The sequence below is a fragment of the Glycine soja genome, chromosome 16 (genome assembly GCF_004193775.1).
Source record: "Glycine soja cultivar W05 chromosome 16, ASM419377v2, whole genome shotgun sequence".
Classification (NCBI taxonomy): domain Eukaryota; kingdom Viridiplantae; phylum Streptophyta; class Magnoliopsida; order Fabales; family Fabaceae; genus Glycine; species Glycine soja.
This window is the reverse complement of record NC_041017.1, coordinates 5,857,668-5,919,601: the sequence shown is the minus strand read 5'-3', so window position 1 is coordinate 5,919,601 and position 61,934 is coordinate 5,857,668. Positions and strand designations below refer to the sequence as shown.

Genomic DNA, 61,934 nt, shown 5'->3' with positions numbered 1-61,934 from the left:
GTGATAGTTGATCAACAGACTAACTTGTGCATTATTTGTGTTGTCAGTGTTCCCGGATTCCACATGTAAGAAGAAATCTTCAAGTTTGGCAAGCTTAAGGTCTTTGCAAAAATGCAACATGCTTAAATATCGTATTGAGGAATGTTTAGACATACCACCATCTTTTTCTTTGGCTGCCACACAAAAATCTTGAAGAGGACTAGGGTCATAAGCAGAGAGACAAGAGAGGATGTCAAAGCCAAGATGGCAACAAGGAAGTACACAACCTTCATATTTTTTTTCTTCTTCTTAGAGCTACTCTTAAATGATTCTGCTATTTAATCACTTGTAGAATTGCATTTTGATTCGTGTTAGGCTTGGTATTTATAAGGATGAAACATTGAATTGGTTTGCGGTTTATCTTTACCGTAATTAGTTCTTTATTTGATGAGGAACCATTATTTAATTTGCATGCTTGATCAAAGAGTAGACTAAGTAGATGCTCCATATGAAAAAGAAAAAGCAAATGTTTCGGTTTTATCTCGTCCACTTGGTTTTGTATCCAGTTGTTACGTTGTTCCTGTAATATTATTTTATAATGTAAAGATTGTAAACTAAATCAAAGTTGACCTTTAGACTTTGTCTCAATATTACAGACTTGATGATATAGTTTAAATTGGCTTTCTGTTACTGTTGCAAGTTTAAACTTGGTCACCAAAAGTAGTTGGTGGAATATTTAAATTTTGTGAGGGATAGGGTCACAATCGAACCATAACTAATATATATTTACCACGGCTAAAAATGGAGACCAATTCTTATTGCCCTTGTCAAGAATTAATCAAAGACTCTGATTGCAACCCAAAATTGATAAAATTAATTTAATTTTGTAAAATTGATCATTGCTTTTTATTAAATGATATAAATGTTTTTATTATAAAATTAAGTTAGGAGTAATATAAAAGTTACTCAAATTATTTTACCTTAAAATCAATTATAAAAATTTCCCAACGTAAATAAAACATGTTAAAATTTATTTAAAATTAAGTCTAAACTTCGAATCAATTATCCAATGTAAAATTAAACATGCACTTTATCGTTGTGTCTGTGTGATTTGTTTTCATACATACTGCTAAATTATTTCAAGAACAGTTTTTGAAGATATGTGAGGATCGGAATATATAAATGTTAGATATAACCATTGAATTTGTACGGCCTGATACAATTGTTTGGGGGTTTAATTTTATACAATTTCAACTCAAAAGATAAGTTAGATTTAATGGACAGGATTGAATTTTTATCATTAGAGTGTAAAAGGTTTAAATGGTGGAAGATTATATTTTATTAGATGAAATTTAGTTGAATAAATGAATTAAAAATTATTTTTATTTTAATTTTTAAGAATATTTATTTATTATAGTTGGTGACAATTTTTATCATAAATAGAGAAGATAATCAGTAGAGAAAATGCACATGAAGAGTGTAAAAAGAGAGAAATTATGAAATAAAATTATTTTATTGAGAGAAAAATATTTTTTTTGAGAATGTCATAATTTCTTATAACTATTGAGAAACGTATTTAAGTTTATAAAGTATACATAATTTAGGGTGAGTTATAATTATTTTATGGTAGTGAAATATTTTTAAGATAATTGCATAAAGGTAAGTAAAAAGTGTTAAATCATGTGTTTATTATTATTTTTCCTATAGTTTAATTTTTGTTGTGTTATCATGATCTTTATATGAATAACTTTGTTTGAGTGAATATTGATTATCCAATAAATTTAAATAAGTTTTCATGGAAGAAATATATAAAAGTATTATTTGGAAAATGAATATAATAAAGTGAGACTTCTGCTGAAACAGAATAGTTTTTTATTTTGGATGGGTAAACCGTAAACGAAAATAGTTGTAGTACCTTGAAAGTTATGACTTATGACATCTCATTTTATGAATTAGTCCCTGGTAGATTTAGAACCTAGGGATATTCGATGATATGCAAAGGAGGGATTTTTCTCAATCCCTTTACACTTCGTCCACTTGGCATTGTTCCACACTTGTTTGATGTTGCAATAATTTAGTAAGGGTAAGTTATATGCTTTTTTTTTTTTTTTTACAGATTTATATGCCTTATTCCGTAAAAAGAAAGTTATATGCCTTATTGGGTCACAAAATTCTTTCTACAAAGTTTTTTTTTGTAATTCATAAAATGAGATGACTTAGCTTTATACTACAGCTATTTCCGTTTACGGTTTACACATCCAAAATAAAAATAAAAAATAAAAAAACTATTCCATTTCAGTACAAGCCCTCAACGAAAGTCTCACTTTATTATATGCATTTTCCTTTAAAGTAATTTATCTTCTCCACGGGAAATAGTTTATTTAAATAAGCCCCAAAGCGCAGCAGGCCGTGCAAGGTCAAAGGTCGTGTCAGTGTGATTTGTTTTCATACATTAATACTACACAACGATAAAGTCTCCGGTTGCAACTGGAGTCTTTTATTAATTGTTAACATGGTAATAAGAAATGGTCTCTATGTTTAGCCATGTTAAAATATATGTTAATTATGGTTCCATTGTGACCCAATCCCTCACAAAATTTCCATATTCCACCAACTACTTTTGGGGACCATGTCTAAACTTGGAACAGTTAAACCAATTTAAACTTCTTCATCAAGTCTGTAATATTGAGACAAAGTCTAAACTAAACTTTGATTTAGTTAACGATCTTCCCATTGTTAAGTAACATTACTGGAACACTTGCCTTTCTTTTTCATATGGAGCTAGCATCTCCTTAGTCCATACTAATTGATCAAAGCACACGTGTAGTGGTTAAGGAATGGTTCATCATCAAATAAAAAATTAATTACGGTATAGATAAACTGCAAACCAATTCAATGCTTCTTCTTTATAAATAGCAAGCTTCGCATGGACCAAAATCCAATTCTCACAAGCTATTACATATATCAGAATCATTAAAGATAAGATTATATTGCTAAGAAGAAAAAATATGAAGGTTGTCTACTTGCTTGTTGCCCTCTTGGCTTTGACATCAACTGTTGTCTCTGCCTATGACCCTAGTCCTCTGCAAGATTTTTGTGTGGCAGCCAAAGAAAAAGATGGTGGTATGTCAAATTAAACACTTCTCAACACAGAATTTAAGCTTGTTGCATAATATGTATAGACATAGATGTTGTCTAGAATTATTGTTATTGATGATTTTTATTAATTAAAACCTTTGCTTGTAATTTGTAGTATTTGTGAACGGGAAATTCTGCAAGGACCCCAAGCTTGTCAAAGCAGAAGATTTCTTCAGACATGTGGAACCTGGGAAAACTGACAACCCACTAGGTTCAAACGTGACTCAGGTGTTTGTTGATCAACTACCGGGACTAAACACGCTCGGCATAGGTTTGGCTCGCATAGATTTTGCTCCAAAGGGTTTGAACGCTCCCCACACTCACCCTCGCGGCACTGAGATCCTTATAGTCCTTGAGGGTACTCTTTATGTTGGATTTGTGACTTCCAATCAAGATGGAAATCGCCTCTTCACCAAAGTGCTGAACAAGGGTGATGTGTTTGTGTTCCCAATTGGTCTCATTCATTTCCAATTGAATGTGGGATATGGCAATGCTGTTGCCATTGCTGGTCTTAGCAGTCAAAATCCAGGAGCTATCACTATTGCAAATGCTTTGTTTAAAGCTAATCCACCTATTTCTTCTGAGGTTCTCACCAAAGCTTTCCAGGTGGACAAGAGCATAATTGATTATCTTCAAAAGCAATCTTGGTACGACAACAATAACTAATTTGGGAGAATGGACGATCATTTCGCACTAGCTAGTTATTGGATATAATTGACCACTTTATGGTTTCAATCACCCCATACAATAGACCTAATAAATAAAATGTATGTGGGTTATTTTTATATTTCATATTTGTTCTTTTGGAGTTTGATTAATTTGGTTTAATACACTGTTTGAGTTTAATAAAAGAACCTGTTCTTCTTTGAGTTGCGGATGGATCTGATCTTTAAGTCTCTTAATTGTCAAGAGCGTCTACTATAATATGGATGGATTTTGAAGTAACAGAAAATGAAATAACATATTAATGGGGATTACTGGGGTTGTTTTCACAAGACATACAATTACTTGTCTTGAGAGACATAATTTAAGAAGGGGGGAGGGGAGGATGAAATGAGGTAAAAGCCTACAACAGTCAAAGATAAGTGATAAGAAAACTTATCAAACTATATTGATCCTCTCCACGTATTATTACAACCGCTCCCTATATACTACATGCCGCGTTAAATTCTTAAGTTAGAAAAGTGAATTAGTGAGAGCATCGTGGTACTGTTTACCTGTTAACATTGCTCTTATACTTGGACACCAAAATAAGATGACTTAACGGATTTAATTTGGAGTCTCTCAAAAACATTAAAACCAGAACAAGAAAGATCAGACAAACAATAAAATGAAAACATATGTATGTTTATATATCTGTCGTATGTCATAATATAAATGTACAAAGAATGGTCAGGGTGATATTAAAAACTAAACAATGTTTTAATAAAATGTCTACAAAATCTGCAACTCACAGTCACAGGCTTGCAGACAGTTGTACATGCATATTCAACAAATACGATTCACATTAGCAAAGGGCTCAGTGCTAGTTTGGAAGCCTGGGGAGTTCCAAAGACATTCCAAAGTCTCAGTGTCTCGTCTCCTGCTGCAGAGGTCACAGTACACCCATTTGGACTTCGTGCCATATACAGCACCCTGGAGTTCAAGGTTTGGAGGCTAGCGAGAAGCGAAGCATGGGGAAAAAGGTTTGGAGGTCAAGGACGAAGTCGAGAATGTAACGAGCAAGCTAAAGGATAAGCACGAGAATGAGAGGTTTCGGGGCTGAGAACGAAAACTTGAATTTTATGGAAACAAATCACGATAGTTTTAGAAAAATCGTCCTTAAAGAACTACTTTCAACGATGGTTTTCCTAAAACCATCATTAACTTAACGAAGCTTAATCACGAAGTTTATCTATACCGTTATTAATTTTTTATTTGATGATGAAGCATTCCTTAACAACTCCATGCGTGCTTGATCAATTAGTATGGACTAAGGAGATGCTCTATATGATAAAGAAAAAGTAAGTGCTTCGGTATTACCTCGTCCACTTGGCTTTGCTTGTACTCGTTCCTGTAATATTATTCTAAATGGAAAGATTGTTAACTAAATCAAAGTTCAGTTTAGACCTCGTCCACTGTGGAAAGTTTAAATTGGCTTCCTGTTACTGTGTTACTGTTCCAAGTTTAAACATGGTCACCAAAAGTAGTTGGTGGAATATGAAAATTTTGTGAGGGATTGGTCACGATCCAACCACAGTTAACATATATTTTACCACAGCTAAACAATATATAGAGACCATTTCTGATTACCTTGTCAGAAATTAATCAAACACTCCGGTTGCAACCCGAAATTTTATGGTTGTGTCCGTGTGATTCGTTTTAAATTTTCATACACTATTAATGTATTTGAATAACAGAACAGTGTTCGAAGAGGTGAACATCGGAAGTTATTAAATGTTAGATTTGCACGGCCTGTTGGAATTGCTTTGGGGCATAATATAAATATTATTATAGTTCCCCGTCGAGTAGACAAAATACTTTTGAAGGTAAATGCATATAATATAGTGAGACTTGTACTGAACAGAAATAGTTCAATTTTAATTTTGAATGCGTAAACCGCAAAAGGAAATAGTTTTAGTCAATATTAACATATTCGGACAGCTCATTGACTAGATTTGGATCTAGAATTGATCCAAACATTCACTTACATGACTTGCTTTATATTAAAAAAATTAAATAATTTATAATATTCAAACTGTAAAAAATAAAATAAAAAAATCAAACTTTTATATATAATTGTGATAAATCATAAAAATGTATTTAATATATATAATAAATTATAAGATAGTTATCATAAAAGAAATATATATATATATATATATATATATATATATATATATATATATATATATGCAAATTAATAAACATAACTATTATCATATTATAGTAACATATCATACTTATATTAATGTATCCAGCGTTTTTACACTAAAAAATATGCATGTCATATTGCTACACACTCTATAGTAACACATTTTACCTATATTTTTTTTATCTAATACCCTATGACCGTGCCTTTAGCTTTATTTTTATTTTTGTGTCACTATAGCCCTGGTAATTTTTTTCTTGTTAAAATCAAGTGATATTTTATTTTTCTAAGCAGCTTTACCAAAACCAAAATAAGGAAAATCATTGTTGCCCTTTGTGGTCTCGTTCTCTCTTTGATGATCTCTTGTGTCTCCAATTTGCGTTCTCTCTTCAGTTTACTTTGGCAATAAATAAAAGTCAGGGGGAATTGCTTTCCCATGTGGGAATCTATCTTTCAAGAATTGTATTTACTCGTGGACGGTTGTATGTTACAATATCAAAAGTCACTTCTAAAGATTTTAGGAGAAGTATTTGCAATTGACAATATTTAGGTAGTGTCTAACTTAACTTTTATTCTAATTTAATTATAATCCTAATGATACTCGATCAACTAAACATTCAAAATTTGATTATGTTTCTTATGAACCTTGCTACTTATATGTTTCTTCCTTTACGGATTTGGAAAACTTAGCATGCAAATTGCAAGGATGGAAAAAAAGTATGTCAACCTTGGTATATTTTGAGTTTTAACAACATTGTTTTTATTATCCATATACTAAGATTGCATTTTATTTGCAGGATTTTGCATTAAAATGCAGACACATTTAAAGTTTTTCTATTGGAATAGTTCCATAGATTTTATCTTCTCTAAATTATTGAATTTTTTGATTTATTGACGCAGTGAACCATGTAATTTTGATTCAATAATCAAAATTTTGAATGAGTTCATGCTAAAAAATTATGAGGCTAACTAAAAGAACAAATTAAAATTTAGCTCGTTGTTTTACAATGTTTAGATAGAAAAAATCATTTTTTAAAAGGTTTGATTTCATACACATACCTGCTCTAGAGATCATAGTTTATGTAATTTATAGTAAAATAGTAAGTAAAAATAGCTAACAAATTAAATGATGATTGTATTATAATATTAAAATACTATTATATTTTACTGTCAAAAACAAAAAATAAAGCAACACTTTTTTAGGAACCATGACTAAAATACTATTATATTTTACTGTCAAAAACATATTTAAGTGCGTAAAATATATAATATTTGGTCAATTTTAAAAAAGTAAATTATAACTTAAAATAGAAACTTCATATTTTATAGTAATCATATGTTATTATATATGGCTTAAAAAAGATTTTTATATAATTATTGTACTTTCATGCTCGTACTAATGTGATTAATAATTTTAAAATGAAGGCCTGGAGAGTTATTAAAATTATGGCCGGAAGCAAATGGATCAGGCTGTGCACAGTCAATGAATAAAAATCTTTAGTAGTGTAAGAAAACAAGTTACACGAAATTTCGATATTCCAAATCCTACTTTGATGGCCATGTTTAAACTTGAGACAGTAACAGGAAGCCAATAAGAGATAAGGGAGGAAAAGAGGTAATATTTTAAATACATTAAACTATTATCATCAGTTCTGAAAATTGAGACAGTCTAAACTGACCTTTGATTCAGTAAAGGAGCTTCCAATTATAAAATGATATTACTGGGCTCGTACGAAGCCAAGTGGACAGGTAAAATAATAACATTGCTTCTCCATCTCAGGCATCTGCTAAGTCTACTCTTTGATTAAGTATGCATTAGTTGTTAAGGAATGGTTCATCATCCAATAAAGAATTAATTAGGGTATAGTTAAACTGCAAACCAATTCAATGCTTCATCCTTATATATAGCAAGCTTCACATGAATCAAAATTAATTCAATTCTCACAAGCGAAATCATTTAAGATAAGAGTGCATTACTACTAAGAGGAGAAAAAATGAAAGTTGTATACTTCCTTGTTGCTATCTTGGCTTTGACATCCACTGTGGTCTCTGCCTATGACCCTAGTCCTCTGCAAGATTTTTGTGTGGCGGCCAAAGAAAAAGATGGTGGTATGTACAAACAAACACTCCTCACAAGTCTTGCTACACAAATTTTAATCAATTTTTTTCCCTGGAATTATTGTGATTCATATATTTTAATTAAAATTTTGCCCTGTTAAATTTGTAGTATTTGTGAATGGAAAATTCTGCAAAGATCCCAAGCTTGTGAAAGCTGAAGATTTCTTCAAACATGTGGAACCTGCGAATACTGCGAATCCACTAGGTTCACAAGTGACTCCGGTCTTTGTTGATCAACTACCTGGACTAAACACACTGGGCATATCTTTGGCTCGCATAGATTATGCACCAAAGGGTTTAAACCCTCCCCACACTCATCCTCGTGGTACTGAGATCCTTATAGTACTTGAGGGAACTCTTTATGTTGGATTTGTGACTTCTAATCAAGATGGAAATCGCCTCTTCACCAAAGTGCTGAACAAGGGTGATGTGTTTGTCTTCCCAATTGGTCTCATTCATTTCCAACTCAATGTGGGGTATGGTAATGCTGTTGCCATTGCTGGTCTTAGTAGCCAAAATCCAGGAACTATCACTATTGCAAATGCTTTGTTTAAAGCTAATCCTCCTATTTCTCCTGAGGTTCTCACCAAAGCCTTCCAGGTGGACAAGAGCACAATTGATTATCTTCAAAAGCAATCTTGGTATGACAACAATAACTAGATTTGAAATATGGACGATTATTTGACGCTAATTATGGATATTTGATTACTTCAATATGTCAATCACCGTAGGCAATTGACCTACAAATAGTTATTATTGTAATAAGTAAAATGTCTGTGGTTTGTATTTCTTTACCGTGTAGTTGTTCTGTTTTGTGTTTGATATAGTTCAATATATTGTTTGAGTTTAATGAAAGAATCATATGCCTCCCTTTCATGCTCGTTTTATCACTTGGTTAAAAAGAGGATGGGTAAACAAAAGAATACCAACAAGAAAGAGCGTGGCTTAATTAGAAATCATGGATCACTGTTTAATTAATTGAAATGACAAGGAAAATGGATAAAAAAAAATGAGGAGACATTATTTCAATCCATTAAAACAAAGAGCGTACCCTTTCAATTGTGTCACGACTTAAGAGGCTTTAAACGTTTGATCTAAAACTTTGCAGTGTATATATGATGATGAAATTGAAAAACCTCAATTATAATAGGGATAATGATTAGTTTCACATGTTGGGCTCTCTTCATGAGGTTATGCTAGGGTTTTTCTTAGTGAGAACAGTGTGAGGGCTTTTCATCCCGAGATCTGATTCTTGACTTCCTCTTAGGGTTTTTCTCTGAGATGAGTGAGGACTATCCTTGCAATCATGAAAAGTGGCTATATGAGTTTAATGACAAAGAGGAGGAGATAGTACAGATTTGGGGCCATGAAGAGGAGGGAAAATAGAGTTCGGAGGAAGTATGGCCCCGTGGGAAGGGTCTTTCCTAAGGACTCTATAAACTCAAAGGTCTTTGTTACTAGAAATATTATACATGAAAAGGAAAATGCTAGATCGGAATTATCAGATCTACAACACCACAAAATTATTAATAAAAGAAATAATTGATTCCGAGAAAACACGTTATTAGCGATAATGCAAAGAATTTACAAGAACGTGTGACGAAAATGCGTAGATTTGCTTCAAGTTCGCGAGGAACACAAGGTTTTGATAGAGAGAAAAGAGAGTTTGGAGTGATGAAATACGTGAGAGCGGATTGTGAGGAATACTTTAGAAGTCTCTTTTCATACCATGTTATATATGTTTTGAGGTTTGGGCACAAGAGGGACAAAATACAAATTTATTATTTTTATATTTTATTTATTTATATTTATTAGTTTCTGTGGATTTTAATTTGAAGGACAATCCGCATAAAACCAAAAAATTCATGTCATCTCTTGGGAATTTTTATCCGCATAAAAATTCCTATAATTGAAATTATGGCAACAAAAATTGCAGGAATTTGGTGCAGATTTTTTCCGTAGCAAAAACTCCAGAGAAACAGCATATTTCTTGTAGTAATTGCAGGAACACTATACGAGAACAAATGCTCAAATCTTAATTATTGGTTGAGTCCTTTAAGTTGCAGGAACACTACACGATTCTCTCTTTTATTTTATCTTAAATAAATAAACACCACTTTGATCGGTCCCATTTACATCTTTTATGTATAAGTACACTTTTCATTCTCCTTAATAATTAGGGTTATATAACCAAACTTGTCTTCCTTTAAGTGCCTGTGTTGGCCTTGCATTTTCCTCAAATCCCTGTTGAACAGTTGCTATTTCGATAAGGATTGTAGTTGTATTTTTGTGCTCACTTATGGGGATATATTTTAGATTTAATCAACAATTCTAAAAGTCAAATTCATGCTTCGTTAAAAACATAAATGTTAGTGAAAATATTTTTACACTAAATCAATTAAAAATCACTTTAAATATGACTTTTAAATCATTATTACATAAAGTAAATATATTTTAATTATATGATAATTTATAATTAGATGATAATGTCTGTATTTTTAATTAAATTAAATTGAAAAACATTTTTTTAGGAAACTTTATTTGATAAATATTGTTGTGGGTGTTATTACTTACATGATGAACAGCTCCTTTCAAGGCACTTAACTGCTCCATTGAGACTGTTTTCACCTGTAATAGACATGCAACAAAAGTTTTGAGAAAATGGTGTATAGTACAAAATTACAAATCAATCTACTCTAGTTACGGAAATCATGTGAAAGTACAGAACCTCCTTCACGAATGACCAAACAACACCTTCAGTGCAAGGTGGATTTGTAAGAGAACCAACATATCTGTAGTACTTTCTGCTTCTAAAATATATGTCTCCTGGGTTGATTACTCCTAAATCTATGTCCTTGTCGCGAATTGATTTTATGTTGTTGAGCAGCTGCCAACAAGAATCAAGTTTTTTTGTTTAAAATAACGAATTTAAACTAATCACTGAGTCACTATAAAATCATTTCCAGCACCGAAGTTTTGCAAGGCAAAGTGATTAATTAAAACAGTTCAAAACACAAGAAATGCTTGAACTAACCGAAACATATGAGTACACATGAATATGATTACAGCCTCTCAATATTCTATTTTTTTCAATTTTTATCTGTAGGCTGCTTCTAAAATTTGAGATTTACATGATCACATCAGAGGCAAAGTTATCTTAATTACAATTTATACGGAGAAAACTATATATGTACCTAAATTTACATATTTGCACACATTCATTTCAACTAGATAGCACATGTATAATGTAAGTGTAGTCTATACTCTACAAATTAAAGTCATGCATAAACAAACCAAGTATACGGATTTCAAGAAATATAGCAAACCTTTGAAAGAAAGGGATCTGGACTGCCAATTTTATACCATATTCCAATAACAGCAGTTTCTCCTCTAGAGTTTTGATGGACTGCATGCAACTCCAAATCAAACCTAGATATACATACAACATAGATATTTATACGGACTATCATATCAATTAAGCCAAGCCAACAGAAAAGTGGCAAATTAACTCACTTTAATCCATTCAATGTGTGCTCTGAAGGTGTATGCCAATGAAATTGAATCAGTTTGTAGTAATTTCCATTTATACGAAGTTGGCCTGCATCCCCGTTCCATCGAACCTGTCCAAAAATTAAGCACAAATATTAGGTTATTTATGCAAATATGTCTCAGCTGTCAGGGAATTGTACTGATTCCTTGATAAGTACTTGTATTGCTATATGTGACTAGAAAAAATGTTGCCCCAGTTGATGAGTTCATGTTAATAAGATTTCCAGTGTATTGATGTTGCAATAAGATGCAACAACTGAAAGTGTCCAAAAACATATATATATCACTTGGTAAATATTCTTGATCCAAAATAGTTTTTAATCAAACCTAACTTTTTGTTGGATATATAAAATTTTATTATACTAACTTATATTTTTTTTAGAATAAAAACTAAATCACTTTCTTTCAAAATCAATTTTGCAATCGCTCACCGTGATATAATGACCCATATTCTTTAGGACAGCAGGAGCTGGTTTGTAAACTTTTTGAAGTTCACCCAGTTGAGGAAGAACTTTCACCCATCTGTCTCGGAGATCAATGGGAGATTGTAGTTTTCCATACTGACATACTTTCCATTTTGGGTTGAGATGCCACCAATTCTCTGGCCCATTGCTAGTTCCTTTAGCGTAGCTAAATTCTTCATCATTTGTTCACACATGGGACAAGCCAATTAAGGTCAAACTCAATAAACAGAAATAAAAGACTAATGATTCCAATTGATAATCTATAACCACGATTTTTGGAATTGGACCACTAGATACTACAATTAGAAGAGCTTTAATATATTCCAAGAAATGTAAAGATCGAATTCGTCCCTTCCCCTCTTTTCACCATTTTTCTATTTATCATTAACTGGTGAAACTGTGAAAAATTGCATTGCCCAATTAAGAGATTAAATTAAACAATTAAGGGTATTTAAATTTTGATAAGAAAAAAAAAGATGTCAAATTGAGGGAGACAAAGGACCATATATTTTTTGACATAAAGAAATTGAGCACACGTAATTATAGGAGAAAATGTTGGCAACAAATAAAAGATAAAAAAGTGGGAAAACATCATGAAAAAAAAGTGTATAGCTTCACAAATATGCAAAATGACTATTAATTTATGATGTGAGCTCGTAGAAAAGGTGAATGAGGCATATATAGTCATTTTGTTTTTCTTTTCACAGGCATATATAGTTATTTTGTGACTCCCAAAGAAGTCTGTAAATAAATTAAAGTTCAGTAACAATATATAAAAAATGCAAAGCGTTTCTTTCGATGTGATGGTTCATACCAGCTTCAGATGCAAGGACAGAAGAGAAATAGAGAATGAGCAGTAGGAGGAGCACAGAGAAGAAGTTGAGATAGGTGGGGAGGATCATTGTGCTGTGACTTTTGGTCTTAAGGGTGGTGATAGATAGATATGTGTGTACTAATTAATCATCTATTGCATGCATGTGTGTATATGTTTGTGACAGTGTGTGGCTCTATAATATATGTGTGGCTCTATAATATATACACATGTGATCACTAGGGGATTCAAGACTCTAAATTATTGAAAATAAATTATAAAAAATAAAATTAGTGAGTTCAATTGTATAAATATAAATGAAATAAAATATAAAAATATAAAATTTTATTTACAAATTTAATAAATTTTAAAAATGAAGGGGTGTAAGTGTATCTCCACAAAGTAATGTAGGTCCACCGTTATATGTGGTGACTCTTGTCTCTGTATTGAAGGAAAGAAGAAAAGTTTACAATAAATCATTATTATATCAATTATCACCATTTTATTAGGAATCATATTTTATGTAATTAATATATTTTTGTATAATAATTGAGGCAATCAATTTAATCAATTAAATCCATATTTGATTACAGAAACAAATGAATGAATTTATTATAAGTATATAATTTTTTATTTAATTATAGTAACAAATGCACTTATTATAAGTATATATAAGTTTAATTTTGACTAAATTGATGATTAATTAATTAAATCATTAAATTTTAAATAGATATTGACTGATTTTTTATTATCACAATTTTTTTATTATCAGCTTCTTATTTATAACATTTACATTAATATAAATATTATATTTCAATTTTCAATTTTTTAAAAATACCTAAAAATAAAAAAATCTCATAAAATTTATGCTAATTTTGTGACATATATATTTTATTGGTAATATATATACTACTATTATAGACTTGTGCAATGCACAGAAAATTAACATAATATATATCATTATTTTAATTAATATGTAATATTAATTTTTCTTACAAAAAGTATATATTTCATAAATATGTAAATTTTTAAATGTATTTATTTTAATACTTATTCTAATAAATTAAAGGACTCTAAATTTTAATAATATTAGTGACATTAAGTATAACTTTTTTAAAAATTATGAAGTGTATTTTGATGTTAATGTTATAGTGATATATATATATAGTTTCAGACTTCAGATGATCATTTTTAATTGTGCATATTGTATAAAATGTTAATTACTTCATAAATATGATTTGGTATTGTGCAAACCGAAATTGTTATTAGAGATGATAATAATTAAGGTGAGATAAGTTCAAGAAATAGACTCTCATAATCGTCCCGTTATTTATATTTATAAAGTATTTTTATAGTGCTCGTGACTTCCTCGCTCTTGCATGAGTATTTCGTTAAGCGAGTATCCATGAATTTCATATATATTTGTAAGTATATTCGCATATGTGACTATTTTTAAAAAATTAAATTAAACAAAAAATAAATAAATTTGAAGCATATTATTATCCTTATAAAAAATTAAATATATATATTTATACTAAAAATATATAATATTGATTTATTTATATTTATATTAAAATTAGAATTATATTATATCAACTTAATTAATATATAATTAAAATTATTTAAGTAATTTTACAGAACCTATAGGTTTCGGTACTTTATTACCTATTCATGTTCCATTGATAAAAAAAAGTAGAAATATTTTTGTTCATTTTATCTATAGGGCGGATATACCCATTAAATTATCTATTTTTCAATACACAGCAAAATTTATTTTTTTTCCTCTCTAATTGCTACAATTATGACTCAAATTTAAAGATGGATAAAACAAAATAAAAACTTATGGTTCATACAGAAGGTTTTTTATTCTGCAAAAGGTTCACAAAATTAAGATTTCATAGTGTTATTTAACTTTGTTTAAAAGTGTGAGAGGGTCCCACCACTTCTCTTGAGAAAGAAAAAAAATATATGGCATGTTTCATAAAATTAATCGATAAGTTAACTGAAATTTAAAATATAAAAAGTTAAAAAATTAACTTATTAAATTAAGTACAAATATTCGATAAGATTAATTATTAAAATAACTGAAAAATAATAAAATTATATTTTATTTAAAAAATTAAACAAAAAATTTAATAAATATATTAAAAATAAAAATAAACAAAAATATAAAAGTTATACATTAGAAACTAATATATAAAAAAACGTTAGAAACTACTCTGAAATTATTAAGTGTTTACGTTCAATTTAGAACTTGTATCTCTACTGTTGTTAAATTATATCTAAATATGTACTTCATTTTGTATGCAGGAAAATACATAAGGTAAGTTAGTCATGCAATAAAAAAAAAAATACAGTAGTAAAAAGAGAAGAGTAAATGTAATAAAAAAATAAGGACAGGAAAGAAGAAACTAAAAGTTAACTATTTATTAGTAGAATTTTAATCATGGGAGGAATTTATGTAAACTTAATTAATGCATGAATTAATTATTTCTCCATTCCTATTTACTAGTAGAAATTTAATAATGGGAGCAATTATGCATTATTATGTACTACTAATCAACTATTTATTAATAGTACATAATAATACATAATTTAATTAATTAAACCACAAAATATTTGAAATTTAAACTTAATTAGCTAATTAACCTAAATTATACTTTATGGCTGTCTAAAATATGTTTATTACTTTAATTATATAAATTTATTAAACTTATTAATTTGTCCTAGTGTGGGGATAAAATCATATCAAATTAATTTTTTTTTCATACCATTATATCGAATTAAAATCTTAAATTAATTATCAGATATAAATAAATTAAAACTAAAATCTTAAAGAAGCGTATATTTTAGACCTGTTTAATTGTAAAATTAAATAAATTAAGGAAAAATTGCATATTAATTAAAATCAATTTACTTATATTAATGCAAGAAAAATAATACAAAATTAGAACTAATTCAAATGTATTTTTATGTTATATGAATAATATTATGATATACAAAATTGTTATATTTTAACTCTTTAATATCACAAAAAACAATTGGTTTAAAATATTAACGTAAAAAATAATTATATTTTATCTGTCTGCGAAAAGAAAAGTATACTTGTATCAATTTTTAATAGAAGAATGAAAAAACAAATTAAGTAGTTTTGCAGTGGAAGAAAGAAAAAAAAAAGTACCACTTTTCAATGGAAAAAAATGACGAAAAACTGTGATTCTCTTTCTTTCTCAAAGAAAGTATGCTAGGGGTTTTCCATAAAAAAAAAATTAAAAAAAATTGGATATTTGGTTCAACATTCTCTAAATTCTAGGGTTTTGCTTCATGGTTACTGAAGGAGGATTTGTGCGTTAATATGCTTTGAATTTCACTGTCAATATGTTTTGTACTTATTAATGTATGAGACTTTTCTATGCTTTATGTCATCTGGACCATGAGAACACAAATAGAATGCTCTTCTCATGCTTAGATTCTTGTGAAGTTGAGTGCAATGGGCTTTCGCTTGAGCTGACATGTTAGAGGTTAAAACTCATTAATGGTTTATTATTGGTTATGTACCTAACAACTTTTTGTCCTTGCAACAGAGGAACGATGGATTCTAACAGTTGATGTTGACACAAATCTATCTGTTTATGCTCCTCTTGAGGTCACCGTCACAGAAACTAAGCATTATGCAAAATCCAGATTTTGTGAGGTCACCCCTTGCCTTCTACCACAATGATCAATTGTAAGTCTGAGTGTCTACATGGTCTCTATGAATCAAATATGTGGGATACCTTGATTTGTCTTGCTCAGTTTATCATTTTGTTGTTCCGTTTGAATTAACTTTTATTTGATAGCTTTTTGAGTTGTATATTTCTTAATGTTGAAGCAAAGAAAGGCAACGAAAGGATTACATAGAAACCCTAAAACCTAATCTCTTTATTTTCTTGAAATAGAAAGTAAAACAAAACCCACAGAAACCCTAAAATATCAGATAATCTTTCTTGTCTTGGAAAACAGTTGGACGGGTTTATTCTGAATCGTTCTACCATGGACTTCGGCACACTACATGCTCACCGAAGAGAACAAGAAGGGAAAAATAGAGAAAGAGAGAACCCTCTGGTGATGTCACCGTCGCGAGAAGCGTACCAGAAGCACCTCGCCGAGGCCTTCAACATGAACCGGACCCAAATTTTTGCTTTCAAGAACAAAGCCCCAACGCGGCGGGTTCAACTCGTTCCCAATTCCATCCTTTCCCGTCCTCCTCCAAAACCCAATTCCTCTAAGCCCAATCGCTACATTCCTCAGGCACGTATGTTAATTTGAAACTTTTTCTAGTTTGAATAATTGTGGTCTAACTGTTTTTGAAAATGTTACCAGAGTTCTGAGAGGATATTGGATGCTCCTGATATATTGGATGAATTTTATTTAAATCTCTTGGACTGGGGCAGCAGCAATGTTCTGAGCATTTCCCTTGCAAACACCGTGTGTCCGTAGAATGCATCTTATAGCTCCACGGCTGAACTTGTCACTGTGGATGAGGAAGAACAACTCGCATGTCCAGCTCTGGGATTCTCATGTTTTAAGGCTGGTAACTATTATTATACTTTAAAAACCATGTATGAGGTGAATTCTAATTGGTTGACTGTGTAGATCTTTTTTGGTTGATGCCATAGAATTAGATTGTTACAATGATTGTTGCAATCTGATGATGGATTGATTTGGTGACTGCAGGTTAGAACCTTAAGAGGTGGACATCAAGCATGAGTAGGTTCACTGTCTTGGAACAATCATATTCACACAACAGGAGGGATGAATGGTAGAGTTGTTAACAATGATGTTAGAGTCAGACATTATATTGGGGAATCTTATAGGGGACATCAGCAGGAGGTTTGTGGGCTCAGGTGGTCTCCCTCGGGGCAGCTATTGGCAAGTGGAGGCAATGATAATGTTATTCACATATGGGATGGCGCTATGGTTTCCTCAAATTCACTGACCCGTTGGCTTCACAGGTTTGAGGAGCATAGAGCTGCTGTGAAGGCACTAGCTTGATCTCCATTCCAGGCAAATCTTCTAGCTTCTGGTGGAGGTGGGGGTGATCACTGCATTAAGTTCTGGAACACTCATATGGGGGTTTGCTTGGCTCACGAGTGTGTGCTCTGCTGTGGAACAAGAATGAGCATGAGTTACTTAGCTCGCATGGTTTTACCCAGAACCAACTCACTCTTTGGAAATACCCTTCAATGCTAAAGAAGGCAGAGCTCCAGGGTGCTGTATATGGCACGAAGTCCAAATGGGAGTACTGTGGCCTCTGCAGCAGGAGACGAGACACTGAGACTTTGGAATGTCTTTGGAACTCCCCAGGCTTCCAAACTAGCATTGAGCCCTTTGCTAATGTGAACCGTATTCGTTGAATATGCATGTAGAACTGTCTGCAAGCCTGTGACTGTGAGTTGCAGATTTTGCAGACATTTTATTAAAACATTGTTTAGTTTTTAATATCACCCTGACCATTCTTTGTACATTTATATTATGACATATGACAGACATATGAACATACATATGTTTTCATTTTATTGTTTGTCTGATCTTTCTTGTTCTGGTTTTAATGTTTTTGAGAGACTCCAAATTAAATCCGTTAAGTCATCTTATTTTGGTGTCTAAGTATAAGAGCAATGTTAACAGGTAAACAGTACCACGATGCTCTCACTAATTCACTTTTCTAACTTAAGAATTTAACGCGGCATGTAGTATATAGGGAGCGGTTGTAATAATACGTGGAGATGATCAATATAGTTTGATAAGTTTTCTTATCACTTATCTTTGACTGTTGTAGGCTTTTACCTCATTTCATCCTCCCCTCCCCCCTTCTTAAATTATGTCTCTCAAGACAAGTAATTGTATGTCTTGTGAAACTCCAACAAAGCATTCATATTATAGTAGACGCTCTTGACAATTAAGAGACTTAAAGATCAGATCCATCCGAAACTCCAACAAGAATAGGTTCTTTTATTAAACTCAAACAGTGTATAAACCAAATTAATCAAACTCCAAAAGAACAAATATGAAATATAAAAATAACCCACATACATTTTATTTATTAGGTCTATTGTATGGGGTGATTGAAACCATAAAGTGGTCAATTATATCCAATAACTAGCTAGTGCGAAATGATCGTCCATTCTCCCAAATTAGTTATTGTTGTCGTACCAAGATTGCTTTTGAAGATAATCAATTATGCTCTTGTCCACCTGGAAAGCTTTGGTGAGAACCTCAGAAGAAATAGGTGGATTAGCTTTAAACAAAGCATTTGCAATAGTGATAGCTCCTGGATTTTGACTGCTAAGACCAGCAATGGCAACAGCATTGCCATATCCCACATTCAATTGGAAATGAATGAGACCAATTGGGAACACAAACACATCACCCTTGTTCAGCACTTTGGTGAAGAGGCGATTTCCATCTTGATTGGAAGTCACAAATCCAACATAAAGAGTACCCTCAAGGACTATAAGGATCTCAGTGCCGCGAGGGTGAGTGTGGGGAGCGTTCAAACCCTTTGGAGCAAAATCTATGCGAGCCAAACCTATGCCGAGCGTGTTTAGTCCCGGTAGTTGATCAACAAACACCTGAGTCACGTTTGAACCTAGTGGGTTGTCAGTTTTCCCAGGTTCCACATGTCTGAAGAAATCTTCTGCTTTGACAAGCTTGGGGTCCTTGCAGAATTTCCCGTTCACAAATACTACAAATTACAAGCAAAGGTTTTAATTAATAAAAATCATCAATAACAATAATTCTAGACAACATCTATGTCTATACATATTATGCAACAAGCTTAAATTCTGTGTTGAGAAGTGTTTAATTTGACATACCACCATCTTTTTCTTTGGCTGCCACACAAAAATCTTGCAGAGGACTAGGGTCATAGGCAGAGACAACAGTTGATGTCAAAGCCAAGAGGGCAACAAGCAAGTAGACAACCTTCATATTTTTTCTTCTTAGCAATATAATCTTATCTTTAATGATTCTGATATATGTAATAGCTTGTGAGAATTGGATTTTGGTCCATGTGAAGCTTGCTATTTATAAGGAAGAAGCATTGAATTGGTTTGCAGTTTATCTATACCGTAATTAATTTTTTATTTGATGATGAACCATTCCTTAACCACTACATGTGTGCTTTGATCAATTAGTATGGACTAAGGAGATGCTATCCATATGAAAAAGAAAGGCAAGTGTTCCAGTAATGTTACTTAACAAAGGGAAGATCGTTAACTAAACCAAAGTTTAGTTTAGACTTTGTCTCAATATTACAGACTTGATGAGGAAGTTTAAATTGGTTTGACTGTTCCAAGTTTAGACATGGTCCCCAAAAGTAGTTGGTGGAATATGGATATTTTGTGAGGGATTAGGTCACAATGGAACCATAATTAACATATATTTTAACGTGGCTAAACATAGAGACCATTTCTTATTACCATGTTAACAATTAATAAAAGACTCCAGTTGCAACCGGAGACTTTATCGTTGTGTAGTATTAATGTATGAAAACAAATCACACTGACACGACCTTTGACCTTGCACGGCCTGCTGCGCTTTGGGGCTTTATTTAAATAAACTATTTCCCGCGGAGAAGATAAATTACTTTAAAGGAAAATGCATATAATAAAGTGAGACTTTAGTTGAGGGCTTGTACTGAAATGGAATAGTTTTTTTATTTTTTATTTTTATTTTGGATGTGTAAACCGTAAACGGAAATAGCTGTAGTATAAAGCTAAGTCATCTCATTTTATGAATTACAAAAAAAAACTTTGTAGAAAGAATTTTGTGACCCAATAAGGCATATAACTTTCTTTTTACGGAATAAGGCATATAAATCTGTAAAAAAAAAAAAAAAAAAAAAGCATATAACTTACCCTTACTAAATTATTGCAACATCAAACAAGTGTGGAACAATGCCAAGTGGACGAAGTGTAAAGGGATTGAGAAAAATCCCTCCTTTGCATATCATCGAATATCCCTAGGTTCTAAATCTACCAGGGACTAATTCATAAAATGAGATGTCATAAGTCATAACTTTCAAGGTACTACAACTATTTTCGTTTACGGTTTACCCATCCAAAATAAAAAACTATTCTGTTTCAGCAGAAGTCTCACTTTATTATATTCATTTTCCAAATAATACTTTTATATATTTCTTCCATAAAAACTTATTTAAATTTATTGGATAATCAATGCTAAATCAAATAAAATTATTCATTTAAGCATCATGATAATACAACAAAAATTAAACTATAGAAAAAGTAATAATAAACATATGATTTGACACTTTTTGTTTACCTTCATGGAATCATTTAAAAAATATTTCAATATCATAAAATGATTATAACCCACCCTAAATTATGTATACTCTATAAACTCAAATACGTCTCTCAATAGTTATAGAAAATTATGACATTCTCACAAAAAACATTTTTCTCTCAATAAAATAATTTTACTTCAGAATCTCTCTCTTTTCACACTTTTCATGTATATTTTCTCTACTGATTATCTTTTCTATTTATGATAAAAATTATCACCAACTATAATAAATAAATTTTCTTGAAAGTTAAAATAAAAATAATTTTCAATTCATTCATTCAACTAAACTTCATCTAATAAAATATAATCTTCCACCATTTAAACCTTCTAGACTCTAGTGATAAAAATTCAATTCAGCCTGTCCATTAAATCTAGCTTATCTTTTGAGTTGAAATTGTATAAAATTAAACCCCCAAACAATTGTATCAGGCCGTACAAATTCAATGGTTATATCTAACATTTATATATTCCGATCCTCACATATCTTCAAAAACTGTTCTTGAAATAATTTAGCAGTTTGTATGAAAACAAATCACACAGGCACAAAGATAAAGTGCATGTTTAATTTTACATTGGATAATTGATTCGAAGTTTAGACTTAATTTTAAATAAATTTTAACATGTTTTATTTACGTTGGGAAATTTTTATAATTGATTTTAAGGTAAAATAATTTGAGTAACTTTTATATTACTCCTAACTTAATTTTATAATAAAAACATTTATATCATTTAATAAAAAGCAATGATCAATTTTACAAAATTAAATTAATTTTATCAATTTTGGGTTGCAATCAGAGTCTTTGATTAATTCTTGACAAGGGCAATAAGAATTGGTCTCCATTTTTAGCCGTGGTAAATATATATTAGTTATGGTTCGATTGTGACCCTATCCCTCACAAAATTTAAATATTCCACCAACTACTTTTGGTGACCAAGTTTAAACTTGCAACAGTAACAGAAAGCCAATTTAAACTATATCATCAAGTCTGTAATATTGAGACAAAGTCTAAAAGTCAACTTTGATTTAGTTTACAATCTTCACATTATAAAATAATATTACAGGAACAGCGTAACAACTGGGTACAAAACCAAGTGGACGAGATAAAACTGAAACATTTGCTTTTTCTTTTTCATATGGAGCATCTACTTAGTCTACTCTTTGATCAAGCACGCAAATTAAATAATGGTTCCTCATCAAATAAAGAACTAATTACGGTAAAGATAAACCGCAAACCAATTCAATGTTTCATCCTTATAAATACCAAGCCTCACACGAATCAAAATGCAATTCTACAAGTGATTAAATAGCAGAATCATTTAAGAGTAGCTCTAAGAAGAAGAAAAAAAATATGAAGGTTGTGTACTTCCTTGTTGCCATCTTGGCTTTGACATCCTCTCTTGTCTCTGCCTCTGACCCTAGTCCTCTTCAAGATTTTTGTGTGGCAGCCAAAGAAAAAGATGGTGGTATGTCAAAACATTCCTCAACACAATATTTGAGCATGTTGCATAATATATATATATATATATATATATATATATATATATATTGTAATTTTTAGTATTTGTAGTATGTGAAAATTTTGTTATTAGTCTTTATTAATCAAAACCTTTTCCTTGTAATTTGCAGTATTTGTGAACGGAAAATTTTGCAAAGACCCTAAGCTTGTCAAACCTGAAGATTTCTTCCTACATGTGGAACCCGGGAACACTGACAACCCAAATAATGCACAAGTTACTCCTGTGTCTGTTGATCAACTACCGGGACTAAACACGCTTGGCATATCTTTGGCTCGCATAGATTTTGCACCAAAGGGTATAAACCCTCCCCACACTCACCCTCGAGCCACCGAAATCCTTTTAGTCCTTGAAGGAACTCTCTATGTTGGATTTGTCACTTCCAATCAAGATGGAAATCGTCTCTTTACCAAAGTGTTGAACAAGGGTGATGTGTTTGTGTTCCCAATTGGTCTCATTCATTTCCAACTCAATGTGGGATATGGCAATGCTGTTGCCATTGCTGCTCTTGGCAGTCAAAATGCAGGAACTATCACTATTGCAAATGCTTTGTTTAAAGCCAATCCACCTATTTCTCCTGAGGTTCTCACCAAAGCTTTTCAAGTGGATCAGAAAATAATTGATGAGCTTCAGAAGAAATCATGGTACAACACGAACTAGTTTCAGAACATGGAAGATCATTTCACATCAGTTATTGAATCCTTATGACTTTGATCAATGTTTCAATCACCCTATGCAATAGAACTACAAATAACTACTATATAATGTAATAAATAAAATGTATGTGGCCGGGTTATTTTAGAGTAAATTTAATATATATAAGTTAATATGTTATTTTCTATTTAATTTATTAAATCCTTTATTTACTATCTACTTTACAAAAAATAAGATATTATATATATATATATATATATAAAAGTTAATATGTTATTTTACATTTATATTAAGTATGTGGATCATTGTTTTAACTTAACTAGTAATCAACTTAACTAGTGATATGAGGTTTGAGTTCTAAGTATGTAAGCACATTAAATATTTGGAAGGAGAGTCTCGCCAATAATGATCCTATCCGATTCAAACAAAATTATCTCTAATAAAAGATACATATGATTTAGACCGAAATGTTATTTTAACTTAAAGTATAAGTTGTTAACTAAAAAAAATACTTTTGTGCAACATTTGAACTAGCTAGTACAATATGCAAGGTTTCTATATGTCAAGAATAATAATTTTGTCATCTTAAAACTAATTTATATTTAAATTTAAAAATAATTACATTGTTTAAAAAGTAAGAATTATTATTTTCACCATTTATTGAAGCATGAAATAAGAATAAATAAAGACTTCCATATATTTAATAATGTCAATAATTTGTCAAATAAATGTGTTGTGCAATCGAAGGGATAAACACGAGAGAGATTTATACCAATGAACTATGAGCAATCACATAAGTAGACCTGTAATTATACTTTAATACAAAATCTTAAGGCTCAAAGTTTATGTGTCTACTCTCATTTATATGATACTCAATTTTTTCAATTCTAACCAATATAAAACTTCACTGCACATTTGTATTTCAATAGAAATGATTTTTTTTAGATATAAGTATAATAATTGAAAGGGTTGACTAAATTTGTTATACAATTTATTGAAGGATTAATATATATATATAAACTCAAAAAAATTTCCCTTGATTCTTATGTTAGAGGGATATCTTTATCTTAAAAAAATACAATTTTTTTATTTTATTTTTACTTTTTTCACATTTTTATAATTGTCTATGTCTATTTTACATTTAGACAAATCATACCAGATGAATAACATGAGTTATATATTACGCTTCAATTTTATTATGTAACACTCATGTATGTATGGTTTATCACAATTTAAGCATGTGTGTGTTAATTAAATTTCATCACATTTAACATTATTGAAGGATTAAATGGATTCTATTAATGTTATTTAAAATGGTGTATAATATTTTACTTTAATTATTAAATAGAGATATAAATTAAGAAATATATACACACACTTAAGTCTATTTTTTTATTTTAATTACTTTACAATATATTTCATAAATAATAAAGATTAAAAATAAGGATTTTCTAATTAAAAAATATATTTTATTATTGATAAAAATTATATTATTTGTTGTAGGTTTTATAACTAATAAACATTCTATGTAAAATTCTTAGAATGTATCCAACCTATGTTTTAAGGATGGATCTATCGAGAAGGAGCCACCGGATAAGAACGACGACAATACTAGACAAAAATATGTTTCTTTTAGGGATAAGACAATGGTGAATCGGCCTACACCACCTGCAAAGCCTAGGGTGGATTTACTAAAGGAAAAGTTGGATAGGATTGACTCTGAGGATGGGAATCCCTTGAAGTCGATGGTTCGAATAGTGGATATAGTGTTTGAAGTCTTATGTGCACCTTAGCAGGATGCCTTTGTCATCAAGGTGTTGGGAAAGTTTATAGGATTCCATGTCTTGAAAGAATGCTTAGTCAAGAACTAGAAGCTGCTAGCGGGCTTTGAGATGGTTGACATTGGGAATCAATACTTCATGGTGAAGTTTGATCGTGAAGAGGATCAACTCAAGGTCATGGAGGGTGGACCTTGGATGGTCTTTGACCATTACTTCACTATTCAACAATGGTCCCCCTTAGTTCCTACCCCTCTAAGGCAAAGATTGAAAGAACACTTGTGTGGACTCACTTTTCTGGACTGAATTTGGTGTTTTATGACAAGAGTATTTTACTAGTAATGGCAATGATGATTGGCAAAATGAAGGTTACTATGAATACTTTGGATGCGTGCCAGGTTCGTTTTGCAAGGGTGTGCATCAAAGTAGATCTAATCAAACTTGTTGTTTGTCATGTTTGGTTTAGTGGGCATTTGTATCGGGTGAAGTATAAAGGTTTGCCTAGGGTTTGTGGTACTTGTGAATGTTATGGACATCTTACAAGGGAGTGCAAGCAGTTCCCAATGCAAATTGCTAAAGATGGTGTAGGTGATTCTCCGTCACAACCTATAACGGCTTCTTCATCGATGGTTTGAGCCTTTTAGGAGTCTCTGGGAACATTGAATGTTGCAACGAATGTTACCACTCAATCTTTACCTAATTTGACAACCATTAATCACAAAGTTAATGACACAACCAATAATAACCCGTTGCATGGTGAATGGTTAGTTTTCATCTGTAGATCCCATAACGGCAACAATCCAATATATATATATATAAAAAAAACATCAGGTTTCTCATATATTTTGTTTGGTAAGGAAATGAGAGAGAAATTGCAGAATCTTGGGATCTAAGTAATCATAGTAACGCGAGACTATTTTATAAATTGGGTAACCAACCCATAAAAATCTCTTCAAAAAATAAAAGGTCGCGAAAATACCATGCTACCCCTAATAGGACAACTATTGAATGCTTCCAAAGGGAAGGTTATTACAAGTCAAACTCTAGGAAACCTAATCCACCGTTTGGCAATAAAGAAGAAGCCTTTGGCTACTACTACTAGCCATAGGACAAATGATGTAAGGAATGTGGGTAAACCAACTCTACATTTGTTACAACATATGTCTAATGCAACCTTCCAAGGTTAAAAGATGATGTTACAACAATGGAGGTTGTTAATGATCGTTCCTTAACATCCACTTCTTTGGCAGTACCTCATGCACCAAGATCTCCAAACAATTAGAGACCATAGTCTTAGCATCTCCTACTCCCCATTGTTATTATGATTAATTTCCAAGACATAACAATGTTATCATGGAATACTAGAGGTGTTGTAGGCACAGTACAATTCACATGTTCATGATTTGATTAAAAAGTTGCATCATTCCTTGGTGTTGCTTTACAAAATGCATGCACCTTACTCTAGGGTTTCTAATGTGTGGGACTCTTTAGGTTACAAACCAATTTTCCTAGAGGAAGCTCGGGGTCATTCTAGGGGAATCTGAGTTTTGTCTTGTAGGGGAGATATTTCATTTTTCCTCGTTTAATCCAATTTTCAAGCCATCACTTTTAGTTTAAGAAGACGTGATGTTACTTGGACTTTCACCATTGTTTATGCATCTTCAACTCCTTCTATTTGTGCTTCTCTTTGGGAGCACCTTTTTGTTATGTTGAACTTTGTTCAATGACTTTGGCTAGCTCTTGGTGACTTCAATGAAATTATTTCTCCCTCTGAAGTTTCAGGTGGCACCTTTAATCTGTATAGGGCGGAAGATCTAGTGAATATGATGAACAAAACTAGGTGAATGAAGTTACATACCATTGGGGGAACCTTTACCTGGAGGAAGAATGTGGCTAATGGTGTTCTCATGAGGAAAAGACTTGACAGATGCATGGTAACATTGGATTGGAGAATCATTTTCCTTCATGCTTTGGTGGAGATCTTACCGCCAATTAACTTGGACCATAATCCCATTTTCTAAGTTGTTCTAAGTATAAGACAACAAAAGTCAAGTCCATTCAATTTCAAGCTGGATGATTGACCAATGTGCAATACAACACGTTGGTCAATAGAATTTTAATTTGAAATTTTTTTGGAATATATTTAGACATAAGAGACAACTTGAAGCACGCATTAAAGAGGTTCACTGAAAGTTGGATACTATTATGTCATCTAATACGATCCAATTGGAGTGCGACTTACAACTTCAATACACTACTAAAAAAACACTTTTTTACGACACACTTTTTACGCCGGTTATAGTAAAACCGTCTTAAAAAATTAATCGGTGGCATTTTTGTAATTGTTGAACTGAAAAAAGCCACATTCTAAGACGGTTATTGAAAACCGCCTTAGAATGTGTGTTAGTCATAAAAATTACGACGGGTTTTATTAAAAAGCCCGTCGTAGTCTCACGGTCCACATTATCTCACAGTCCACACGCTGTGTCCTTTGGCATTCACACGCACAACCCCTCGACCTCGAAAAATGAGCAGAACCAGCGATGCGGTGACTGAAGAAACCAAAGAAGACCAAGAGTCTGAAGCCTTAAGATTCACCGCGAAGGCTCCTGCCTGCACCTCGTGAAGGCCGCTTATCCCAAGGGATTCGAAGAGGCCACCATCGGATCTATCCTCAAGGGGACTCTCAAGGTGTTGGAGTATCTCCACCGACACGGCCACATTCACCGCGATGTCAAGGCTGAGAATATTCTCCTCGATGATAACGACAAGGTCAAGCTCGCTAACTTCGGCGTCTTCGCTTGCATGTTCGACACCGGCGACCGCTAGCGCTCCAGAAACACCTTCGTCGAAACTTCCCCGACGACCGCTAGCGCTCCAGAAACACCTTCGTCGGAACTTCCTGTTGGTACTACTTTTTCTGCTTCCGTTGCGGTTAACGTGTCTTATTGGTGTGTTTTGTGATTTGATTTTTATGTTTTGATGTTCTTGTTGTTGTTGTTTTCGCAGGATAACGTCAGAGGTGCTGCAACCTGGAACCAGTTACAATTTTTTCCCCTGCTTCTCAACAAGAGATTAAGTTTTAAGTTTCCCCTGCTTCTCCACAAAAAAATTACATTTTTTCAGGTAGTCATAGCCTCCTCTTCTTTCATCATAGTTTGCAAAAAGAAAAAACAGAAAAGAATTCCAAGGGTTCTATTTTTTGGTATGAAAAAATTTTAAGTAAATTTTCTTTTTCATTTTCCACGGTTTTACTTTTAGGTTGTTTTTTCAGCTTAAATATTGGTTGAACTAGAGGCAACAATGGGTTTGACGGTGTCACCGTTATTGAGATTGTTTTATGCAAGGAAAGAAATGAGGATTCTGATGGGTGGTCTTGATGCTGCTGGGAAACCAACAATACTCTACAAACTGAAACTTGGAGAAATAGTCACTACAATACCCACAATAGGTTCCAACTTGTCACCGTATTTTTCCATGCATTCTTTAAACCATCGTTTTCGTTTATAAGCAATTCCTAACTCTTTTGGCATTAAACATATTGAATTTTGGAAGTTCTGCGTGGTGCTACTTGAATTCGTACTAGTTATATTATCACGTGTCTTCTACGCAGATTAAGACTCTAATCTTGTACTTGTACAGTTAGTGGTCACATGATTATTTAAAAAACCTATATATATATATATATATATATATATATATAGTTATCTTTTAATTTTAACGATTCCAATATGATTATTTTGTACATATACCTTCGATGGATTAGGCTTCAATGTGTAGACTGTTGAGTACAAAAATGTTAGCTTCACCGTCTGGGATGTGGGAGGACAGGACAAGGTATTTATGATTTTCTGGTCACATCTTAATTTATTAATTAGGGATGAAGCTTTGAGTGTTTGCTTGTTAAGTATTTGAGCTCCATTTGAAATCCGTTGCTTTACAAATTTATTTGCTAGAGTATTATATATGGGTACATTAGTATATGATAACATTCCTGCAGATGCTATTCAAACTACTTTAATCTGATTATATGCCAAATTCTGTGCAGATTCCACCATTGTGGAGACACTACTTTCAGAATACAAAAGGTCTTATCTTTGTGGTAGACAATAATGATAGGGAAAGAATTTTTTAGAAGCCAGGGATGAGTTATCTTTGTGGTACATTAGTATATGAAAAATATGTGGTATGGTATCTTTGTAATGTCTAATCACATAAGTAACAACATGTCGCAGTCACTCACGTTTTGGATTGATACCCCGGCCTTGTTTGTTTATTATCTTTTAAAAACAGTATTATGCTCTCCAAATTTTGTTTGTCCCCTCATTATATTTGAAAGTGTGTCCCTTGAGCATATTTATTTCTTCTAAAAGATGTCTTCTGAGCAGTTGAACAAAGGAACTTGAAGAAAGCAAAACCAGAGGATGAGAAAACATCTTCATGCTGTTTCTGTTGTTTTTGTTTTTAAAATACTAGTCTTGAAAACAATTTTCAAAACTTAACAGATTTGAGATAATAAATTTATTTTTAGAGTTGTTTTAGAAAACAGTTTTTTTTTTATAAAGAGAAAAGGGAATCAAACATATTGTTAGTGTTACAGGTATTGCAATTGTTCATACTATTTTAGAGATTATTTGTTATGGCAATTATTGTTACAGGTATTGCAATTTGCTTTTTAATTGGACAGAGTCTAAGCTTTGAAGATTTTTCAAATAACTGGGAAGGGACGACACTTAAGTTTTCTCAATTTACCAATATAGACTTAGTAATTAGGAAACATTTGATATTGAAAGTGGTACCATTGTTTGGCACTGGACAGTGGAAAATATATAGATTTCTTGGCCAGGTAGCTTGTAACCACAGCATCATAACTGAATCTTACGTTTGTTTTTATGAAATTTTTTATTTCCCATTCATTTTTCATTTTGTGCTATGTTAAATCTATTTGCTTCATTTCTCAGCAGCTTGGAAACCATTGGTTGCTGCCATGGATGGCCTAGCCTTGGGTGGAGGCTTAGAATTTGCAATGGTACGCATTACCAATTGATTAGGAGAATAAATTTTTCCTTATAAATTTTTACAAAATATTACCAATTCTTTTTTTCATATAGGCATGCAATAACCCCAACTGCTTAGCCAGGCTTGCCTGAACTTCAGCTTAGAATAATTCCTGGATTAGGAACTCTGCAACTTCCTCGTCTTGTTGGTTTGACAAAGGCTCCTGAGATGATGTTGGTATTCTACCTTTCATGTTTCCTTTTTATAATTAAATTAAATTTGTACATGTGGAAGTTAACTCATTCTCTTGTTAACAAATAATTTTCTTTAAAAGTATTTGAATAATAATTATGTAATTTTAATATTTTAATTAATAATTTAATTTAATTATTATTAAGTTTTAGGGACTAAAAAATTTAAAGACTAAAAATAAAAATCTTAAAATATTTAGTTACTAAAAACTAATTATCTTAGGAATATATCACTCTTTTTTTATGGTAGGAATATATCACTCTTGACATGCATGACTCATTTTATTTTATTTTGAATAAATAGCTAAATTCATTGTGAGATATTCATAATTTGATCTTCAAGATTAAAAAAATCAAAAGAAAAAAAGGTGATAAATTAATCAGATTAAATTAGTGATTTTGTGGTCATGAACGTGATGCTTATGATTGCGCTTTTTGACTGACCCAAAACCCATTCCACTGTGCATACTCAAATCAAATCCTTCTCCTTCCTACTTCCTATTACTGCCTTTTGGTGCTTATTTCCTTTTTTCTGCAATTAAATTATTGTTTTCGAAAATTAGAATACAATTATTTATTATATAACTAGTTGTATGTGTGTGATTATTGGCTGGATACTCTCTCTCTCCCTTTCCTTAATGAAAAACTTAGGGAGAGGAAATAGTGCCTTAATGATATGTACGTATTTAACCTTTCAATTTGCAAGCATTAAGAAGAAAAAAAAATTAATTTATAAGAAAAAAATAATAATATTTGATTTATACGTCATGAAATGAACTAAAAAACTTTTTTGGGACATATTATCCTAATTCATCTACTAATTAATCATTATATGTCACGTAGTGATTCATGATTTCTCATAAGATACTTACAAAAGAAGTTTGATTTTTTTTTTAATTATTATTAGTAAGTATTGAATTTAAGTATAAAAAATTTATAACAATTCATTGTTGACCAAAAGGTGTTTGAAATATATTGTTTGGTGGACCAAATTCTACTACAGGAAAAAATAACTGAATGGGTTATTATTGACTAGTATTGTTTGTTCTATAAAAAATGATTTTTTTGGAGAGACTTTTTTTAACCATTTTTTCTCTTTCAATTTATCTTTTTTTTTAACAACATATTTCAATCATGTTATTTTTTTAATGTATATTCAAACTATGTTATTGTGAGATATGAGTTCGATCAATATTTATGAAGAAGACTAACCTTTGTTGGCATCTAATACTTTTAATTATTGATATCAAAGATATTTATCTCTTATCCATTTTATTTATTTAAAATAACATTATTTTATTTTATGTAATGTGAAAATTAAATTACTAATTAAAAATATTTATGCTTTATAATAAAATTTAATTTTATTTTGATGTCTTTCCAGAATTTTAATTTTGTAACATGCATATATATTTATTTGTTAATAAAAAATGGTCATAAAATTTAAACCAACTCCATATAAATTATAGAAGTTCTTCATGCAAAATATTTCGTGGAACTGCTAATTATTTTATTCCGTTTTCTTATTATTGTTTTAATATTACTATTATTTAAAAATATTTTGTGGAATTGCTGATTTTTTTAAAAATATTTGGTTTCTTATTATTTGTTTACATTTTCTCTTTTTTAATGCTATTTTCATTTGGAATGCTATTTAATTGCTTGTTGTTCTCTCCTTATCAGGTTGTGGATGCTGCCCTCGTTCTTTACTAAGAAGAACTTTGTTCAAAGATAAAAGTAATTAATAAATTTGTAATTTAATTGATATATACAACTCGAGCAGTTGAGCTTGATTACAATGATACTGGAATGGTAGTACTAAGGGTTAAATATTTTAATAGGTAATTTTGTAGTTTATTTTGGTCAAATTAGTTTATAACACAGTAAAAATAACTTGTGAGCTATTAGAATGAACACACTATTATAATTGTTTGGTGCATATATTTTTTAAGTTTTTTTATCTGTTAACTTAATTTTTTTTTTTTCTCAACATCTGTTAACTTAAATTACATTAACTATTTCATCTAAAATTTGGTACAACATTCAAAGACGGTCATTCAAAGACGATTATTATCAAATAACCATCTTTAAATGTCTATTTTGACACAACATTTAAAGACGGTTATTTGCTAATAACCGTCTTTGATTATAAAATTTGACACACTTTTCAAAGACGATTATTAACTAATAATCGTCTTTAAATGTCTATTCTAACACACAGTTCAAAGACAGTTATTAGCAAATAACCGTTTTTGAATGTAAATTTTGACACAGCATACAAGGACGGTTATTAGTTAATAACCGTCTTTGAAAGGTTCCTACATTTAAAGACGGTTATTAGATAATAACTGTCGTAAAAACTGATTTCATTTTAACGGCATTTTAAACAATGACGGTTGATAATCGTCGTTGAATACACTTATTAACCGTCGTAAAAAGATCTTTTTTTAGTAGTGATATTTTCAAACTCTTTCTCAAGATGAACTTCTATGGTTCAAAAAGTCTCAAAAAAGTTAGGTAAGGCATGGCAACTGAAATACCAAATCCTTTCACACTCAGATGATCATTAGGAAACACAAGAATAAATTTACAAGTTAAAACATTAGCAATATTTGGGTTTTTGATGAGGACATCTTGAAGAGGGAAACTTTGTCTTTCTCCAAAATGTTGTTCAAAATACAAAAAATTGCAACCTTAATTGCCTTCATTTGAGATCTATTCCAACTCTTGATATTTGAGTTAGGTTTGGTCTAATGCATAATGTTAACTTGTTGGAGGTGAAGAATGCAATCTTTTCAATGAATCTTTATAAAGCCCTTGATGGCTTCCAAACTTGTTTCTATCAAAACTAGTAGGACATTGTCGCTCATGATGTTTGGGAAATTGTTGCTCAGGCCTTCTTTATCGATAACATTAATTCAAGTTTATTTGATGCCCTTATTATTCTTGTAACACCCAATGCGAATCACACCAAAATGAGAGGGATCCAAAGGTTGTACAAGTATGAAACTATACAATTGAGAAAGACTTAAAAGAATTAATTGGTATTACTTATGCCAACAAGATGCATTTATTTTTCGATAGCCTATCAATTAAGAACTTCATAGTTAAACGTATTTAGCTTAGAGTAGTTATAGGATAAGTGACATTTTGGGAAGTTTCCTAGAAAGCATGTGACTAAGGATAAAGCATACTAAAATGTCTCATGTTGGTTTGTGAGGACAATTAGTAATCATGAAAGTAGCTGAAACAAATTTTTCAGGTCTCGAAAAGGACTACCTATGAAGGGTTCTAACCAACAAGAAAATTGAGTGAAGTGTCACCGTATGAAGTATCATAGAGTGTGAACTACTGAGATGTCAATAATCAAGGGTGTTACAATTCCCATTCTTAAAGTGGATAATCCTATGAGCCTTAAAGGCTTCCATCCTGTTATTGTTTTTAATGTTTTAGTTAAGGTCATTTCCTAGGTGTTTTTTAGCCACATTCGACATTTTCTAGATTCTATTATTTGACCTTTGCAGAGTATTTTCATTCCTAACAGAAGCATTGTCGATAACTCCTTAATAGCTTAGTAGATTGTGCACTTCATACATAAGAAGAAAAAAAAGGCAAGCAATGTTATATTTTATTTAAAATTGATTTTTAGAAAGCATATGACAGAGTTGATTGGAACTTTCTTGGTTTGACCCTTATGGAATTTGGTTTCTTTCCTCGGATTGTTCACTTAATTATGAATTGTACAATAGGAACTAATCTCTCCTTGAAGTGGAACAATGAGCAACAAGAGAATTTTACACCTAAGAGAGGTTAGAGACGAAAGGATCCATTTTTCCCTTATTTGTTTCTTTTGTGCATAGAGAAATTAGCTATTGATTCAACAGAAAGTTGATGATAATTTGTGGCATCCTATTCAAGTCACCAAGCATGCCCCCAAAGGCCGATGATTGTCTCTTTTTTTAGCAAGACAACCTTTTCCCAAGTCAGACTTGTGGAACAAGTTTTACATGAGTTCTTCCATGCTTTAGGGTTGAAGGTTAGTACTTTCAAGTCTAGATTTATGTGCTCCTGCAATGTGCATGGCTAATTTGAATATCAACAACTTCTCGAAGTTTATTGGTTTTCTGCATTCTATAAATCCTAGGAAATACCTGTGATTTCCTTTGTTGACTAAAAGGGTTAAGAAGAGTGATTTTGCTTATATTCTTGATAGAATGCTTGGCTGGTTGGAAACAAAAGCTTCTTAGGAGAGCTGGTCATGTGACTTAGGTTAAGTCCATCCTTACATCTATTCCCATTTACTCTATGCAAAATCTTTGGTTGCCCGAAGAAGTGTGTGACCACGTGGATTCTATTGTGTGTGGGTTTATTTGGGGGAAACCACATCACATTGGGTTAATTGAAAAACCTTGACTCCCTAAAATTCAAGGAGGTCTCAGTGTTTGAAGCGCGATAGAGGCTAATGTGGCATTGTTGGGTAAGCATGTATGGTTGTTACTGCATGATAGAAATAAGCTTTGGGTTCAAGTGCTCACCCACAAGTATTTGGGAAGTCAAGCTTTATTTCATGAGGATTTGGTTCAAGTAAGCTCATATACATGGGGTTTCATCATCAAAGCTATGTTGTTGTTAAAAAATGGCTTTGCAGTAAGAGTGGGCAAAGGTGAAGTTTCTCTTTGGATTGATAAATGGTTGGATGGAGTTCATTTAAGGGAGTTGGTGGACTATATATTAACACTGAAGATTCCCAGTTATGTTTTAAGCATATCTATGTTAATGGAAATTGGCAGCAGAGTCTTTTGCTATCAATCTTTGGTTGCTTATGTTGTGTTAATCCATATTTAAGCATACCTAGTGTTGCAGTCCGCTGTTAAGTCCCTGCCATGTCCAGCTTCGCTTGTTCTTTTTTTGTGATGGAAGATGTAGATGAAAGCTTTTCCACTTCTCCAAATTGTGAAAGCATCTTGATTTTTCAAGTTCAAAATGTTTCATATAATAATAATAATAATAATAATAATAATAAATATTAAATTAATATCAATTAGTGAAGCATGTGCATCAACAATGCAGTGCAAAATCTAAATTTTAGTGTTGTCATGTTATTCATGATGTGTACTTGTCACATTACATGTCAGTGGCATTTGTGTATATAACTAAATTTGTTCCTACATACCTCTATATAAGAAATAAATGGTATGTTTTCTTTTCCCCTTAATTACAAAACAATATAATATGATCACTTACAATTGTATTAATTTCTAGGAATTTTCTCAAATACCCTCGGCAAGATATCATTTCTTATGAAAGGTGATATAATTATTAAGCCATTAGCTATAGCAGTGGCAACTGCACAATATCCTCACTAACCAAAACAAGAGATGATGATTCCATAAAACCCCCACTCTCATTTCCACTTTCAACTCTGAAGCCATCAGCACAATGGACATCCTCTTCGCCCAGATCCAAGCCGACCTCCGCTCCAACGACGCCCTCCGCCAGTCCGGCGCCCTCCTCCAGGCCCTCCAGCAGTCCGCCGCCGGTCGCGACATCGCCGTCATTGCCAAGACTGCCGTCGAGGAAATCGTCGCCGCCCCCGCCTCCGCCGTCTGCAAGAAGCTCGCCTTCGACCTCATCCGCTCCACCCGCCTCACCCCCGACCTCTGGGAGACCGTCTGCGGCGGCATCCGCACCGACCTCCACTTCCCCGACCCCGACGTCGCCGCCGCCGCCGTCTCCATCCTCGCCGCCATCCCCTCCTACCGCCTCGCCAAACTCATCTCCGACTGCAACAAGGAAATCTCCGACTGCTTCGACTCCCCCAGCGACTCCCTCCGCTTCTCCGCCACTGAAACCCTTGGCTGCGTCCTCGCCCGCGACGACCTCGTCACCCTCTGCGAAAACAACGTCAACCTCCTCGACCGCGTCTCCGCCTGGTGGGCCCGCGTGGGGTCCAACATGCTCGACCGCTCCGACGCCGTTTCCAAGGTCGCATTCGAATCCGTCGGCCGCCTCTTCCAGGAATTCAGCTCCAAACGCATGAGCAAGCTCGCCGGCGACAAACTCGTCGATTCCGAAAACTCCCTCGCGATCCGCTCCAACTGGGTCTCTTCCATGGTGGACTTCGTCTGGAGGAAGCGCCGCGCCCTCATGGCGCGCTCCTTGATCCTCCCCGTTGAGAATTTCCGCACCACCGTGTTCCCCGTCGTGTACTCCGTCAAGGCCGTGGCCTCCGGTGGCGTCGAGGTCATTCGAAAACTCTCCAAGGCGGCTTCTTCCTCTGCATCATCCAATGCCGCGGGTGCTGAGGTTGATTCCCACGCGGAGAAGCTTGTTGGGGTTTCGGATGTGGTCACTCACCTGGCGCCGTTCCTTGTTTCGTCGTTGGAGCCAGCGTTGATCTATGAGGTTGGGATCAATATGCTGTATCTGGCTGATGTGCCTGGTGGGAAGCCTGAATGGGCCTCGCAATCGATCATTGCGATTCTGACGTTGTGGGATCGGCTGGACTTTGCTTCTGCTAGGGAGAGCATTGTTAGGGCGGTTGTCACCAATTTGCATCTCCTTGATCTTCACATGCAGGTGAGGATACCCCCAGTGTTGTTTATTTATTCACATCCATGAATTCATGATTTAGGGTTAATTGTCATCCTCGGTAGTCTAATGCTTATCCTAGTGTTTTAAATGGTAGTTTGTTAGCCTATAGGTTATGAATATCTTTGAAATTTCACTAGTCTAACCCAAATGTGTTTCACTAGTAAGATGGAGCCTTCGAATTTCTAGACTTTTTAGCCTATGTATGAATTAGTATGGATACCATTAGAATTTCTAGACTTTAGCCTATGAACTATTAATAGCATCAAGGTTCATTGGTCTGGTTCTGTTTAAGTAAACTTATCTATAAACACTTTTAGAAGAAGAATAAAAAGTAAAATGAATGGAACTTCTTCTATAAGTTAAAATCAATTTCTACACCTCAGATTCTGAGAAGTTAGATCAGAGAGTTTCTATAAAAGTTTGATTGTTCTTGTGCTTATCCTAATGTTTTAAGCAGTATTTGATTTGCCTTAATTTATGAATAGCATTAAAATTTCACTAGTCTAACCCAAATATCTTTCACTAGTCAAGACAGAGCCTTTGAATTCCTACACTTTAGGGTCGATTGTTGTCGTGCAATCTTGCGGTTAAAATGTACTTGTTCTGTATCTTGTGTGATTCTAGATTGTATTAATGTAACATTGGATGTTTGGCTTGACAAAATTGCTTGTGCTTTATATAGCAGTGCTTATTATGTATAAATGGCAATGTCTACTTGTAGGTATCACTGTTCAAGAGGTTACTTTTAATGGTTAAAAACCTGAGAGCAGAATCAGATCGAATGTATGCTCTAGCATGTATATGTAGAACGGCTCTTTGTGTACATCTATTCGCCAAGGAAAGTGTACGAAGAGGGCAGAAACCTCTTCCCGGAACGGATATAGCTTCCCTTTTTGAGGATGCCAGAGTGAATGATGATCTTAATAGCATTACAAGTAAAAGTATATTTAGGGAGGAGCTAGTTGCATCGCTGGTGGAAAGTTGCTTTCAGCTGTCTCTTCCATTGCCTGAACAAAATAACACGGGCATGGAGAGTAGGGTCATTGGAGCTTTGGCATATGGAACTGGTTATGGTGCATTAAACTGGACTGAACCTGCTTTGGAAGTAGTGGAAGTTTGTCGGCCTTGTGTTAAATGGGATTGCGACGGCCGCACCTACGCGGTTGACTGCTACTTGAAGTTGCTTGTTAGGCTATGTTACATATATGATACTCGGGGTGGGGTAAAAAGAGTCAAAGATGGAGCTTCTCAGGACCAAATTTTGAATGAAACTAGATTGCAAAACTTGCAACGTGAACTTGTGAAGGACTTGCATGAGGTACTCAAACTTTTATATCTTAAATTCAATAAAATTTCTTATTCTGACAATTGCATGTATGTGGACTGTACCTTCCAAACTGTGATTTTTATTATTATTGAAATATTTTTTAAGCTTAAAATTCCAAGGAAAACCCTTCAACTTTACCTTGCATGTAATTTACTTCCTATGCTTTCCATTGTAGCTGTTGTTACTCTCAATTAAAACATCCATCTTAATTCTTTTAAAATCAATAATGAAATATGGTAGTTGATGGAGGTGAATTGTCACTGTCATGGGCCAGTTACTCACCTCCATGGTGTACTGAATTATCTCTTACCTTGTTTGAAGATACCTTGCAAGTCTTCTACGTTTTACATGAGCAGAAATTATCTATTATGCAACTATGTGTGATATAACAATAATGATTATATATATAGGGATTTGCAAACGTACACATTCTTGATTTTTAGTATGAGTGCATTAGCAAACTGCACCATCGATGTATTTTAAGAGAATATCTAGTTATAGCTTGCTAATACACTCATACTAAAAAAACAAAACAAAGGTGTGTACGTTAGGAAATCCCTATATATGTGTACGTTAACAAATGTACAAGGGGCAATTTACATATAAGAATAAGATCCCAATGATAATGTAACTTGCTTTAAGCAACTTTCAACTCTGCTGTACTATCTGCTTGCATCGACGTCACCACTGTAATGTCCTTGCCGATCACACAGTCGCTGTTCCTACAACCACTAATGGATGCATTGAAGCAGGAGCAGGATACCAATGCTCCAAGTCAGATCCACATTGCGTTGTGCCTCGGGGAGGCGGTCGAGGCAGCTCCAGACCCAGAGCGGAGGCACTCAGGGAGTTGGCTGCTGCGGCTTGTGGAGTTACTGAAGAACACATGCAAGGCTCCGGGAAATGTCTTGGCTACAGATGCGCATTGAGCTGCGACACCGGAAAATAAGTCTTCGGTGGAGTGAAAAAAAACTGAAAAACCATTAATAGTTGAGATAGGAGAGTGGGGACAGAAACAATTTGTTTTAATTTTAAAGTAAACTACACATTGAATTACTGTATTGTCCTTAAAATAAATAATGGTTTTTTGTCCTACATATTTTGGTGTAGGTTGCTAATGCACTCCAACTTTAAAAATGGAGTGTGTATATTAGCAAATCCCATATATATATATATATTAGGCGTTGAAATTTAAAGATGCGTATTGAAATTGTGAAATATTTATTTATGGGCTTCTTGCCCCTTGTACATTTGTTACTTTACACCCTTTTTTATTTTTTCATTTTTATAAATCAATTTCTATTTGATTTAGTTTCCTTAAACACTTGAACTTTGTTAGACTTGTATAAATATAATAAAAATGGATTTTTCTCACACGCTTGAATGTTGCGTGTTAATGTTTGTGAACTTAACAGGTTAATACACCAAGAATGTTGGCCCGCCTTATTTGGGCTATTGCAGAGCACATAGATATAGAAGGATTGGATCCACTCCTAGCAGACGACCCAGATGATCCTCTTAATGTCATTATATCAAATATTCACAAGGTTCTTTTCAATGTCGATTCAACTGCAGAAACAACAAATAGAGTTCAAGATGTACAGGCAGTTCTAATATCTGCTCAACGGCTGGGATCACGCCACCCTAGGGCTGGTCAGTTACTTACCAAAGAGCTTGAAGAGTTTAGGAACAATCCTTTGGCTGATTCTGTCAGCAAGCATCAATGTCGTTTGATATTGCAAAGAATCAAATATGCTACAAGTCATCAAGACAATAAGTGAGAATATTGTTCAAGTTTATATTCATAACTGCTGGCTGTGCATTGTTAATTTAGTTTTTCATGCTGTCATTGGTCCCTGTAGAGAAGGTTGTATAAAGATGGAGAGTGTCAATGAGGGGTATCAGGGAATTTTGGTAAATAGAAAGGCAACATTTATACAATCTTGAGAGGGCAGGATTTTTACATGATCCTGAGAGGCTTTTACATTCTAGGATTGTAATTCTTTCTCCTTCACATTAGACGATCCTGCTTTTGCAATTAAAGTCTACATTTTGAGATTCTTTTGCCCAGTCTCTATCACTTGCCAATTTCTTCCTTGTTTCAGAATACATTGGTGCCTAATGGCCATTTCCAATGTTAACAATGTTCATAATCATTATCAAATCATCAATTGAATTCATTACGTGATATGTGATTTTAATCTTATATTATTTTTATACTCAGGTGGGCAGGGGTAACAGAAGCTAGAGGGGATTACCCATTTAGCCACCACAAATTAACTGTTCAGTTTTATGAAGCATCTGCTGCTCAGGATAGAAAGTTGGAAGGATTGGTTCACAAGGCTATTCTAGAGTTATGGAGACCTGACCCCAGTGAACTAACCCTTTTACTCACAAAAGGAGTTGATTCTACTTTACTGAAGGTTCCTCCAAATGCAATTACTTTGACTGGAAGCAGTGATCCTTGCTATGTTGAAGGTTATCATTTGGCTGATGCAAGTGATGGGAGGATCACTCTGCATTTGAAGGTTAATGCCTCAATTTATTTATTTTCTTTCATACTAGGCCATTTAGATTTTGCTTGTGACATTTTCATGTACTATTGTTTCTATAATTACAACTTTGTAATTTTGCAAAAACTAATGTTCCAATGTGTAAGAGAAATGCCTTTTCTCTTTAATACTTGTGTGCTTTAGTTTTACTGTCAGCTGTTATCTGGTGTAAGGCAGTTACAACTGCTCAATGACAGTTGTAACTGTCACCACGGGCACTAACATTAGATGTAGTTTCTGCATTATAAATAGATTGCATACACAGAAGCTCATCACCATTTTGTACATTTTACTGATTCAATAAGCGAAAGATCTGTTCAGCTTTCTGTTCTCAATACAACGAATTAATGCTAATTATCGTATTTTGGCATGCTGTAGCTTCCTAATTTGTAGTTTCTTAAAAAAAAAATAACGATATCAACGATTAACACCTTAGATTTTTATCTATTGTCTATTACCGAAGAAATTAAAATGCATTGCCAGAATTGCTCAATAGTATCATATGAAGTTTAAAACACATGATAAAGTATATTATTTGTTTTTGGCACTTTTTTTATTTCAAACAACCATTGTTCCTATCTCAGTGTTTCTCATATATTATAAATGAAAATGTTTCAGGTCTTAAACTTAACTGAGCTTGAATTAAATCGGGTGGATGTACGCGTGGGATTATCAGGTGCATTATATTATATGGATGGCTCTTCTCAAGCTGTGCGGCAATTGCGTGGTCTTGTTTCACAGGTTGCTTCTCCTCTAAAGTGCATATTCCATTTCAATTTGAGATGGCTATTTGCATTGGCATCTTCCCAGCTATTTTACCATCCTTTTGTTTTACAAATTACATGTCCAAGACAGTTTAGACTTTAGATTTCTATGTCTGTACTTCTGAGTAGGATCATATCATGCATGGATTTTAGGCAGGTGTCAAGGAATGCTTGATCAGCTGGGCCTATTTGACACTTAAATGAATTAAACCCAGCCTACTTGATTTGGGCCAACCATATTGACCGGCCCAATTTTATTGGACCTATGGAAATATGGCCTGCTCCAAAATATTTTCCAGCCTAAATGTGCTGATCCAGTGGACTTTTGACACCTTCACAATACATTTAGAGTGTGTTTGCCCAGCTTAATTTCTCCTTATAAGTAAAAAGCTGGGCCAAAAAGTTCTTAATAAAAGCTGGGCCAAAAAGTTCTTAATAAAAGCTGGGCAAAACAGTTTTTAATAAAAGCTCTTGAAAAAAAAATGTAGCTTTTTTATAAAGAAAAATTGAAACTATATCTACAAAACCTCTCTTCGATCCCCAAATTCAGTGAAGATGAAACTGAAATTAAAACAAATAAAAAATAGATTCAACACTCAGCGGGTACAATGCAAAGTTGAGGGGGTCATGACAGTGCTACCATTGTTTTATTTTCGGTATACTCACTCCTCAAGAATGAATTCTTCTGTCCTGATTGTGGTGAGCTAGCAAATGTCACTCGAGTTCATAGTAAATCAATATTAATGAATATTTAGAACTTTTGTTTAAGTTCATAATATACCAAAAGTTTTAGAAATTTTTCTTGATCCGTGGGAATTGAAATTGTGTCAGGGGATTTACAATAACTCACGCACTTTACTCAACCAACTAAGCTAGACCCCCTTGACAAAAGTTTTAGATATTTAATTCTCTAGTTACCACTCTAACATGCACTTTTGTATTTCTTTTTTTAAAAAAAAATTGGTTCCCATTATTTTTTATAATTCTAAAAATTTAGAATGTAAGGATACACACAAAAACAATGTGCAGAGTCTGTATATCTCTTATGGGATCTGATACGAAAATGGAGCTTCATTGTTATTTCTTGTCTAATAGATGAAAAATATTCAAACAGCTTTTAACCTAAAATTAACTTTTAAGAAAAAAATAAAAAACATCCAAACAGCTATAGCCTAATTTTTAAAGCTCATTTTTTAACTTTAGCTTTAAAGTAACTTATAAGTTCAAAAAAAGCTGGACCAATCAGACTCAATTTGTTAGGTTCATCAGAATAATTGAATTAGTTGGAACTTGCAGCTGAATGTTATTAGATAAAAAGAAGGAAATTGAAATTAAGATTTATGAGGGGGTTTGTTTGGGTTGGGACATAGTGCTCATTGAGGACAAAAGGCATTACATTTGATTAAGTGAAACAAAGGCACAAAATAACTAGGAAAAGGGTTGCAATGATGTTAATGGAATTTTTTACAAAAGGATTATAGTAGTCTATTTTGTGAATTTAATCGTTGAGAGATCAGCACCTTCATTGCATCCTGAAAATGTTGCCAGCTTAACATAAAAATGTGTTAGGATATGGGAACCAGAGGGTGTTCTATCAAACATAAATGTAAAAAAGAACCAATATCTTTTGAAAATGACACTCATCCTAATAGTAGTATTTTTGTACTTTTCCTTTTTGGAGGACTTCTACCTTCCGTGTAGTGTTTTTTCACGCCTCTGTCTGATAATTGTAGTTTTTATAAAATAAATTTCATGCTGTCTCTGTTGAGCATAGTTTTGCAATGCTGACCATGATTGTTATTTAGATGTTACCACTTGCATATATCAATATTTATTATGTCTTTTGTATATCTTCCTCTATTGGCAACCTTTTAAGTACTATTACCTGATAATTTTAAGAATGGAACCTTGAACTTTTTATGATAATTGTGCTGGATTGTATTAAATTTTATGCTAATTATTTGCTTTTTACAGTTGTACATGACAAATGTTGCATTCTCTCTTCACACAGCAGTTCTTTATCATTCTTTTTTTTAAAATAGATTCTGGATCCATGTTCCTGATAATGGTGTTCCATTCTCAGGATCCAGTGTTGTGCAGTGTGACAGTTGGTGTTTCCCACTTTGAAAGATGTGCCCTTTGGGTTCAAGTATTGTATTACCCATTCTATGGTAGTAGTGCTGTCAGAGACTATGAAGGTGACTATGCCGAGGAGGATCCTCAAATCATGAGACAGAAGAGAAGCCTAAGGCCTGAATTAGGTGAACCTGTGATTTTGAGATGTCAGCCATATAAAATTCCATTGACTGAGCTTCTTTTGCCACACCAAATATCACCTGTTGAGTTTTTCCGACTGTGGCCCAGTTTGCCAGCTATTGTAGAATATACTGGCACATATACATATGAAGGAAGTGGCTTTAAGGCTACTGCAGCCCAGCAGTATGGTGCATCTCCTTTCTTAAGTGGACTGAAATCCTTGTCTTCCAAACCATTCCACAAAGTTTGTTCACATATTATCCGCACAGTGGCAGGGTTTGAGGTGTGTATTTATTATCATCTCTACCTCTCTGAATTCTAAAATAGTTAAAGGATATGTTATGTTTCATTCCTGGAATCACCTTGTTTTCTTAAATCTAGTGGTATTACTATTCAATCTCTCCCTTTTATGCTTTTACCTGACTGTTTCTACTTGGACAGAAGCAGTAAATTCATACCTAAAGAAAGAGAAACTTAGCCAATGTAAAATACGATAAAAAACTGAAAAGCGAGGACTACTGTAGGGATTTATGCATCTAGTTGCATAGAATGAATTTACTAACTCTTCCCTTTTTCTCCCCCCTTTACCGGACTAGATGTGTTATGCTGCCAAAACTTGGCATGGTGGCTTCTTGGGCATGATGATTTTTGGTGCTAGTGAAGTGAGTAGAAATGTGGACTTAGGTGATGAGACTACAACCATGCTGTGCAAGTTTGTGGTTCGTGCATCCGATTCATCTATTACCAAGGAGATCGGATCAGACCTTCAGGGTTGGTTGGATGACCTTACTGATGGTGGAGCGGAATATATGCCTGAAGATGAAGTGAAGGTAGCTGCAGCCGAGAGGCTTCGCATATCAATGGAAAGGATAGCCTTGTTGAAGGCAGCCCAACCACGACCCAAGACTCCAAAATCTGATGACGAAGATGAAGAGGAGGAATATGACAATAATAAAGAAAAGAAAGATGGTGAAGAAGACGAGAAACCAAAGGGGCCATCAACTCTATCGAAACTAACTGCTGAGGAAGCTGAACATCAAGCTCTTCAAGCAGCAGTACTACAGGAGTGGCATATGATCTGCAAGGATCGAACTACTGAAGTTAATTAACTATTTTCTTTTGGTCTTTTGGTTTTTCTTTTCCATGGCTTTCCGAGAAATGTACGAGTGTATTCTTTGTAAAAAAATTTTCTCATTTTACATATACGAATTAGGTAGAAGCCAAAATTTGCCCGAGAAACGTTTGAGTGTATTTTTTGTGTTGCCTTTCCCACATTTTCAGAAAATTGCTTTGTACATGTACCGTGCGGCTATTGATCTGCTATTTTATTTTTGAGCATTTGTTGGGAATGTTAGTCATTTTTTCTTTTAAGGTTTAAATGTACTTAAACCTGAAGTTTACTTTGTATTCAGATTCATTTCCTGTGCTCCAATTTCTTCTGTTTTCTCCTGGCCTAACCGTCTTACAGTTACTAATTAATATTTTGTGGAGATGTAAGGCTGATCTAGTGATGAAGGGGAAATGTTAGGGGGGGTTCAAATTCTCTTGCTAACATGAACTAAAAATAGTAAGAATTAACATTTGTCGATAAAAATACTAACAAATATTTTGTTTCCTAATATAAAAATCCAAAAAATGTGTAGCATTTACGTTTTACTGCATTCTTGGCCCACTTTAGCATACATGTGCCCCATGATATTGAAACTCCCTGTTTGATATTTGCACTTCTGCCTTTTTTGTTTTTCTTTACAAAAATACACTTAACGAAATATGGTTTCCATTATGTTTTATTTCGTGACAAAATATTTTCAACATGCTCAATGAAAATTATTTTCCGTTAAATCAACACAACAAATAAAAAATAAAACGAATTGCTGTCAGAGAAGAAGCAATGAAAGCGCAAAAACTAGCATAGAGAAGGAAATAGAAGATAAATAAAAAATAGCATTGTTTGTAGAAGAAAAGGAAAGATGTTTGAAGATGAGAAAGTGAGGTTGAGGGGGCGTCTAAAGAGTAGGGAAAGGGGATGTGAAGAGAGGATATAAATAATTTAACAAAAAATAAAAAAATGTGAAAGGTGAGAAGATGAAAAAGGAAGTGTCAATAACATGGGCCTGCATGCGTTTGAGGTATCTGGAGTCATTCATTTGACCATTTAACAAAAAAACCTGGAACAGAACAACATATAAAGGAAATCACAAAGATTGCTGGCAAATGAGTTTTTCTGTATGTAGTATTTTTATTATGTCTAGACCATAATTATCCAATACGAGAGATAATCCTACTCTAGCCTTGTAGAAATACAATGGACAGAAAAAAATTTCTAATTGCATGCTAAAGACTTAAACCAACCACTAGTTAAGCTTAAAAAAACCGCACGTTAGTAACATGTTGCGGTCTCTGAAGTAAAATATGTGTGTAGTAATATGTTTTACTGTATTCTTTGCCCATTTTAGTTTTTTTTATAATTTTTTTCAGCATATATTTGTAGTATAATCTATGTTAAGATAAGGGGGTCTAGCTCACTTAGGTGAATAGGAAGTGAGAGCATTGTATATCTTTTAATATTGTGTTAAATTCTTAAGGAGAAAAAAAAAAAAAAAACCAAGTGTTTTTTAGAACTTCAAAATATCAGTCATCCCAATGTACGCAATCCCACTATAATATTTTTCTAGTTAGCCTGTGTCTTCATTTGCGATTGACTGCTATGGGTGAAATTTATAAATACCACCATTTCATCCCTCTAAAAATCAGAAGCATACATCTTGCTCCTCTCAAAATCTCACCATTTCATCGATCCCTCCGGTTGATTGTTGCATATATTTCACCATCATCCTGAATCTGTAGTTCACAAATATGTGATTAGTAAAGAATAATAACACAATGCTAATCCTACAAAACTTCTTTAAATTACAGCATTGTGGGGGACTAAAATTGTAGCACATGCGTTTGTGCTTCCTTAGAAATATTTAGCTACACTGAATTGGCTATATCTTGAAGAGAAATGGTCAAGTATGTATGGAGGCGGAATCATTATTTTTTGGAAAACATGAATTTTGGGAATCATGATTTGCTTGAACATAAATATTCTCATTCCTAAAAACAAAAGAGTGATATGGTATTTTTAGCACAAACTTTAATTATTTATCAGATTAACTAATTTAATAATATTAACGTAATAGTAAAACTCGTTTTTTAACTTAAAAAAATTAGATTCTCATCTATCTTATATGAATATTTTCATGGAAAATGTAGTAAAAAAATTCTCAAAAAATATTATTTTTTAGAAAAACAAACCAAACATGAAAACAAGCATTCTCAACTTAAGATTTCTCCTATAAAAAAACTTAAGATTTCTAAAAAAATTAACAATTTCCCTTTTGCCAAACACCTCCTATAAGTCAACGTTTGAAATTTTTTTTTTTAATATAAACCTTTGAATATTTCGTTTATACTGGAACGATACAATCTGCTTAATCAGTCCAACATTGTTGTCCTGAAACAACAACAAAAATATCAGGTGACACTATTAGAGTACGTATCACATAAACATATAATTTAAGAGAAAACTTAATTAATAAGTAGCCACTAGCCAAAATTCAGCAGAATTGAAAGTTAAACAAATTGCAGAGACAAGTTTCTTCTAGTTAAAATGCCTGATACTTCAAATAAAGGATAAGTAGTTGAATAAACCCACTTCTTCAAACTATTCTGTATTTGTCTTGACATAAGACTCTAATTCTGCAATTTTCGTTGTTCCATAACTACAGCTATTTGCCAATTTAATGTAAGGCTTCTCAAGTTTTAAAAAAACATATATAAATAGAGGTTAGCATGCATGATTCTAATTATTAAACTCCAATATCCTAGGAAGGCATGTAAAGAATTTCCAGTGTTCTTAACATACTACATGGAGCTAAGCAACAATATACGTGAAAACCAAAGCTGGCATGGTAACACCAACAAGAGTCATTAAAAAAAGAATTGAAGTGGTTAGTAGTCCTTGTGATCCTTAATTTATAACATGCTAAAAACGCATCAAGGTAAATGTGCAAAGAATACAACAACAACAACAACAACAACAACAACAACGCCTTATCCCACTAGGTGAGGTCGGCTACATGGATCAACTTCCGTCATAATGTTTTATCAAGTACCATACTTCTATCCAAATCATTAAGTTCGAGATCCTTTTTTATAACCTCTCTTATAGTCTTTTTGGGTCTTCCTCTACCTTGAATTGTTTGTTTTCTCTCCATCTGGTCTACTCTCCTCACTACAGAGTCTACCGGTCTTCTCTCTACATGCCCAAACCACCTAAGTCTATTTTCCACCATCTTCTCTACAATAGGCGCTATTCCAACCCTCTCTCTAATAGCTTCGTTTCTAATTTTATCCTGTCGAGTCTTACCACCCATCTTAGCACAAGGTAAATGTGCAAAGAATAACCCCACCTAATTTGATGCATTAATCAGTATCCATGAAGCATACATTCTTATAAAACAATTCGTTAAAATGTATCAAATATAAATTTATAATAAATTAATCATAGGCATCCATTCAACGTAGTCATAATTGATAAACGTCAACTGGTATATAGGTGATACGGAGTATAGTTATTTTTTCCTTATAAATAAGATTGAGTTTGATTTATGTGAATATTAAATATAATTATAGCGAGAGTTGTGACCCTGTCCCTCAAGTAGATCTACCAAAATCAACATTAGTTGAACCTAAATTGCTAAAAGTAACTTTTGAATGCTGAATTCTTAAAGAAAAAAAAGTCAAAATTAAATTTGAATATTTTTTTTTTTTTGTTGTGACAATAACCCATTAGTAGGTTGGTTGCCCATGTTCTAGTTGAATTCGGTTGTAATGTAATTGTTTTGATTTGATTGCATGTTTTTCTTTTTTATTCAATAAGGACCCAAAAGTCTATTTTGAATGTATGTTTAAAAATACTACATACATTATTGCTACAGTAAATGTATTTTTTTTCTTCGTAGTCTTCCCAATTTTACAATAAAAAGAACAATTCATTGTGACAATAGACATGCATTGAAATAGACTTTCGAGCCCTTGCTGAATAAAAAAGAAAAAACATGCAATCAAATCAATTACATTACAACGGAGTTCAACTAGAACATGGCCGGCCAATCTAGAGAAATTGACCAAATAGGTTAATTTTACAAATTATTTTTCAAAAGGGGTCTCTTTTGAAACTAATTCCAAATGGGATCTTTTTTTAAAGGCATTTCGCCAAAGAGGCTGGCGAAACACGGTCGGGACGTGATATGTGGCGGATTCGCCAATACCACTAGCGAGACATGGTTCCGTCAGGTTGACTGGCGATACAGCTGGTACACGTGGCAGCAGGCACAGTGTATTTCGCCATTACGAATGACAACATACTTTCGGTACGGAAAATTAATTAAACTTGAAACGGTTGTAACTTTTGATAAGAATGTCCGTTTGAGGTCCATAATATGTCAAAATACTCAAAATTGAAGGAGGAATCCCCTAAAAAATTCTCGAAGGGGATTTGATCAACTCATTTTTTTCCAAAAAAAAATGTCTCTAAGTAGCTCAAAAATAGTATTTAAGATTAAAAAAATCGGTTGGTTGAATCTTAAATCCTATTTTTGGAAAAATGAGTTGACCAAATCCCCTTCGAAAATTTTTCAAGGAATTCCTCTTTCAATTTCGAGCATTTTGACATATTACTCGTGACAAGCTTTTACTCGTGTTCTTGGTCTCAAACTAAGGATTCACTATGGCGAGATGCAAATTCATTGTGATGAGTCTTCACACTCTTTTACTTGATCTTTGGTCTTGGCTCGTTGTGGCAAGCTGAGGTTGTAGTTCATCTTTCCTTTTTCCTCAAAAATGTCCCTGTGACTTCTAAAATTCACACAAAAACATTAAAAACTCTTTATTTCCTAAACTAACTTTACACAATTTTATTTACAAAAGCAAAGATTTATTAACAAAAGTCCAAAAAATGTTAAGATAATTGTTCAACAAAATGAAGTGTGGAAAGCAATTATCACCTATTTGAATGTATTTGACCAATAAAATTTTAAAATTTGAGTAATTTAACCAATAATTTAATAACTTTTATGAGTTGATTAAGTAGTTAAGTAAAATATTATATTCATATGAATGTATTTAGTTTAGTTAATTCATGTGCTTAATTTTTTGTTGTTGTTGTAAATAACATTAATAGTTGTTAACTTGATGAATAAATATGAGGCAAAAATATTAGACAAACCAAACTAAGTCAACATACTCATAATACATATACCAAGTACAAAATAATATAATTAAGATGAAAATACATGCGTAGTTTAAGTGTGTAACGTCATGTAGGATAACTGTTTTTTTTCTGCCAAGTGAATACTATTTAATGGCCTATCACCCGAGGTACAATTCATAACCTCACTTTTCACATCCTTTTGATCTCAAATTGATCATTTGAGCGTCAAAGTTTTTGCAATTGTAGCTACCATCATTCTGCCCGATTGTTGTGGCATGCTGCCGCCCAGAGATTGCCATTGCAGTATCGAAGCTCACCTTAGGGTTTGCCATCAAATCTGGCAAAATCCACGTTAAATTCTCATGTCAATATAAAAGCTACTATGTGTAGTGTCATATTTTCATATTCACGATTTTTTATTCAAACGTTCAACCAAACATGCACTTTATCATAAAATTTCACATCCCCATTTTAACGATGTAAGCATTTAATTAACTTTAAGTCTTTAACTTACACTAGCATAGAGATTCGATCAGCAATAATGATGGAACGAAGACAACATGAGCCGCAAGTATGGGACTATATGCCAGACATTTAGGAGCACCTAGTGGCACCCCATGCCACGGATGTATTCGGTGCTGAAATACATATATATATTCGTCTTGTACTTTCCCAGAAACTGTACATGAGTGAATTGATGAGGATTAGAAAAATACAAGAAAAAAAAAATAGCACCCCAAAAAATTAATTAAATAGTAACATAAGACAAAAGCACCAGGCAGAACTAGCTAAACAATATGGAGTCAAATTGTCAATTAATTGTCGTAACTCCAAACAAGGGATGATATAAAGGATCACATGGATTACTACAGAAGCTGCTCCCTGTTCCCCCAGCAACATCCACACTTCTAGTAGTTCACTAGGTTTAGTATTATGTTATTCAATTATTATTTCATGTATTTATTTTCTTTTTCTCCCCATGAGATAAAGAGAACATGGAATTCTTCCTTGCCATCATGTCACGTGCAGATACTTCCCAGCTTTCCGTACATGATGATCCTGTCGACGGTAAACAATTATTGGTTGATTGTATATTTGCTTTGTAATATTGTAGTGTTTTGCAAAAGCTTGTTTCAATGAATTTACTAATTCATAATAGAATTCAGGATTTTATTGGCACGAAAACCTCTAAATTTCACTTCTCCTGGAAAAAAAATTATAAGAAAAACTTACCATGTTTTTTGTATTTCCTACAATAGAATTCACTTTTCCTGGCAAAAAAATTATAAGAAAAACTTACCATTTTTTTTGTATTTCCTACAATAGAATTCACTTCTCCTGGAAAAAAAAAATATAAGAAAAACTTACCTTTTTTCTTGTATTTCCTACAATAGAATTCAGTATTAATTTGAATGCGATGTAAAGAATAAATTTTTCAAGTCATTTAATTTTAATATTTAATGTTCAGTAATTCACACACATATATATACATATTACTTTTTTATTTTCATATTTTTATTATTAATTAACAATTTAATAAATATGCATTATCAACCACCAAAAATTATTTTTAAAAATAATTATTATAAAAATTAATAAACTTATTATATTTTTGAATTTATAATCAGATGAGTTATGAGTATATTATTCATTCCTAAATTAGTATTTATAAGAAATAAAAATAATATAAGAATAAATAATATATGTTCTAATAGGTCATCTAATATCAAAAAAATAATCTAATTACAAACTAAATCCATGTAGTCGTGCTGAATGGGATCGTGTGAATGTGATCAATGTAACTGAATGCAGGTGTATATTTATAAGGGTAGGAATAAGTCTCAACAAGGGTTTATGGTCTAGTCTACACAAGATCTAGGTCAAGTCATTTTTTAAATAAAAAAAGATAAGACCTAAGCTTTTATAAAAGCTTGTTTGATTAAAAATGTCATGTTTTAGACCTAACACATTAGCTTATTTAAGTAAATATAATTATAATCATTTCTTTAGTATTATTATTATTATTATATTAAAATTATTATAGTGTACTCCCACCATCCCATTATAATTGTTATGTAAGAAGAAAAAATTGGTCCCAAAATAATTATTATTTAAGTTTTCCAATGTAATATTAATTATTTTTTCTACTTGTAACCATTTATAATATTAATGATGGACTACAAAGTTTATAAATGAATTAATGATTATATACGGTTAATTTTGTAAAATTATAATTCTTTTCATCTATTTATTATTTTTTCTTGATCTGTGTAAAACAATCTAGGACAACAATTATTTTGGGATGGAGAGAGTATCATTTGTTTACCTTTTAAAAATATTGTGAGTGTTGATCTACATAGGTTATGTTTGGCAAAACTAACTGAAAATTAGCTGGAAGTTGAAAAGCTAGTTAGTAGCTAGTAGGGATGCTGACTTATTAAATTAGAAGTATTCGATAAAACTAACCGTTGAAGTAGTTAAAAAGTGTAAAATGACAAAAAAATAATAAAATCATGATTTATTTATAAAAGGTAACAAAGAAAAGGAATAAATATAACGAGGATAAGAGTGGACAAAAATAATAAAGCTAGAAGCTAGGATTTTAAAAAATATTGTTTCGGTTATGTTTGATAAGACATTTCAGTTAGCTTTTAGCTTGTTTTACTAGCTGAAAAAACTCATTTGCCTGTTTGGAAAACAATTTTTTTAGCAGCTTCTAGGTTTTTTTAAATATTACATGAAGTAACGTTTTTTCAAGACGTTAACTTTTGGTTTTTTATATTTTCTTTCACTTTTATCCTCAATATATTTATTGATTTCCTTGTTATCTTTGTTAAATAAATCATGGTATTATTATTTTTTGATATTTTACACTTTTCAACTATTTCAATAGCTAGTTTTATTGTACATTTTTAATTTAATAAGCTAGCTTTTCAACTAGTTTTACCAACACATAGCCTTCAAGTAGCGTTTCAAAAAATGTTAGCTAGAAGTTATTAAAAAAATCTTGTTTGTCGAACAATCAAATGAGTTTTTCAACTAATAAAAAAAGTTAAAAACTGGCTGAGATGTCTTGTTGAATATGGACATGAAGAGTCAAACATATAAGTTTATTTGACTCTTGTGAAACTTAGTTCGCCTATTTCTACACTTGTCTCATGCTTTGAGTAACAACAATTTTGATTTTTATAGATTATAGTTTGGTTCACATAAATTTTTTTTCAATAATATATGAGTATATTGTCTAATGTAAAGAGAAGTTAGACTTATATAAAGCTTTAATATAAAATAGGTTTTAAGCAACTAGACTTTCAAATCCACCAAAAAAAATCTAACAATGAAGCCTACAACAAGTAATCAGTGAGGCTCAGGCCTTATCAATTATATTTATTTTATTTTATTTTCTTAAAGTGATTTAGATAATATTTTAAATAATGAAAAAATATTATCTAAACTGTTTTTTTTGTGTGTGTGGAGTATCTAAGCTGCTTTAAGAAAAAAATAAAATAAACATAATTGGTAAGAAATAAAAAAATTCTTTAAAAAACAAAATAATTTTTTTACAAGGACAAGAAAGAAAAAAAAATTAAGTTACAAGTAATAAAAAATTTTTAATTTTAATTCAATAACATTTTACTCTCAATAACTTTTCAACTCTTAAGTCAAAGTACTTTTTTTTTCATGAACAAAATTAGAATAAAAAACATTGATGTGTAAAAGGATCATGTTACCCCTAGTTAAGGAATCAATAAATAAAAGAAAATTTAAGTTATACAAGATAAGATTATTGCATTGAAAATCATAGTAAAATGCAATGTTATATTTTTCAATAAAAAAATCCAGTAACAAAAAATCCTATTTTTTTAATTCTTTAACTAGTACTTTAAAACACTTACTATAACACTTTCTTGTCTATTAAAATAGAGAAATTAAAATAAGTGATAAATAAAGGAACAAGGATAGTGAGACAAAAGAGTGTGGGATGAAAGAAATCCAAGTATGTCATGGCAGCTCCTGTCCCTCATTGGATCCTCTTTGTTCCATTTCGACTGTCGGCTTTGTCACTAGCACCGAATTCTAGCATTCTGTACTGCCAATTTTTTTGTTTTGTTTTGAGGGAAAAAATAAAATACTTTTATTAATCAGCAATAGAAATATATAGCAAAGGCTGACAAATATTCAATTAAGCTCGAGTAATGAATGGAATCGTTTAGATGGTTCACAAAAATAAAATTAATTATAAAACACCAAAGAAAGAGAGTGGGCTATATATATGATATGGATCCAAAAATCTTTCTGTAAAAGAACACGACGCTGTTTGACAGACAGAGGGAAAATATGAATAATGTCATATAGAACAATAATTTAAATTAATTAAAACAAGGAAATAATATATGAGTTTAATTCAATTTTTTAATATTTTAATATCAACTTAATGATCGTGTATATAAAATAAAATGAAAATAAAAACATTTTATAGTTTTCTTATTGACAATATTTACTTATATTTTTTTAAAAAACATATTATATATTAAATTAAATTTATAAAATTTATTATTTATAATTTTATTAAGATTTACACTCGATATAAGTTGATTATTAAACGATTTTGTTAATATAGAAAACTTATATACACTTTTTATAAAAAAAAAAAAAAAAAGCATTCTTAGCGGCAATATATATTGACTTTTATGGAGATAATATGACCATAAAAAGCTTTATCGGCAATTTTAAGAGTAATTGTAATTTCCATATTCTTTTTATTGCAATTCATTTTTCACTTGCCTCTAAATATAATTTATACTAGGTGAACCAAATAATTATTCTTATTTCTCTTTTCAACTGTTGCAAGATAAATTATGATCCAACGTTTCCCAACAATATTAAATCATTAATGTATTTTATTATTAATATAAATTAATAATATTTATACAATTTTATTTTATAAAATAAAGTCCATACCAATGAAGAAAAACTCTAACAACTAGTATATTTTTTTTAATAAGCCTTTAATCATTAGTATATAAAATATATGCTATAAAACTGCTAGAGAATATCCAAAGGGGGATTAGAATAACTTCGTAGAAACCAAAAAGAAAAAACTAACATGCAATTAACAAGTCAGTAAAGCATAATTAACCTTGTTCAAAAATAATAAAGCATAATTAACAATGTAGATTTTTAAAAAGTTAACTATGATTATGCCAGATTTTGATTCTCTCAACCAAATATATACAAGAAAAATAAGATCTAGAGTATGTAAATGTCAGATGCTCACATTATCTTTCTCTTTTACTGCACTCTTCTCGTCAGCTTCCAATCCTTTCAGGGCCCAAAATCTACTTGTCTTTCTTCTCTTATTCAAATATTTATTTTATTTGTAGCCAATTCTTAGAATAAGAACTAATTAATCATGATTGATGCATGATACCGACATCGAAGAAGAAAAAGTAAAAACTAGGTACTAAATTCAAGAGAAATGAAATTTATATAATTTTTTGTGCAATAAGAAAAAATATTAAAAAATAAAAAATATTATATACTTACTCTACAGGAGTACATATAATACTATAACTCTAAATTAATCAAAAGAGCATTGATTTGTGGATCTCATAATTCTACAAGATAAAAACAAACTGCTCTATGCCACGGCACGTGGATTGTGACTTGTCAATGCGTTGCCTTTGTCTTTTATGGCTGAGCACAGGTGCACTTTGATAACCATTTAAAGCTTAAAACAATTAAAGTTTAAGTTTTAGGTGTATTAATAAAAAAAAAATATATTTGTTAGTTTTTATAAAGCAAAAAAACTTGGTTGATAAAAAAATATATGAATGTTGACAGAAAAGACATCCTGTTATATAAATATCTGATTTAAAGTAAAATGTTTATTTTAAAACTTATTTTAAAAACTGTTGAATCGATGCTCTTGATAACATCAGTACCAAAGCAAATAAAAAATAGCATAAGGTTGGGACTAAAATTTAAAAACTGTAGGCACGTCACAAAAAATGACAAAAGTGATAAATGTTACTTTACTCCAGTTGCGCCAGCTGACTCACTTCTGTGTTGCTGTGGCCTCATGCATGCATCAAGTTTATACGCAGTGTATGCTCCTCTCTCTCTCTCTCTCTCTGTTTCAGTGTTCAATAATTAATGTCCCACATTACCAAATAATGTTGGGACCGGATTCAGTGCAATTGTTTTTGCACACATTCAACATGTTTATATGAAAAATAAAAATAAAAATTATATGCTAAAAATATTTTTTTTTTCGTTCCATTATAATTATTATACAAGAAAGAAATCATCTCAAAATAATTATTTTTAGTTTTTTAAGATAATATTATTTATTTTTCTACTTAATTATATTTTTTATAATATTAATAGTAGATAACAAAATCTTAAATAAATTAGTGATAAAGTATAAGATTAATTTTATAAAATTATCTTCTCTTTTATCTATTTATTATTTTTTTAGTTTGTGTAAAATAAATTAAAATGAAAATTATTTTAAGATGAAATGAGTAAAATATTTTTTTATTCTCATTTAATCATAAACTACTCGTTAATAGTAAACTCTATTTATATTATTCCATGATGATTGGATCATTAAAAATTTGAATGAGTGTTTTCAGTTAATTGGTTGAAAATAAAATGAGTAATACAATTTCCATTGACAGATTTTTTTAAGGCTTTCATTGACAGTTTTTTATACCAATTTCATTGACAGTTTTAAATTAATAAATTAAATTAATACGTGAATGCATTTAGCATATTTATAACTATTGGATAAAAATCGGATTTTTTTTTTTGGTAAATTGGATAAAAATCGGATAGCTGAAATTTTGCATGCATGTGTATTTTAAGTTGATTGACTGAAAATATGATTCGCCATTTCGTCTGATTTTTATCTGACAATTCTAAATAGCCAAAATGTGTTGAAAAGTGGAGGAATGTAGTAAATCCGATAATTTTACTGATCAGAAACAAGTAATTATGCCTGGTGGGATTGATATATGTTATATGATATTCTCCAAGAAATTAAAAACTGTTACCGACAAATTGACCTAAAAGAAAATATTCTCGCTGACAAAGGGGGCGTGGTCAAAAGAGATTGAAAGAAGAACACGGTAGCTTCTCTATTACTCTTGGTCATGGTGGTCTTTTCATGTTGTTGTGGCTGGCTTATAAAGTACTGTAATGTTGGATTTTGTAATTAAAAGAGAAGAGAAATCTTTGAATTTGTCGCCACTGAGTTGTGGTCTTTCTTCACTGGTTGTGACTGTGGTGAGTACTAGCTAGTACTACAAGTCAAAAAGCCTTCAACTATGCAATAAGTACTGTCTCTCCCCTCCCCCATGCACATGGAGATTATGGACTTTCTCATATTTTTTGCATTGCCGGCACAATCCACTTGAAATTAACAAATGCTGTGAATGACTATTTTATTAACTGCATTTTTGGTTTGTCTCGGGCCAAGGAATGTGCTTCCATCCACTCTTTAAGCTATTAGAAGAAGCTTATGTGTGTGTTCATTGTTTTAATTTTCTTTTAAATTGTTCATTGTTTTAATGTGAAAATAAACCTATGTATGATTAAAGACACAGTAAATATTCTAAAATTTTCTTATTGGTTATTGTCACGATTTAATATTTTCAAAATTAGTTTTCAAGATATTAGTTAAAGCTCTAGTTAACAAATGAGTAATGATACATGAATTATTCTTCATTTTAAACATCCTATATCATATTATAAATTTTATGATACTTATTTTTTTCTTCTTTTTTTTTCTTTTTCTCTCTACGCGTAGGATAACATATAGAATGTTTTTCAAACATTTTTTTTAAATAGATTGAGGACAATCATCACAAAGTGTGTATATGAGGAATAGTTTGTGTTTATAGAAGATCGCTCTATCTTGGATAACGTGTTGGTGGCTATTGAAATTATCCATCAGCTTAGATGCAAGGCTAGGGGGAGGCTTAGAAAAGTGGCTTTCAAAATCGATATCACTAAGGCATTCAACATTGTTGATTCGAATTTCCTAGAAGATATGATGAGAAATTTGGGCTTTGCTGATCAGTGAGTTTTGTGGGTCATGGAGTGTGTGAGAGGTGTGACGAATCTATTTTGTCATGGTAAATAGTGATCAAGTAGACCTAATTTCCCCTGGTTGGAGATTGAGGCAAGGCAACCCATTGTCGTTGTTTCGCATCATTGTTGCTGCAAAGGGTTGGCACTGAGGATGGAATAATCCATTTCCACTCTGGAAGGAAGTCGTAAAAATTGAGAGGACTTGGCACTAAGGATGGAATAACCCATTTCTACTCTAGAAACCTCTAATGAAGGAAAACTTGAGAGGTGGATTGGTCAAACCGAATGTGCCTTATGATCACTAAGCATTCTATTCAAGAGAAGTTTCGGGACTCTATTTCTTAAGGTCAAAGTACAAAGAAATTTCTTGAGGAAATTGAGTACTACTTTGCCAAAAATGAAGATTGAATTTCTTAAAGTCTATCGGAACTTTTAGATTGAAGTTGAAGATTGGGTTTTATTTGGATTCATTTGAGACTTTTGTTGTGTCGTCTTTTAGATGAAACTTGATTTCTATTTTAGTTTGGATAAATTTGAATTTTTAGAACTATATCGATAAGGTCCTTGATAGATTTGGCATGACAGATAGTAAACCAGAAAATAAATTCAGTCTCAAGCAATGTCCCACTAATGACCTTGAAAGAACTGAGATGCAAAAGATTCCATATCCGTCAACAATAGGAAGTTTGAAGTATGCTCAAGTTTGTACTCGTCTTGACATAGCTTTTGTCGTAGGAGTTTTGGGGGCATGTACTTGAGTGATCTTGGAATGCAGCACTGGAAGGCATCAAAATGCGTGATGTGTTACTTAAAGAGAACAAAAGGATACACGCTTACTTATAATAAGTCTGAAAATTTTGAGATCATTGACTCTAATTTTGTTGGATGTTAATACAGCAAACGCTCCACATTTCGCCACACATACACACACGTATATGTATATGTATGTGTGTGTATATATATATATATATATATATATGTTTGTTGGATGAGCTATGAGTTTGTTGTCTGTTTTGAGACATCCAATCATAATATATGGCTCCAAACTTTGTCACTAGTTTGCATGTAGTTGATGACATTGAAAGACCATTAAGAATTTATTGTGATTATAAGTCAACAATTTAATACTCCAACAACAATAAGAGTACAACCAAGTTAAAATTCATTCACATCAAGTTTCTGATTGTTAAGGAAAGAGTTCATAATAGGTAGATTTTCATATAACATATAAGGATAGATTTCATGTTAACTGACCCACTTACTACAGGTTTGATATCTAAAGATAATATGAAACAAGTGGGAGATTGTTAGAAATTTTATAATTCCTAACTAATTAATATAGACTACATATTATATTATCATTTATATTTGCTATTTACATACACAACGTATGTATGGATTGATTACACATAAATACAAGATTTTTAGTTCATGAAAATCATGGATTATATGCCTACAAATTATATTTATTACAATATTATTTAGAATATCTTTGAGATTCTCAACAATTAGTATGTAATTCCACATAAATTTATTAAAAAATTCTCAATAATAATTTTTTTATTAATCATTTTATTATTATTCATAAAAAAATTAATATTTATTTAACATATTTATAATAAGTATATATTGATATTGATGACATTATTAATAAATATTATTAATATCAAATTATTAATAAATACATTCATATTTACGTAGAAGTATATCATTACACACTAATTAATGTTTATTAATATATAGTAATAATATTTATAATATTATTATTATTAATTTATTAATAAAATTATCAATACTAATATATATATATATATATATATATATATATTATTTAGTAGTAATAAATATGTGTTTTTGTTAGATTACAAGATGTTAGATCTGAACTATCCAAAAATGGATAGTTTTGATAATAATAATAATAAAGAAATGAAATAAAGCATACTTAATATAAGCTCAAATGGTGAAAAATTATATCCTTATATTTTGACAAGTTATTGTCCAAAGGCAAATGGATCTTGTTTCTATTAGCAACTTATTCAACGTCCTAACGTGTTGTGATTAAACAAGGGCCTAAGATATTATGAGAATCAATACTAATTTACTATGTGATCTTATGAGTTCAAAATGATATAACTAACTTACACAAATGATTTATACTCATTTAGTTAACGTTCATATGATTGTCATGCACATGAAAACATCTCGAGGTTAATTCGCTCACTAAAACATTCTAGTAATTGAATTTTTCCTCTTGACTTATGTTGTAAAATTTTCTCTAACATTTGAATTTTAAACATATAAAGACAAAGACAAGAAGAAAGGTTATCAATGACAAAATCATTCATACAAGTAATAGACTAGAGAGTCACAATTGCATTGTACCGTTGTCCTCCCTCTGTCTCCTCAACAAGCTGCCTCATTGTAAAAAAAAAATACAAGTTATTGATAACAAAATTATTTGAAGAAGGCTCAAATCCTACCACGGATATTTGTTTGAAGTCTATAAAAGTTGGGTTTAATTACTCATTTGGTCCCTATAGTTTCATCATTTATATCTTTTAGTCCTTATAGTTTTAAAGTAGTTTTTTTAGTCATTGTAGTTTACATTTTAATTTATTTTTGTCCTTATAATTTATATTTTAATTCTCTTTTAGTCCCTATAGTTTGAAAATGATCTTTTTAGTCCCTATACTTTATATTTTAATTCTCTTTTAGTCCTTACCATCAAAATATGAATAATATTATCAATTACAATTAATTACAAAAATATTAGTAAATAATTCATGATTAATTTATCGCAAGATAATTTGTAATAAAAAAATAATTGATAATTTATAACTAATTTGTAACTAATTATTTTTATATATTTTTTTGTAGTAAGGACTAAAAGGTAATTAAAATATAAATTATTGGAACTAAAAAGATCACTTTCAAACTATAAATATTAAAAAAAAATTAAAATACAAACTATAAAGACTAAAAAGATTACTTTTAAATTATAGGGACTAAAAAATAATTAAAATGTAAACTATCGGGACTAAAAAAAGTCACTTTCAAATTATAGGGACTAAAATGTGCGAATCGTGAAACTATAGGAACTAAATGTGTAATTTAACCTAAAAGTTACCTCAAGGATTAACATAAAACACAAGACTTTATTAAAATCACAAGTGTTGAAACTATAAAATATGATTGAACGACCAAACATTTGAACTTAGAAAGTTGATTCTTTGCTTAGCAAAGCTATTAGTTACATTCGAGCTTAATTGTATATTCTCTCTTTTAGATATTTGAATATTGTATTCATTCAAATTGTCGTTTAGAAAGTCATGTTGACTTATTGATCGAAGAATACTTAGTTGTTCTTAATTTTAATAGGAGATTAAGGATATATCAAAAGTGACTTAGATAATACTTGTTGTACCAGAAATGACATGTTAGGTTACTTGCTTGTTTTGATTAGTTGTACTTTTTCAGGAGAATTGTACATAGCTCAAGGTTAAACAAACTAGTATAAATCGTATTTTTATCTTATTCTTTTTTATTTAACTTATATTTTCTTGATCATATTTCTACACATTTAGACGCACAAGTCTTTTATTAAAAACATTTGTGAAAACTATTTATACTAGAATGGAC

At 31.8% G+C, this 61,934-nt stretch overlaps 6 protein-coding genes and 2 pseudogenes across 6 annotated transcripts; 6 read left to right on the top strand and 2 right to left on the bottom strand.

Annotated features, from left to right (window-relative positions):
- The first annotated feature begins 2,910 nt into the window (after positions 1-2,910).
- LOC114389554 (germin-like protein subfamily 1 member 7) lies at positions 2,911-3,986 on the top strand. The gene is made up of 2 exons (XM_028350250.1): positions 2,911-3,102; positions 3,233-3,986. Exons 1-2 carry the CDS (start codon positions 2,988-2,990, stop codon positions 3,781-3,783), a joined length of 666 nt encoding a protein of 221 aa, XP_028206051.1. The 5' UTR covers positions 2,911-2,987; the 3' UTR covers positions 3,784-3,986.
- Positions 3,987-7,889: 3,903 nt separating this feature from the next.
- On the top strand, positions 7,890-8,962 carry LOC114389720 (germin-like protein subfamily 1 member 7). The gene is made up of 2 exons (XM_028350462.1): positions 7,890-8,077; positions 8,196-8,962. Exons 1-2 carry the CDS (start codon positions 7,963-7,965, stop codon positions 8,744-8,746), a joined length of 666 nt encoding a protein of 221 aa, XP_028206263.1. The 5' UTR covers positions 7,890-7,962; the 3' UTR covers positions 8,747-8,962.
- Positions 8,963-10,255: 1,293 nt separating this feature from the next.
- LOC114391108 (alpha carbonic anhydrase 4-like) lies at positions 10,256-13,001 on the bottom strand. The gene is made up of 7 exons (XM_028352098.1): positions 12,914-13,001; positions 12,067-12,272; positions 11,600-11,706; positions 11,413-11,515; positions 10,815-10,973; positions 10,661-10,714; positions 10,256-10,330 (listed from the first exon to the last, which is right to left on the bottom strand). The coding sequence occupies exons 1-7, from the start codon at positions 12,999-13,001 to the stop codon at positions 10,256-10,258; spliced, it is 792 nt and encodes a 263-aa protein (XP_028207899.1).
- Positions 13,002-17,485: 4,484 nt separating this feature from the next.
- LOC114389576 lies at positions 17,486-18,391 on the top strand (annotated as a pseudogene).
- Positions 18,392-18,877: 486 nt separating this feature from the next.
- LOC114389575 (germin-like protein subfamily 1 member 7) lies at positions 18,878-19,954 on the bottom strand. The gene is made up of 2 exons (XM_028350274.1): positions 19,765-19,954; positions 18,878-19,634 (listed from the first exon to the last, which is right to left on the bottom strand). Exons 1-2 carry the CDS (start codon positions 19,877-19,879, stop codon positions 19,084-19,086), a joined length of 666 nt encoding a protein of 221 aa, XP_028206075.1. The 5' UTR covers positions 19,880-19,954; the 3' UTR covers positions 18,878-19,083.
- A 2,577-nt stretch (positions 19,955-22,531) lies between these two features.
- On the top strand, positions 22,532-23,614 carry LOC114389690 (germin-like protein subfamily 1 member 7). The gene is made up of 2 exons (XM_028350428.1): positions 22,532-22,717; positions 22,881-23,614. Exons 1-2 carry the CDS (start codon positions 22,603-22,605, stop codon positions 23,426-23,428), a joined length of 663 nt encoding a protein of 220 aa, XP_028206229.1. The 5' UTR covers positions 22,532-22,602; the 3' UTR covers positions 23,429-23,614.
- Positions 23,615-27,673: 4,059 nt separating this feature from the next.
- On the top strand, positions 27,674-32,368 carry LOC114390361 (annotated as a pseudogene).
- Positions 32,369-35,772: 3,404 nt separating this feature from the next.
- On the top strand, positions 35,773-45,374 carry LOC114389678 (protein TPLATE-like). Its single transcript, XM_028350412.1, has 7 exons — positions 35,773-37,028; positions 37,765-38,361; positions 39,786-40,147; positions 40,595-40,898; positions 41,541-41,663; positions 43,770-44,225; positions 44,539-45,374. Exons 1-7 carry the CDS (start codon positions 35,889-35,891, stop codon positions 45,049-45,051), a joined length of 3,495 nt encoding a protein of 1,164 aa, XP_028206213.1. The 5' UTR covers positions 35,773-35,888; the 3' UTR covers positions 45,052-45,374.
- Positions 45,375-61,934: the final 16,560 nt, after the last annotated feature.

Bases quoted from the DNA above. Each gene is read 5' to 3' on its own strand.
- LOC114389554 (XM_028350250.1), top strand. From the start codon at position 2,988: ATGAAGGTTGTCTACTTGCTTGTTGCCCTCTTGGCTTTGACATCAACT. The intron at 3,103-3,232 runs GTATGTCAAATT...TGTAATTTGTAG, and splicing joins AGCCAAAGAAAAAGATGGTG to TATTTGTGAACGGGAAATTC.
- LOC114389720 (XM_028350462.1), top strand. From the start codon at position 7,963: ATGAAAGTTGTATACTTCCTTGTTGCTATCTTGGCTTTGACATCCACT. The intron at 8,078-8,195 runs GTATGTACAAAC...TTAAATTTGTAG, and splicing joins GGCCAAAGAAAAAGATGGTG to TATTTGTGAATGGAAAATTC.
- LOC114391108 (XM_028352098.1), bottom strand. From the start codon at position 13,001: ATGATCCTCCCCACCTATCTCAACTTCTTCTCTGTGCTCCTCCTACTG. The intron at 12,273-12,913 runs GTATGAACCATC...CAAATGATGAAG, and splicing joins TGTCCTTGCATCTGAAGCTG to AATTTAGCTACGCTAAAGGA. The intron at 11,516-11,599 runs GTGAGTTAATTT...ATGTATATCTAG, and splicing joins CACACATTGAATGGATTAAA to GTTTGATTTGGAGTTGCATG.
- LOC114389575 (XM_028350274.1), bottom strand. From the start codon at position 19,879: ATGAAGGTTGTCTACTTGCTTGTTGCCCTCTTGGCTTTGACATCAACT. The intron at 19,635-19,764 runs GTATGTCAAATT...TGTAATTTGTAG, and splicing joins AGCCAAAGAAAAAGATGGTG to TATTTGTGAACGGGAAATTC.
- LOC114389690 (XM_028350428.1), top strand. From the start codon at position 22,603: ATGAAGGTTGTGTACTTCCTTGTTGCCATCTTGGCTTTGACATCCTCT. The intron at 22,718-22,880 runs GTATGTCAAAAC...TGTAATTTGCAG, and splicing joins AGCCAAAGAAAAAGATGGTG to TATTTGTGAACGGAAAATTT.
- LOC114389678 (XM_028350412.1), top strand. From the start codon at position 35,889: ATGGACATCCTCTTCGCCCAGATCCAAGCCGACCTCCGCTCCAACGAC. The intron at 37,029-37,764 runs GTGAGGATACCC...GTCTACTTGTAG, and splicing joins TCCTTGATCTTCACATGCAG to GTATCACTGTTCAAGAGGTT. The intron at 41,664-43,769 runs GTTGCTTCTCCT...TTCCATTCTCAG, and splicing joins TGCGTGGTCTTGTTTCACAG to GATCCAGTGTTGTGCAGTGT.